Raw genomic sequence first — 72,089 nt, forward strand, 5'->3', positions numbered from 1 at the left:
AGCAAAAATAATTTGTATGTAATTCATATACTACGTAAGAGTACAAAATCTTTCTTTTTACCGATAATAAAAATTACAAAGTGTACTGACCGTACTACATAACCGAGCTCCAAGCTCGGCACCACAACGCAAGTGTACTGTCCGTACCGCGTAACCGAGCTCCAAGCTCGGCACCACAACGCAAGCCGACCTCGGACGCGCTCCGCGTGACATCAGCTCGGTATGTAGGTGAATCATAACTGATCCCCGAGGATCTCGCCCCAGACGAGATCCGTTATCTAATCATGTTACACTTCATCTCAGGCCCAAGGCCCAAAGCAACCCTAAATCACACCAAGGTACGTGCATTACATATACGAGACTACTACTCATACAAACCCTAACTTTAGCATCGGAGTCTCTTTTGCAGGTACCACTCCCATCTTGGAACACCAGCGTACCCGTGAAGGAGGTTCACCGATCTTACCTGACAAATCACCTCTACGGCAGATTTCCGGTAAGAACACAAAGATAACACCAAAATTTAATATCTACCAATTGGATTTCTTCACAATATTGGATCAAATTCAAAAACACTATATATATATAACCCCTTCATATCACAAACTGAAATAACAAATATGTATTGAATAGTAACATAATAATATGTTTCGTAATTAATATCATTTAAAAATCCAGAAATTATTCAACGTCACGTGCAATTGTGTGTGTTAATTAAGGATTTTTGTAATGTGGATGTGTAAAGCTTTAACTAACGACGAAGAAGAAGAATGAGGGCCTAGTGAGATGACGTGGCAATTCGATCTTATCCAAAAGGAACCTAGACGCCCACGAGTACAATTCCAAGTGGGAGCCACGTGGCAGAAAACCATGCAGTTGGATTCGGTTCGGTTGGATTTTTATTTATATATTTTTTGTGAGCTACTTTACTTTCTAGTTTCTACTTTCTAGAGCGAATCAGAAGAGGGACCCATGCTACGTTGCTACATTGCTACATTGCTACATTGCTACATCCCAAAGCCGAATTTGAAAGGTGACACTTGTTTTTAACACGTCATTATCGCCGACAACTTCACACTCTCACACACCTCACCAACCCCTTCAACTCTTATCTATCCCAAATGTTCTCAATTAACATTGTTTTTACACCAATAATAATACCTTTCAAACATTTAACAATGTTCTTTTAAATTATGTAAATTCTCTTAATAATTACGTAATAATTGTATTGCTTAGGAACAAAACCAACCCACAATCTAGTTGCACTTTTTCTAAATTTTTTAATTAAATCTTTAAACTAAAAAACTTGTAATCATGCCTTTATTTTTTTATAATTTTATAATTTAGTTTTTCATATTAAAAATTTATTTATTATTTGTGAAATTTGATAAATATTTTTATATTCTTATATTCGGATAACTGTATTGTATTACTATTTTATGTCATCATTTATGTGTATTAACTTTTAATTTCTACATGTTAACAATATTTACTATTATAAATTTTTTATAATTAAAGAAATTATATTAAAGTTTTAATTAAAAATAACATATTTTATTACATTAAAAAATCTTGAAAAGTTACGCTATATTTTTATTCAAATTACTTCTATACAAATGTCTATTATAAGGTGTATACACAAAATTTTGAAGATCCCATCTCCAAATTAGAATGACCAAAATAAGGCAATAGAACTTTATAAATTTTATAAGAACTACAAATATATTTTATCCATTTACATATATAATACATAGAAAAACACTAATAATAAAGATAACAATACTTTATAATCATGTAATTTTTCATATTTAAATATAAAATAACTAATTTATGCAGTTGTCCTATATAACACACTCATAACTATTGTAAAGGGGTACAATATATGTATTCACTTATTTCAATTCTAAATTTCTATCTTCAGGAATTATTCGCTATCTTGATCATTAAACTTCACTTTGTAAGTACTTAACCATTTTTTCAATGAGATAAATGGTCAATTTTAAAGACGTCATTAAAGAGAATATTAGAAATTCATGTACTTAACTCTTACTATATTTTGATAAGAACAATAATAAAAATACAAGATGAGTTAATTATAAATCATCTTTGACTATGATTTTTAAATAATAAAATTATTACACAAGTCAAGAATTGTACTATACATTTTTTAACCGTAATATTATTATAAAGTATTCATCACCAAGAGTAGTTATTAATCTCATAAGAAATTATGAACACATAATGAATATTTTTCTTCTCATAATCTATTTCATATCCATGATTAAAATTTAAACCTAAATAATTTTGTTAAAACATACAAACTGATACAATTTGTTACAACCAATGTTATTTTCACTGTATATAATAAGTTATTATTAGATGATCATGTAAAAAAAATTACAAGCACCTAAACTTACATTATTAAATTGAATCACTATCAAAAATTATAGTGTTACATTATAGTTGAGATTTTTACTAATATTATATATCCATCATTTAATTATCTTTTAATTTTTTATTTCTCTTGAATATACTTTAATTTTTAATTTTTAATTTAATTTGCTTTAATAAATAGTAAAAGAAAAAAAGGGGACTATCTAAAACCATTTTTATCGCTTTCAATTTGTCTTTATTTTTAAATTGGATTTTACGTAGTAATATTTAAATTACATTATTTATAAGACACTTTATTGTGTGTTTTGCATTAAATTTTTCAAATTTTATTTTATTTTTTAGAGTTTTAATTAAACAATTATTTTATTTTGTACAATCAAAATGATAAATATTTATTCTATTTTATAAAAATAATATAAAAACTAAATATAATTAAAAAAGAAAAGAAAAGAAAAAAATAATATGTATAAACACTCTTATCTCTTATTTTTCGATAAAAGTGGACACTTCTATTTTTTGTTATCCATCATAATTATAATAAATTAATAACGATATAAGATTCAAATTAAAGATTTGTATATTTTCTAACTTCTAAATTGATCCTAATGTTTCATTCTGTCTCATATTGATTATTTCTCTTATAAAAAGTCTCGCAATAATTAATTCTCTCGTGAAAAGGCTCACATTAATTTTCTCTTTCATGAATAAGTCCCACATTAAATAGGATAAACTCATACATCGACTCTAAATCAATGATACACACCAAGATAACATTCAAATTAAATAAGTATAATGAAAAATATAGTCCATAATTTTTCTTCTTCTTTTGAGGGTTCAATGAAAAATATTTATAATCTATCATAATATCTAATAATTTACTCTTGAAACCTTTTTTTTTTTAAACATTGAGTTTAATATATATATATATATATATATATATATATATATATATATATATATTATCGCTTGATTCTTCCACTAAATAAACACTGTCGAGTGTTTATATTAAATTGTCATTTTGAAGTGAGTTTATTCATCTTATCATTTTTACGTTTTTTCATTTTTTTAAATTTTATTTTACATTTTTTTTGAAATATTTCATGCTTTAAATATTTTGAAAAATAAAATAAAAATAACTACCAATAATAACATTTTCAATTGAATTTTTGAATTAGTATTTAATACAATCACACATTAATTATTCAAATTTAAAATCATTGACTAAGTTAAAATAATTTCATACAAGATAATTTATGTATTTGTGATTAAACTCATTTATAAATTAATTATATTTTTTAATAAAAAAATAAATTACTTTTTTTTCTAAACCACTATATTTAATAATTCAATTAATAAAAAAAAATAAAAATAAATAAATAACTCTATTTTATGAGATAAAAATTTATTTAATCTTTTAAAAAAAATTCATTCATTTGTGTATCTTATTATTATTTTTAATATACTTTATATTTTGAATATCTTAAAAAAAATCAAATCGACAACATATTTTCTTTTATACTCATTACATGAAGAATTATATACTCTATTTGTTTTCTAAAATTTCTTAATCATCAAAACTCTCAAGTTTTGACGTATCTCATTCTATCTATTTAAAATTTTTAATAGATTTTAATTTATAATACGTGTACGGATAGAATGTGACATATTAGGAGTTTACAAGTTATACTTTACATTTATTTGTCGGGCACACGGTTGGTAACGAGACAATGAATTCATCATAAAATAATTATGTGATGCGCGCAAGTTTATTGTTAACTTAACTTTACTGGTCCACCCCAAAACATGAGAAATATATTTAAAGATCGGTGTATTCTTGGTTTTCTTTATTTGGGGACATTAAAATTTTGAGCAAAATATTAAATGAGATAAATTTGAGTAAAAATAAAAATATATTACCAGTATAATAAATAATATAATTAAAAGATAGAGATATATATAAATAATTTTGTATATATGATATAAGAGTAAAGAACTTCCAATCAAACGGTTGAATTTATAAAATTCACATTTAATATAAAGTTATTGAACGGTGTAACACTTAGTAAAAGTTACACCAGTATCGTTTGAACCTTCCTATATATATATATATAATTTATCAAATTTTTGAGTGTAAAAAAAACTATTAATATGTGACTTTTGTATCATTACAAAAGTTGTCATAATTTATGTCGAGTTATCGTTTTTCATTTAAATAATTACTATTTTATTTTGTTTCAATTGTAGGAAAGTAGAAAAATTATGTATTTATTTATCATTTTTAAATTTAAGATAATATTAATTATCTCTTTTATTTGATTTTTATATATATAAAATCATACATTAGAAGATATATTTCATACATATTTAAAAAAAATCAGTTAATTATATTAAATTTTATTAATTCTATAATATTTTTTATTTGTTGCGTACAAATAAAGGGTAAGATATTAATTTTGTGCTGTAAAATTTAAAATCGAATTTTTTTCAAAATTGCGCTCGTGTCTCGGAACTTGTTCATAATAGATAGTAAAAGTTATAAGATATTTGATAAAAAGTCAATTTTTTTATTATTAAAGAAATAGTATTATAAGAAAATTATCATTAAATCATTAAAGGTTATTAAAATTAATTTATATTTGAAAATAATCGCAATTTTTATTAATAATAAAAAAGAACATAGAATATAATATTTATATATTTTGACCTTACTTTTTATTTAATTTTTAATTCATTTTCTTATTAAAAACTAATATATATATATATATATACTGCAGAATAAAAATAAAAATATAATAGGAATCTTTAAAACTATTTTATATATAAAAAAAATCACTACATTCCTTTATTTGTGTATAAAATCATTAAAAGACTATAAGAAGAAATATAATTAGTATTTTATAAATATATTTAGAAATACTCTTATGAGAATCTAGATGCAACTCATCTGAACATATTTTCAACATGAACCTCCCAAAAATAAAACCAGTATAATTTTAATTTTTATTATTTGTTTTAAATAATTAAAAATAAATGCATTTAATATTTATTAATTTTCTACAGTTTTATCAAACAAAACTCTTCCACTATTTGAATATTAATTTATAAATTTGTTTCTTGCTTATTCAAGTGAATATATTTGAGTAAATTCCCATGTATTAAATAAAAATAATGATAATCTAAGTTTTTTATATAAGACATGTTCTGGAATACGGGGAGCTCGTTTGGTGCTCCCAGATTTGTTTATCTTCTGCATTAAAATAATACTCTAAATATAGATTAGTTTTTAACTGTTAGTTTTGAAAAGGATTTTTAAGATCTTTTTTTAAGTGAGGATGTAATTTTTTTAAAACTTTTTTTCAACTAAATTTTTATTAATTTTTTATTTTTAAAATAAATTAACAATATATTATAATTTTTAGTTATATAAAATTAATATTTAATCCATATAATATATATGCTAAAATACTATTTTTTAATAAAAGAATTATTTTTGAAGAAACAACTTTAATCAAACATGTGAAATACAACATAATACACACATTTATATTGTATCTCGTTGCTATGCCGAAACAAAATTAATTTCTTAGGATTCTATATAGTGAGTAAACCAAACATACCAACAGTTCAAATAAATGAAACATGCATTGCCACATAAATGAAGAGCAATGCTATTTATTACGAAAATTAATATAATTCTTAATTTATTCAAATAGACATGGTGGTGAAAAATGTCAAGTTGAAATGCCTACACGTATGGCAACTGGCTGAGAAGTTCTAGTGAATGAAACTGGTTCGTGAAATTTTGCATTCTTGACAGTCAATATCACAGTTCAAGAAATTTAAAGTGAATTAACGAGCATTTAAAAAAAAAAATATTTTACCTTTCCCATAACAGAATAAAAAACCAAGTCTCTCTTTAATTAAAACAGTCTAAGTTAATAAATAAGAGCATGTTGTTGGAGATTTCAGTGCTAACTGGAACAGATAATTGTAGATTCTAGGAATAAACACGGAGAAAAAAGATTCTGCAGTTAAATTTGATTTAACAAACAAAAACTAAAAACGGTTGGTGTTGGATTCTATTCGGCTAAGGAAGGACTAATTTATTAATGTCGGTTTGAGTTTGACTAAGACCTTTTTAAACAGAAAAAGATGAACCCCACTAAAACAGATTCTTCCCTGCGAGGTTTCAGGAATTATTGGGATAACAAAAAACAACAAAATAGGTATTTTCTTGTATTCTTTTATCACAAACACGTTTTGTATTAAAGCCAAATCGAGAAATAGGCAAAACAAAGCCGATACGTTTCTTAGCAACGCGTGTTATGTATTGATGAATGAATGAGCATGTTCACTTTCCAGTCTTACCCAAATCCAAACAAAATAATCCATAGCTCAGGAATGGAATCCTATTCACTTGATCACTCATTCAAAAACGACTACTATTGAAAACTCTAGCAAATAATAATTTGCAACCAACAATAACAAGACTACAGGTTAGTTTTTTGAGATGGTAAACAAAGAGCATAGATTAATGAACTTATATACTAGCACAAACCACATATATGATATGAGAGCATAGAAGTGCATAAGTTGCTATAAAATTAAGTCAAATTAAAGCACATGCAATGATTTGAACTATAAATAGTTCATTTCTTAAAGAACATGCAATGATTTGAACTATAAATAATTCATTTTATAAATTGCAAGTGTCTTTTGTACAAACATTTAATTGGATATATTTACTAAATTTTTACCTTATGATTGAAACTCTTAAGTTATAAATCTTTCTTATAAACAATTAGATAATTAGTGTTACATTTGTTAAAAGTGGTTAAGATAAATTGGACGGGTTATTTTATAAAATTTTTGTTTTATATAAATATAAGAAAATATAATTCTTTTTTACATGATCGTCTCTATAGAAGTAAAATCATATTTTTAATGCGATTCTAAGTGAATGTTAAAATCTTATTCTTTAGTTAAGAAACACAAGTAAGTTAATGACTTTTTGATATTTTCATGATTACATGTCTTAATGGCTAAATATTTATAAAAAAACAAAATGGAGGTGGTTTGTGTGATTGATAACAAGGCAATTTGTCTATCAATTAGTTAATTTTGTATTGTCAAGCATGAAAAAGTTGTTAATATTTGTATCAAGAGTAATCTTGTAAATTTTAGTATAAAATTTATTCTAAAAAATATGTAAAATTTGACTTGGACATGTAAATTAACACCTAGCACAAGTTAAGTAGGATGTGCTTCAATGGTTAAGATGTTGAATTGAATAATCCAACATGTCTTTTACTCTTTTATGACTTGAGTTAAAATGTTAGATTCTCATTAGCCTTAGTATGAGTTTATAACAAAATTTAATATTAAAATTTATTAAAATAAAACAAAAAGATATTTCAATAACTTTTTGGAATTGAAAATCATTGTTAAGTAAAAAAAACAATACTAATATAAATAGTTAAAAGTAGTGTGGTGAGAAGATTGTCAAAGATAATGACCACCTATAAATATTTTAGCACTTAAATAAGTTTCAATTTTGATAGTGTTTTAGTAAAGGAGGGGTTTGTATGAAATATTTACAAAGAATACAGGTAACTTGTGTGGTAGGTAATAAGGCATTTTGTTGGTTAACAAGTTACTTTTATGCAATCAAAGAGTGAAGATATTATTCATATTTGTGTTATAAAGTAATCTTGTAACTTGTAGTGTACAACTTATCTAAAAAAATGTGTGACATTTGATTTTTAACTTCTAAATCAACACTTGATAGCAAGTAGGTGTATCTCAATGGTTGGGATGTCGAACCAAATAATTTGATATGTCTTTTATGAGTCGAGTTTAATTGTTAAGTTCTCTTCAAACTTAGTATGAGTCCATAATAAAATTTAATTAAAATTTATTAAAATAAAACAAAAATCATTTCAATAACTTATTGGAATAAAAAGTAATTGTCAACTTCAAATAAATACACTCCCTTAAACTATAATAGTTTTAAATAATGGTGGTGAAAGGATTGTCAAGAATGATGATCACTTATGAATACTTTAATGCTTAATTAAGTTTAAATTTCAATATTATTTTAGTATTGGAAAGGAAATAATATATTTGGAGGAGACATTTGTAAGATATATTTGTAGAAAAAATAAGGTGACTTTGTATTTTAGGATGATTGAAAATTTTGTCGATTGATCCATTAGTTACTTTTGCACAATTTAAAAAAAAAATTGCTTATATTTATATTGTGAAGATTTTCCGTAACTTGTAGCATATAATTTATCATGAAAAAATATGTGAAATCTGACTTTGAACATGTAAATTGACACTCGATACAAGTTAAATAAGGTGTATTTCGATACTCACAATGTAACGACCCGCCCTAGGTTGTCACATAAATCATCAATCATAATAAATAATATATAATAAAGAAAATATTAGAGCAAAAGCCAGCTACGCTAGAGTGTAAAAATTGTTTTCATAATAGCAAACATAAGTATATTAGTCATTCTCAGTAAAATTATACAGTCATCCAAAATATATTAACATTAACCATCAACAGAAACACCCTAGGTGCTGGTCAAGCTCTAAGCCTAGCCACTTCTCAAAGCAGCTACCCAGAAGACTCCTTGCTATCCCATGGCCTCACACCTGATCTGCTCCCCCACATAGTGAGATCATCACAGTTCCACCACATGGAAACATAAGGGTTAGCACGTATAAAACCAACCATAGTATAAATATCATTTAATAATTATTTATTCAAACCAACATGTATTTCCAAGATAGATATAAACCAATATAATATATATACATCCATGCCAATGCATACATATTAATTATAGAAATCCATAACCTTAGTATACAATCCATACCATATGTATACATAATCCACATCCAAAGCAAAGTCACACCACCGTATAATCCATGATGTAACCAACACATCCAAACCAAATGTTGGCCTCAACACCTATCCAAACCAAGTGTTGATACGGTGAAACATGTCAGCAACCCATGTCTCACGCCTAACCTCTCATGGAAAGTATACAGTTGGATTACGTCGTCACGTAACCCTGGTGGGGTCACCTCATCCATCGGTATGACTCGACCCAGACCCATACCGGTAGCAAATAGATACTTAGAGGAGTACTTCAGAATCCACCTAACATCTGAAGCGGTTTACTATATAATCCTTGGAAAATTTCCAAATTGGAAATCCTCACAATGGGATTCCGAAATACCATATTTTCTCCAAAGATTATATCCCTGATCTCACCAAGAGACCTCCCATCCATAACCTTACTCCTCTCAGTCCTATTTACTTTTCCAAACCACATACACATACTTCATAATTATATATATAAACATAATCATAACCATGCCAAATTAAATATCCAAAACAACCACCAACTTGAATAAATAACAACCATCAATTTAAATAAATAACAACCTTCATACAAACAAAATAGCATATTAAAAGTTATACTACTCCTATCATGCTCATGTATACTAGATTAAGTCTTATAAGTACTACCCATACTAGATTAATTTTATAAATGCCACCCTTACTTGGATAATCCTGAACTGAAACCCGGACAGAAATTGAGACTATAGCACAGCTGCCTCCCCAAGGCTCCTTCCGTCTAAAACAGGGACCGGAGCTAAAACTAGGACAGAACCTCCTCCTCTAGATTTTCCCTTGGTCTTCAAAGAGAAGAAGAGGGAAAGAAGGGAGTATAAGAGAAGAGAGAATTAGAATGAGAAGTGTTTCTTGGGATGGTTTGCAATGGAGAAGTGAAGGCCTATTTATAGCCTTCAAGACACATTAAAATAATGGAAAATAATGAAAAAAAATCTTAGGCAAAACGAAATGGGATGAGTTGGATGCCATATTCTTTTCCGCACCGATTTTTGACCACCGAATTTGACCTTCTAGACGGCCGAATTTGTGAATGGTTGCTTCATGAAAGTTGTAGAGTTTTCTCTTATCTTTCCATAGCCACCGACTTTGCATCATTTGGACAATCACAGCCCAAGTTATGCTCCCAAAACCGAGACTTGCCAATCAGCCCAGCGAGAAACAATTGTATAAATAAAATTCCAATTTTGACCTTCTATACGACCTAATTTGAAAATGGCTATTTCTGTAAAAGTTGTGCGTTTTTCTCTTAGCTTTCTTTTGACACCAATTTTTCATCATTTGGACTACTACAACCTAAGTTATGCGCCAAAAACCGAGGGTTGCCAGTCAGCCCAGCGAAAAGATTTTAAAAAAATCTACAACCATTTAAGCCCATCAACACACCTATTTTTCTAAAGCCTACAATTAAGCATAAATAGAGTGTGAATTAGCTACAATTGAAGTAAAATATAATCACCAAATTAAGACCAAATACCACATAATAATAATAATAATAATAATAATAATAATAATCATGTTGAAAACTGAGATGTTACAATTCTCCCCAACAACAAAAATTTTCGTCCCCGAAAATTCACTTACTCAAAAGAGATATGGGTATTGATCCTTCATATTGTCTTCCAACTCCCAAGTGGCTTCATTAGTGTCTGCATCCCAAATAACCTTCACCAAATTGATAGATTTACCTCGCAACTTCTTAACTCTCTTGTCTGCCACTGAAACTGGTTGTTTCTCAAAAGTTAAATTCTCCTTCACTTGCACTGCCTCTGATTCCAAGACATGACTCGGATCGTGAATATACTTCCTCAGTTGTGACACATGGAATACATCATGCAGATTAGATAAAAATGGAGGTAATGCAATCTGATATGCCACTGGTCCAATCCTCTTGAGAATTTGATACGGTCCAATAAACTTAGGATTCAACTTCTTCGCTTTGATAGCTCTTCCCACACCTGTGGTAGGAGTTACCTTCAAAAATACATGTTCTCCCTCTGAAAATTCCAAAGGTTTCCTCCTCTTGTCTGCATAAGACTTTTGTCGACTCTGAGCAGCTCTCATTCTTCCCTGAATTTGTTTCACTTTTTCAGTAGTTTGCAAGATAATCTCTGGTCCCACCATTATTGATTCTCCTTCTTTAAACCAACACAAAGGTGTTCGACACTTCCTCCCATACAGAGCCTCAAATGGTGCCATTTCTATACTTGCATGAAAACTGTTATTATAAGTGAACTCAACCAAAGGCAACATCTCTTCCCAACTCCCTAGATGATCCAAAATACAAGCCCTCAACAAGTCCTCCAAAGATTGAATAGTCCTTTCAGACTGCCCATCAGTTTGTGGGTGATAAGCAGAACTGAGTCTCAACTTAGTTCCTAACGCCTGATGCAAACTCTGCCAAAATCGGGATGTAAAACGAGGATCCCTATCAGAGATGATACTAGAGGGCACACCATGTAATCTAACAATCTCCTTAATATACAATTGAGTTAACCTTTCTAAGGACCACTTTATATTCACCGGAAGAAAATGAGCACACTTAGTTAATCTATCCACGATCACCCAAATAGAATCACAATTCTTAGCAGACCTTGGTAATCCAACAACAAAATCCATGGTTATACTATCCCATTTCCATTCAGGGATCTCCATCATTTGTAACAAACCTCCTGGTTTTTGATGTTCCACTTTAGCTTTTTGACACACAATGCAAGATGCAACATACTCAGCTATCTCCCTTTTCATTCCATTCCACCAAAACATTTTCTTCAAATCTTGATACATTTTTGTCATACCTGGATGTACACTCAATTTGCTTTTATGAGCTTCCTCAAGTATCAATTTCTTCAACTCCTCATCCTGTGGAATACAAATTCTACCCTTGTACCTCAAAATTCCATCTGTACCTTGTTCAAATCCTTCAGCTTTCCCAGAACTCATCAACTCCTTAACCTTGTTTAAACTCGCATCCTGAACTTGTTTTTGTTTCACCATCTCTAAGAAATCACTAGTAATGGTAGTCATACCACAACTAATGAAATTTGGGGCAACCACCACGTTAAGATTCATATCCCTGAATTTCTCTACCAACTCCATCTCTTTAACCATCATGTAAGACATATGGAGAGATTTTCTACTCAAAGCATCTGCCACCACATTTGCTTTACCTGGATGGTACATTAACTGAAAATCATAATCTTTCAAAAATTCAATCCACCTCCTTTGCCTCATATTTAACTCTTTCTGATCAAACAAATATTTCAGACTCTTATGATCACTGAACACATCAAACTTTGCCCCATAGAGATAATGCCTCCAAATCTTCAAAGCAAAAACTACCGCCGCCAACTCTAGATCATGCGTAGGATAATTCCGTTCATGAGTCTTTAACTGCCTAGATGCATAGGCCACAACATGCCTATCTTGCATAAGAACACATCCTAAACCTTGATGAGATGCATCACAATAAACCTCAAAAGATTTATTAGGATCTGGCAAAATCAACACTGGAGACGACGTCAGCTTTTCCTTTAACTCTTGAAAACTCCTTTCACACTCCTCCGTCCATACAAAGGGATGATCCTTCCTGGTTAGCTGTGTTAAAGGCATAACTATTTTAGAAAATCCTTCTATGAATCTTCTATAATAGCCAGCCAATCCCACAAAACCTCTAACTTCAGTAACTGATTTCGGACGCTCCCACCTCAAAACTGCTTCCACCTTAGTAGGATCAACTGCAATTCCTTCTCCAGATATTACATGGCCCAAGAACTTAACTTCAGATAGCCAAAACTCACATTTTGATAATTTTGCAAATAATTATTTCTCCTTCAATACTTGCAAAACTATCCTCAAATGTTCTCTATGTTCTTCCACAGATCTAGAGTAAACTAGAATATCATCAATGAATACTACAACAAACTTATCCAAAAAAGGTCTGAAAATCCTATTCATATAATCCATGAAAACAGCTGGAGCATTCGTCACTCCAAAAGGCATGACAATATACTCATAATGACCATACCGAGTCCTGAAAGCAGTCTTCGGTATGTCCTCCTCCTTAACCCGTATCTGGTGATACCCAGACCTCAAATCAATCTTGGAGAAAACAGAAGCTCCTCTTAACTGATCCATCAAATCATCGATTCTTGGCAATGGGTACTTATTCTTGACTGTCAGTTTATTTAACTGCCTATAATCTACACATAACCTCATACTACCATCCTTCTTCTTTACTAATAACACGGGTGCTCCCCACGGAGAGACACTAGGTCTGATCATCTGCTTCTCCAAAAGTTCTTCAATCTGCTTTTTCAATTCTGACAACTCTGCTGGTGCCATTCTATAAGGAGAAATGGATACTGGTCCCGCCCCTGGTATAAGATCAATACTACCATCCTTCTTCTTTACTAATAACACGGGTGCTCCCCACGGAGAGACACTAGGTCTGATCATCTGCTTCTCCAAAAGTTCTTCAATCTGCTTTTTCAATTCTGACAACTCTGCTGGTGCCATTCTATAAGGAGAAATGGATACTGGTCCCGCCCCTGGTATAAGATCAATACTAAACTCCAACTCTCGCTTTGGTGGTAATCCAAGAATATCATCTGGAAAAACTTCTGGAAACTCTCTAACAACCTCAATACTATTCAACAATTTTTCATTCTCTACACTAATAAAGGATAGGATCATAAACCCTAGAGCTCCATCCTTCAACAACCCTTCCACCTGTCTATTAGAAATAAACCTTTCCTGTTTAACAGCAGGAAAGATTAATTTCTTGTCTGAACAATCTATCAAAATCTTATTGATAGAAAGCCAGTCCATCCCTAAAATTACATCCAAATCCGATAAAGGTAAACAAAACAAGTTCACCTTATAACAACGCCCTTCTACTTCTATTGTACATCCTAAACAAACCTCAGAAGTCAAAACAGACCCTGAAGCTGGGGTAGAAACAATTAGATCCACACTTAAGGAATTCACAACTAATTTTAATCTCCTCACACATTCGTAAGAAATAAAAGAATGTGATGCACCAGAATCAAATAGAATAGAAATATCATTACCATCAATTTTGCCCTTCCCCTTTACTAGCTCAGATGATGTTTCAGCTTCAGCACTTGTTAAGGCAAAAACACGTCCTGCTGCAGTAGGTCGATCCACCTTTTGGTTCTCTCTAGCTGGAGCATTTCTGATATTGCAATCTTTAGCCATGTGACCCACCTTGCCACATTTAAAACACGCATAATTCTTTGTAGGACAGTCCCTCATCATATGTGGGCCTCCACACGTATAGCATCTAACAGCTCCTGTAGTAGTAGTCCCCATTGGTTTCTTATTAGCATTCCCAATCTGAAATTGGGATGGTCTCTTTTGAGAATGTTTCCCCCTTCCAGATGATCCTTCTGGTCCTTTCACCATTTTATTCCCTCCCTCAAATCTTTCAACCGTTTTTGCCTTTTCAACCAGCATTGGGAATTCCATAATTCCCATAGGAACAATGGTTTTCTTTAGCTCAAATCTTAGACCTTCACTGAACTTCCTGCATCTCCATGCTTCAGTGATAGCTTGAGAATAGTATCTAGCCAAGTGTTCAAACTTGACCACATACTCCTGTACTGACATGTTCCCTTGTTGCAGTCTCAAAAACTCGGCTTCCTTAGCATATCTGGCGCTATCTGGAAAATATTTCTCCAGAAATACCTTTTTAAAATTCTCCCAATTCACCGCCTCCCCTCTGGCCTTCATCATAACCTGAGCACCTTTCCACCAGCAGCTAGCCTCACCCACCAACATATAAGTAGCATAAACAAGCTTCCTCTCCTCGGGGCATTGCATCACCATGAAAATTTTCTCTATTTCTTCAATCCATTGGTCAGCAACTTCTGGTCCATCAACACCTGTGAATTGAGGAGGATTCCCTTTTCTAAACTCTGACAAGCCCCTATACTCATCAGGTACGTTAGTCCTAGCTGCTTCAGCTGCAGCCCGATTGGCCTCCATCTGAGCCAATAAAGTATTCTGTTGTCCAATAGCAGCAGCAATTAACTCCATAGCTTGAGCAATTTGCCGCCCATCCATGCTTGAAGAAGAATTAGAATGATTTCCCCTACCAGCCATCCTAAAAAGGTCAAAGAACTTTATGAGTTTACACGAAACTCATAAGAAATTCCTAATCAAGATTAAGAAACTCATGAGTTACTCATGAAGTTCCTTTCAAAATTCGTTTCCATACAACGGAAACATAACAAGACCATTCCCCACAAATCCTAAAGAGACTTGACCAGCTCTGATACCAAAACTGTAACGACCCGCCCTAGGTTGTCACATAAATCATCAATCATAATAAATAATATATAATAAAGAAAATATTAGAGCAAAAGCCAGCTACGCTAGAGTGTAAAAATTGTTTTCATAATAGCAAACATAAGTATATTAGTCATTCTCAGTAAAATTATACAGTCATCCAAAATATATTAACATTAACCATCAACAGAAACACCCTAGGTGCTGGTCAAGCTCTAAGCCTAGCCACTTCTCAAAGCAGCTACCCAGAAGACTCCTTGCTATCCCATGGCCTCACACCTGATCTGCTCCCCCACATAGTGAGATCATCACAGTTCCACCACATGGAAACATAAGGGTTAGCACGTATAAAACCAACCATAGTATAAATATCATTTAATAATTATTTATTCAAACCAACATGTATTTCCAAGATAGATATAAACCAATATAATATATATACATCCATGCCAATGCATACATATTAATTATAGAAATCCATAACCTTAGTATACAATCCATACCATATGTATACATAATCCACATCCAAAGCAAAGTCACACCACCGTATAATCCATGATGTAACCAACACATCCAAACCAAATGTTGGCCTCAACACCTATCCAAACCAAGTGTTGATACGGTGAAACATGTCAGCAACCCATGTCTCACGCCTAACCTCTCATGGAAAGTATACAGTTGGATTACGTCGTCACGTAACCCTGGTGGGGTCACCTCATCCATCGGTATGACTCGACCCAGACCCATACCGGTAGCAAATAGATACTTAGAGGAGTACTTCAGAATCCACCTAACATCTGAAGCGGTTTACTATATAATCCTTGGAAAATTTCCAAATTGGAAATCCTCACAATGGGATTCCGAAATACCATATTTTCTCCAAAGATTATATCCCTGATCTCACCAAGAGACCTCCCATCCATAACCTTACTCCTCTCAGTCCTATTTACTTTTCCAAACCACATACACATACTTCATAATTATATATATAAACATAATCATAACCATGCCAAATTAAATATCCAAAACAACCACCAACTTGAATAAATAACAACCATCAATTTAAATAAATAACAACCTTCATACAAACAAAATAGCATATTAAAAGTTATACTACTCCTATCATGCTCATGTATACTAGATTAAGTCTTATAAGTACTACCCATACTAGATTAATTTTATAAATGCCACCCTTACTTGGATAATCCTGAACTGAAACCCGGACAGAAATTGAGACTATAGCACAGCTGCCTCCCCAAGGCTCCTTCCGTCTAAAACAGGGACCGGAGCTAAAACTAGGACAGAACCTCCTCCTCTAGATTTTCCCTTGGTCTTCAAAGAGAAGAAGAGGGAAAGAAGGGAGTATAAGAGAAGAGAGAATTAGAATGAGAAGTGTTTCTTGGGATGGTTTGCAATGGAGAAGTGAAGGCCTATTTATAGCCTTCAAGACACATTAAAATAATGGAAAATAATGAAAAAAAATCTTAGGCAAAACGAAATGGGATGAGTTGGATGCCATATTCTTTTCCGCACCGATTTTTGACCACCGAATTTGACCTTCTAGACGGCCGAATTTGTGAATGGTTGCTTCATGAAAGTTGTAGAGTTTTCTCTTATCTTTCCATAGCCACCGACTTTGCATCATTTGGACAATCACAGCCCAAGTTATGCTCCCAAAACCGAGACTTGCCAATCAGCCCAGCGAGAAACAATTGTATCAATAAAATTCCAATTTTGACCTTCTATACGACCGAATTTGAAAATGGCTATTTCTGTAAAAGTTGTGAGTTTTTCTCTTAGCTTTCTTTTGACACCAATTTTTCATCATTTGGACTACTACAACCTAAGTTATGCGCCAAAAACCGAGGGTTGCCAGTCAGCCCAGCGAAAAGATTTTAAAAAAATCTACAACCATTTAAGCCCATCAACACACCTATTTTTCTAAAGCCTACAATTAAGCATAAATAGAGTGTGAATTAGCTACAATTGAAGTAAAATATAATCACCAAATTAAGACCAAATACCACATAATAATAATAATAATAATAATAATAATAATAATAATAATCATGTTGAAAACTGAGATGTTACACACAATATTAAACTGAATTATTTGACATGTCTTTTTATGAATTGAGCTAAATTTTTTAGTTCTTTATGGACTCAATATAGATATAGGACACAATATAATTATAAAATTTATTAAAATAAACTTAAAATTATTTCAATAACTTTTAGAAATTATAAATCATTGTTATAAATACCCTCTCTTAAAACTACAATAGTTTAAAATTATGGTTGTGAAATGAGTGTCATGGATGATGCTCACTTATGAATACTTTAAAAATTAAATAAGTTTAAATTTTGACACTATTTTAGTATCATAATGGAAATAATATATTTGGAAGAGACATTTGTAAGATATATTTATAGAAAAGTTAAGGTGACTTGTGTTTTTGATGATTAGATATGTTTTTTTTGTCAATTTAGTAGTTAGTCTACTAGTTATTTTTGCGCAATTTAAGTATGAAAAAGTTGTCTATATTTATGTTATGAGGAATTCCCGTAACTTGTAACATAAAACTTTCTTTGGAAATATATGTAAAATTTGATTTTGAAAATGTAAATTAACACCTAGTATAAGTTAAGTGTATTTTGATACTTACAATGTTGGACTAAATAATTTTATATTTCTTTAATGAATTGAGTTGAAGTGTTAAGTTTTAATTAAATTTAGTATGGATCTAGAACAAAATTTATAATTATAAAATTTAGCAAAAACAAAATTGAAATAATTTCAATAACTTTTTGATATTATAAATTAGTTAATTCTAAATAAGCACATTCTCTTAAACTACAATAGTTTAATACGATGGTGGTGAGAAGATTATCAAAGATTATGAACACTTTAATACTTAAATAAGATTTATTTTTAATATTATTTTAACATAAAAAATATTTGGAGGAGATATTTGTATGATATATTTATGGAAAAATGAAAGTAACTTGTATTTTAATATAATTGGATATTGTCGGTTTACTAGTTACTTTTGCAAAATTCAAGTATGAAAAAGTTGCCTATATTTATGTCATGAAGAATTCACGTAACTTGTAGTGTAGAATTTTCTTTTAAAAAATACATGAAATTACACTTTGTATGATATATTTGTAGAAAAGCAAAGGTGTGTTTTAAGATGATTGACCATTTTGTCGGTCGATCCACTAGTCGATTCACTAGTTACTTTTGCATAATTTAAGTATGTAAAGATGTATATTTATATTATGAAGAATTTTCGTAACTTGTAACGTAGAATTTACTTTTAAAAATATGTGAAATTAGATGTTTGTATGATAATTTGTAGAAGGTGACTTGTGTTTTAGGATGATCAAACATTTTCTTGGTCAATCCATTAGTTACTTTTGCGAAATTCAAGTATCTAAAAGTTGTTTATATTTATGTCATGAAGAATTCCTGTAACTTGTAACGTATATTTTACTCTAAAATAATGTAAAATTAGACTTTATATGATATATTTATCAAAAAGCAAAGATGACTTGCGATTTAGGATAATTGAACATTTTGTCGGTTGATCCATTAGTTATTTTTGCACAATTTAAGTATGGAGAAACATATATTTATAACATGAAAGGATCTCGTAACTTGTAGCGTAGATTTAATTGTGAAAAAGTATGTGAAATTTGACTTTTTGACATGCAAATCGACACCTAATACAAGACGTGTAAAGTGCATATTAAATAAAACAATTTGACGTGAGTTTTATAAGTTAAATTGGGAAGTTCACACTAGACCTAATATAAGTCCAAAAATAAAATTTAATTATAAAAATTATTAAAACAAAATAGAAATTATTTCAACAACTTATTGAAATTAAAGAAAAATAGATTACATGTATTTTTTTATATATTTTTTTATCGAAGAGAATCCTATGATAAAACTACTAGTTAAACTAAAAAAGAATGAGACGTTGGTGGGGTTAAAAAATAGAATGCAAAAGTTGAATGAAATGATAGAAGGTGTAAAATGATTAGTTTGAATGAAGAGGTGAAGAGGTGAAAAGGGGAGTTTGCAGTTTGGAGTGAAGGAAAGAGAGGGGAAAAAAGACTAATAAAAGGAAAAACGTGTTGGTATTGAAGAGGTGATGAGGTGGACCCACCACAACAGATTTTCCTAAAACTAAAATGGGTGTTTGCGGAGTAATGAAAAAATGAATTAATTAATTCCGCGTCTCCTATAAATGAATGTGCGTATAAGCTGCCACCAAACAAACGCAGAAGCGAAATCTCCTAGAAAGCGAGTCAGCCAAAACAAACCATTGGAACACGAAACACAGCAAACAACACAACATCGATCATGTTTCCGGAGACCAGCGCAACGCGGTGGCCAACTCACCCCACTCAGTGGACTCGCTTCCACGACAAGCTCTTCGAGCGGGCGCTGCTCGCCGTGCCGGAGGACATGCCCGACAGGTGGCAGAAGATCGCCGACCAGGTCCCCGGCAAGTCCGCGGCCGAGGTCAGGGACCACTACGACGCCCTCGTTCACGACGTCTTCGAGATTGACTCGGGCCGAGTCGAGGTCCCCAGTTACGTCGATGACTCGCCGCCGCGCGCGCCCACCGCCGCTGCCGGAACCTCCTCCTGGGACTCTGCTAATCAGATCTCATTCGGCTCCAAGCCTAAGCAAGGCGACAACGAAAGGAAAAAGGGCACGCCTTGGACTGAAGAGGAACACAGGTTTTGCTTTAATTCCGTCTCTCTTTTTTTTTTTTTTTTCTTTGGGGTTTTCGTGTGATCATTTTCAAAAAAGAGGGAAATTTTTTTCAAACCAATTTTGGGTTTCTGTTTCATCTTGTTTTGACCTGCAAATTTTTTCAGTTGCTGTTTTATTTCATTTTTTCCCTTTTTTTTTTGCTTGATCACCATTTGCTTCTATAATTTGAGTTCTTTGTGTAATTTTTCTTCTAAAGCTCCTGTTAATTCCAAAGATTTTAATTTTCAGCTGCTCTTAGCTGTGCCTATTTACCAAAAAAAAACCTTAATTTTGTTCCCTTTAATTTAATAATTCTCTCACTAAGTCTTCCATTTTTATTTTTATTTTAATGTTTGAATGATTGTGAGAGAGCTTTATCATCTTTGCACATAATAGTGCATTTTTTTTTTTGTTTCTTGTTGGCTAACGACTGAAATAATTTTTGTTTCCAGGGAATAAGAAAATGGAAAATGTCATTTATCTGCATTCCAATATTTTTTTTGGCTGTCAACTTTGTCACCTTCAATTAATGGTTTCTTAGTTAAACAGACACAAAATCTATATTCCTCTATCTGTAGTTGTTGAATTGAATTGTGAGTCCTTGTTGGGAGTGGCATGAAGGTGAAGGGCAATGCAATGCTAATATTTTTCTTGTTTCTATGATTCTACGACAGGCTGTTTCTGATTGGACTGAGTAAATTTGGGAAGGGAGATTGGAGAAGCATTTCAAGAAATGTTGTTGTGACAAGGACACCAACTCAAGTGGCGAGTCATGCTCAGAAGTACTTTCTTCGCCAGAACTCGGTGAAGAAAGAGAGGAAGAGGTCAAGCATTCATGACATAACCACTGTGGATAGTAACTCCGTGCCTGTGCCCATTGATCAGAATTGGGTTCCTCCTCCTGGTACTGCTTCCGTGCAGCAGCCACAAGACATGCAGCAATACCCACCAAGCAACTTGCATGATCAAATGGGACAATTTGGGTACTCCAACTATGGCTTTCAAATGTGAAGATATGTTTTGTACAGAGTGCTTTGCTTTAGCTCTCTCTCTTTGTAAAGTTTATGGTTTTGCTAGGTGACAAAGGGTGATTAGGAGTATGGCTAATTATTTTAAATTTATTAGTGTAGGTTTCGTTTGAATACCTTTGTGACATAAATGAATCAGCTAGGAGTAAAGGGTAGTGAAAACAAATAGGAATGATTTCATCAGAACAGAAATGGAAATTCTTTCTGTGTCCAATTCAATTTTAGCATTTCAAAGTATTGAAGCTTAGTTCTATGCATTCAATCAGTAATCAAAGCCTGTGATCTTATTAAAGGTAGTGAAAAGCGTTGCAGAACTTTTTATGTAGAATAATGCACCGCGTTTCAGAGGCGCACATTGTTCACTGAACCTGCGCCCACTATCTCAGTTTAGTCCCCTCCTTTTTCTTCTTCGCTGAAGACAAAACTTCACGAAATCAATTGCACATTAATAGCGCAATTTAAGAAAATCTTAAAATAATAAAAAGGTGGTGCTGAATTAAGGATTGAAAACCAATTTCCGTCTAGTGTAAGCATCATTTTTCGGGTTTATTACAAATTAAAAACTAGAAATTACAACACAAGAAAAATAAAATCTCGAAAACAACGTAGCAAAACCCAATATGAGATATAAAAATATAAAACCTTTAATATCCGAACTCCATTATAGCCCGGATAAAATTAGATAAATTCTTAAATTAGCCCTTAAGGCTGTACTATACATCAGTCATTATGGTCCTTAATTTGTTAAGACTTATTGCTGTTATACAAAAGAAGAAATCATATTAATCATTTTCACTTTATTCTTCATTGTTGTTTTACACCAAAAGGAACCAATGTAAATGACATTTTCCAAAGTTTTTAAAATTTCGTAGATTAAAAATCTAATGCATATAATGTGGACTGATACACAAATTATTACTTCCTAAAAAGCTCCCGCATATCCTGTATCTCCTAAGTTACTTTTTGATGCACCAACGTTACATAGGAGGAAAATGGCATAACAAAAATCTTGATGGCTTTAAACCTAAACCAAAGATTGCATCAGCGTGCATCTGAGAACCCGTGATTTCCCTCACACTTTAATTGCATCAGCGTCCATTTGAGAACCCGTGATGTTGTAATATCATCATTCTTAAGTGTTGGTGACGTTGGGCTAATAAATCCCTATACAAATCATCACTTTCAGCCCAATTTGAAAATACTATTGCTTAAATGCTGTTTTCCCATCACATTTTTAATTAAGTGATATTAATCTTTCAATTTTATCAAATGTTAAAATTAGTTTTTCTATTAGTTTGATATAAAAAAATTTAAAACAAAATTTGCCAAAATGAATCATCTTATTTAATTAATAAGTTGATGTATTGGAAGTCAGTGCTATAATGTGTTAGAACTTAGGCTGATTATTCTTATAGTGATGGAACGATCGTCAAGGATTTCAATTTTTTTTTATAGAGTTTTAGTATTATAAAAGAAATAGTATATTCAGAGAAGACGATTAAACGACATATTTATAATAAAAAAAAGTGAAAGTGGCTTGTGTGATAAAATAATGAGACATTTTTGTCTACTTTTGCACAATTTAAATACAGATAAATTGTCCATATTTATATCAAGAAGTAATTTCGTAAAATGTAACACATAATTTAGTGCAAAAAATATGTAAAATTTAAGATCCGACATGTACACTTGGCACAAATTAAGCAAGGTGCATCTACATGTAACTGAATAATCCAACATCCATTTTATGAGCTGTTATAAAATGTTAGATTCTTATTAAACTTAGTATAGGTCTAGGCCAAAATTTAATTTTAATTTCGATCATTTTAGTCTTTTATAAGGAAAAAAAATAAAATGTCCAAATAAAAGAAATGCAATGACGTTATGAATCTGTCTTGTAAAGAACCAGACAGTCAGTGCTACAGTGTTAGGTGGCCAAGACAATTTGGGCTGATATTCTCAATTTCTCATGGTGATGGAATGACTGTTTAGCATGATGATCTCTTACAACGATTTTAACACTTGAAACATTTAATTTTGATAAAGTTTACATATTGAAAATGAAAAAAATATATCTAAAGAATCTATTTGCATGACATATTTATAAAATAAAAGAATGGAGATGACTTTAGGACATTTCTTTTGAATTCTTTATGATCATTTTATAAATTATCTCATCATCCTACCATACAAGCCACCTCCATTCTCTTATAAATACACCATGCAAACACCTCATCTAAATATATTATTTCCTTTTCAATACTAAAACTCTATTAAAATTGAAACTTGTGTTAAGTGGTAAAGTGTTTGCACGTATCATTCTTACAATCCTCGCATCACCATGAGAATATCCAGCCCAAATTATCTTAGCCCCTTCCAAGACACTAGCAACAATTGTCCGGTTCTTTACTAAATTATGATCTAAAATTTATACACAAGAAACAAATTAGACTAAATGAAGAGGCCTGTTTTCTAATAACATTGCTTTCTTTGTCTACAATAATTTGATTAAATGTCCTAACTGAAATCATTAAACATGGAAAAGAAGGCCTATCTGCCACTACAATTTCTTCAACTATACAGTGGCAGAGGTTTAGGTAGTATACACAAGATTTTGGATCAAATCTTGTTGTCACAATAAAAAATAAAAAATAAAAACCCTCATGGAAGTTCATACCTGGCATGACACTAGATTGAACCAGATACTAATCCCAATACTACAACCAAGTTAGATAGTTACATGCATTCAGTGCCTTTTAAGCATTTATAATTTACATAAACTTATATTAACTTTCCCATTTTTCCTTAATCAAAACATATTAGTTTTGACACTGACAGCTCATAAAAGTGAAAAATTACTGGAAAGGATTACATCATAACAGAAGTACCAAGTTCGGTGGAAGTAACGACATGGTTTCATCAGTCACCATTGAAGAAACTACAATAAACAAGAAAGAACACCTATACAAAGACCAAAGTTCACTGAGGGTCAATGTGTTTTATTATTCACCATGATTATTTCCCACGAAGTGACCTTGCAGCTTGGTGATGCGAAGGATAAGCTCAGTCTTTTTGAGTACCTTCAGGTTTCTACAGACAAAAACAGAAGTGTTAAATTGAGTGAAAGGAAAATGGGAGTAATAGCATGTTTTGGAAATATTTTTTCCCATCATTTCGGCTGTTTTCAATGAAAAAAACTGGTACAAAAAAAAAAAAAAAAAAAAAACTAGTTATTTGGGATCACAGTTTTAATTTGTAAACAGTTTTTTTCATTCTGAAATCTGAAAATTTGAAACTTATGATTATTTTTCAACATTTTTTCCCCTACAATTGATTTACTACATAAAAGTTATTTTTTTTTATTGTATCCGATCGTAGTTAAACACTTAAAAATCACTTTTCAACAAATTTACCTAAACGAAAATCCATTCCGATTATACCAACTGAAATTAACTGGTTGTTAGAGAAACTAACTGAAATTTATAAACAACTTTTTTTTTCCCTGAAAAATAAACTGTTTTTATGAAACTGTAAATGTAAATTTGAAGCATATGATTATTTCTTAACAAATTTTTCTTTTTAAGCTAATTTACTACCTATTTTTTTTGTTATACTCAAACAAAATTAAATATCTTAAAATCGCTTATTAGCAAACTTATACAAACAAAATTTCATTTTGATTATACTCTATTATAATAATCATTGATTATTGAAATAACTTAATTTTCACAGTTTTCCCAAACACACTCTACCATGAGATCCGCAAGAAAAATTCAATGGCACCAAATTGATAGAAAAAATGTAATAAATAAACGAAGCCATCCCATTTCAAAGACAGATTATAGGAATTTGTATAACCTATGGCCAAGGGATCAACTTGAAGGAATATCCAATTACAATACCCCAAGGCTAGTTGTTATTAAGTAAGTGCAAATCATAGTAACAGTTAACCAAGAAAGATCCTCTGCTATCCACAATCCACATGCTAGCACTCATTGGCAAATGATCCCCTTGACTCACAGCAAATCGAATGACATCCAAAAAAATGCGTGTAAAGGCAAACAAAATGTTCAAGAACAGAACCGTATAAGAAATCAGCATTTCAGCTGCTCTAGAAGGAATAACGCCATTTCACTGTCAAATAGCAAAAACAAGAGACAAATATCATGAGGCTAATTGTGCAGTAAAGAATTTTTCTAACTATGTGAATCCCTTATTGCATTGTAACAAGTGGTCGGTATGAGCAGTACTAAACTTAGTCTCTATCCCTTAAGCAAAGTCTCCGGTTTAAATGCTAAGATGCAAAAATGTAATTGAGAAAACAACATTTCCTATCAACGGAAATTAGTTTTTTTTTCTGAGGGAAATTAGTCATTATCTAAATATTGGTATGAATAACATTGTCATTAAAAAAAATGGTTATTGCATGAGCCATAGCATAGGTAGCCAAAACAAATAAACAATAACAACAGTAAGAAGAAGGTTGGGTCAGGAAAAAAGAAAATCCCCGAAGTGAAAGTTAGAAAGTTGTGTACCTTATGAGCAGGATCTTTGTCCTTGTCGGCCTTGGTCTTCTCAGACTGTTGCTTCTGCTTCTCCAACCTCTCCCTCTCCCATTTCTGCAGACAAAGAAAGTTGAATATTAAGAATGAGATGAACACAAGCAATAGCATTAACGGTGAATAGGAGAAGGTACCTGGATGTAGACGTTCTCTTTGGCCTGTTCCTCCTCGCTCAGAACGCGACCCTTGTCGCTGAAGAAGCGAGTGAAAGCCCCTCGATTTGTTGAGTCCATGAAACGAGACACAGATCCACGATTCACAACCGATCTCATAGCCATTTCACGATGACGATATCACACACTGGAGGCGGTGGTGCTTGTTGGTATAAAAAAGAAAGAGTCAAAGACCCTAGAACTTACGCGTTTTATATATTGTATTATATTCACTAACTTCGGACCCTCACTGTGTCAAACTCCACCCGCTCCAACCGGACACAAACCACTTCAAAACAAAAACACATATATATGCTACCATAATTTTAAAAATTAGACCCCTCATTAAATTTATTAGAATATAAGATTAGTATGTCAAAAATTGAATCAGTGAGTTATTAATTAAATTGTATAACTCAAATCAAATTAATTCAAGACTTAGACTGGCTGAACCATCGATTCTTAGTACAACCGACCGGTCCAATTTAATTTTTAAAATAATGTATGCAAGAGATTACAACTTAATTTTATTTCTTACTTAGGATAAAAATTTAAAATTTCTACAATTTATTAAAAATTCAATTAATGTTGGTACTTTTTTAAGTTTAACATTAACATGTGAATTTTGGTATGTTCATTTAATTCAAAAATTAGGTATTTGTTAATTGTTGTAAATATTTAATAGGTGATTCTTCACATTTATTGTATAAATAAATAGGTTATTTAATTTTTAAAAATAATACACAGAATTCTTTATTGTCTTGTTTTTATTTTCTCTCTATTCTCTTTATTTTAAATTATAATTTCTAGTTTTATAACAAATTTCATGACATGATTTAAATTATAATAAACTATTTATATGTTTAAAGATATTTATTTGTTTTAATTTATAATTATATAAAAGAAAATTTATTTTATACATTACATAAATTAAAATACTTTGTATAAATAAAGCTCTGTACCCAAAAAAAAATATAAAACACTAACTAATTTGTATTTTTTAATATATAATAATAATAATAATAATAATATTATTATTATTATTATTATTATTATTATTTTAACTTAAAATTTTATACAAATTATGCAAAGACTTCACCAGACCAATAGCTCACGGTATGGTGTATACTTTTTTGACTTTGATTTGGAGTGGTTTGGCAAATCACCAATTTTTAATGGACATTAGGAGTCTTTTTTTTTTTTTATAAAAAAAATCTTAAAATATTCCTAGATTTATTTTATTCTCTGTTTTTTTATTTTTTTTATTTTACACTTCCAATATTTAATTTAAAACTTTCTCTCTTTTTTCTTTCACGCATTTGTCTTCTTTCTTTCTATTTTCACATGTATCATTTGTCTTCTCTCCACCTCCTTTCAATTTTTACATGAACTTAAAGACATAGAATTAATGTTTGTCGATATTGTAGGAACATGTACCTTTCTTGACAATATTTCAAAAAACGAGCCAAAGGTAAACACTTTTTTCCCTTTCAATACTCCAAAAAGCTCAATATTAATGTTATAGAAAATACTTTATCAAAATATTAATTTTAGGAGAATTTTTTTAAAAATAGTTAATTTAGTATTTGAAAAAGTATTTTTTAGAATTATGTATTTTACATACTTTCGAGAAGTACTTTTCAAACACTAAATATACTATTTTGAAAATAATTTTTCTTCAAGATTATGTAACACAAATAATTCTAAAAAGTTCTTTCTAAAATAATAAATTTAATGTTCTAAAAAATACTTTTTGAAATACTAAAATTAATGTTCCAAAAATTATTTCCTAAAATACTAAATTTAATGTGGTTTCCAGAAGTATGAAAGGAGTAGAAAGTGTTAAAAAAATGAACATTTATCTCAATACCTTTAATATTATTGAAGAAGTTGCATGTACCAACAACAACGTCATACACCAATTTTATAATTTGAGTACGTAAAAAAATATGAGAAGAATTAAAACTAAGAATGAGAAGAAGGCAAATAATATATATAAAAATTGAAAAGGAGAAGAAATAAGGTGTGTGAAAAAAAATGTTAAATTAAGAGATATAAAATTAAAAAATTAAAGAATAAAAAAAATTAAAGTTATTATTAGAAAAAAAATTTTCAAAAAGGAAGTGTATTTATTAAAAAAAAAATTGAAACTGTATACATCATTAGCCGAATGGCAAATGACGGTAGCGGCCCGGCCCAGCCCAGCTTAGATTGTTGTTGCTTCATGGATTCTTTGCATGATTATGTGTGTTGAAATTTTAAATTTTCATTTTCAGAAATCTGCTGTGACTTCAGGCCTCAGGGTAAAGGTAACACATTGTATTTTTAAAACAATTTATCGATATAAACCTGCTTTTTTAACCCCCTAAATGCACATGCATTCTTCTCTACAATTGAACAAAACTGTTTTTTATTTTTTATTTTTATTTTAATTTATCATATCTAAAAGAATAATTTTTGTATATCTTTTATTATTACACATTGTTATAAATAACTTAGTTGTGAGCTTTACTCATACAATTGTGTTGGCTGAAAATAATAGTCCATGCTAACTGTCATAACAAACTATGAAATAAGATACTAAATTATAAAGATAGATAAATATTCTATTCTCGGAAACAGAAATTTAAAATAAAATTCTTCATTAGTATCCTTTTTACATGTTGCATTTGAATTTTCACACTACACCACCATATACAAGAGATAGAATTACGCGTCCATGATCAAATAGAAATGACACCACACGTTTTCTGAAATTCCCCTGTTGTATGCTGGTCTCATACTCAGCCAATTTGGTATATAGCCGTCCTCTTGTTTCTTTTTTTGTTCTCTTCAATTATTCTTTAGAATATCTCAAGATTCCTCTTTTATTCGATTCCTTTCTTGGGAACAAAGTCATTTTACTTATTTATTCTATTTTTTTCATCATTTTTCTTATTATGACTAGTAGATAGTAGATTGTCTTGTAGTATTAGGAATATCACTTTAATTAAAACAGAGATTAGTCTGTAGGCAATGTTGTTAATATTTGTTTTTTCTGCCTTCACTCACTAGTTATGGAAGAGTAGAAAAAGGCAAAAACATCTTTATATCAATACATATATTTACTCCACCTCTTTTGCCCCTTTCTCTTGTTCTCTTTATCTTTGGCCTTCTTAGGACTTGTATTTTAGTCTTTCATGATTAAAAGATCAGTGAGAAATCAATACGAAGAACCATAGTCCATAGCTGTTTGTAACTGCTGCAATCTACGGTACTACTACTGTATATCAACTTTTTGCATTGTTCATTTTTTTTTCTTTTACTTATTCTTCATTGCTTTGAAATTGATAAAACAATAGTAGGGCCGAATGGTTTGATCTTTAGCTAATCCATGTAACTTATATTAACTCAGTTTCTCTGCTAGAATTCATTTTAATTGGAGGACAAACTAAGAGGAATTACTTGCATGTGATGTGTCATAATTAGCTGGGCCCTCTATGTTTTGTGTTTTTAGTCACTGTGTTGGTTTTGCATGTTAGCCTCACACAGACACAGACATATAGTAGTTTCTCTGCATATAAGCCTCACACGTATACTAAAACCATGGGACCTCAAAACCATGGTCTTACAGCTACCGACTGAAATTAATGACCCGTGCATGTGAGTCTGTGAAAGTTTCCAAACTGCAATGTGATGCTGTGGTAATGCCTTGCTGCACCGTTGTTCTTGTTTGTTTCCGTAACTGCATTAATACGAGAAATTATTATATGATATGCTGTTAAATGGTGAGTTATGTCCTGGTTCAATTCCACAAATCACCTAATAAGTTATAATATAAGAATTATCTTTATTTATATATTTATTTTAATTATATCACTAATTGATGAAAGATTTTCGATACATCTTTTGATGGGAGTTATATATTTCAAACATAAAATTTTCAGTAATAAAATTTTGTGAATAATCCAATAACAACTCGATAAGTTTAATATCAATTGTTAATCTAATATTATTTTAGAAATATAAATTTAGGTGTAACTCATCTAAAAAAAATCTAAAGTGAGAATTAATTCGTATATATATATATATATTACTTTGGTTATAAAGTGAGAGTTAATCATGTGAAATTGACTAGATCATGAACAATGTTGTTTCTAAATCATACAATAATTTATCACATTGATAGGCCTCTGGGCTCTTACCTTTTAAACTTCGAGAATATAAAACTGCATAAAAAATTACAAGACAAACTCTTGTCAAGTGAAGAGGGAAAAGTGATAATAAATTCACTAGTCATGGTAAATTAAAATCTATTAAATTGTGTCTGCACCCTAGGATATTTCATGTGGGGTCATTACTTACAAAGGAAAACTCTGGAATTGAATCGTGCATTTATTCATCCTTTCTTGTCTTTCTCTTTTTCGTTAATCCTAGATTTCCTGGTAGGCCTACAATATCTCACCACTTCTATCCATTGATAAACAGTTGGCTGTAATGCCACAGTAGAGGACGATCACAACATTTTTGCGCTGGTTACCTTTGTTTAATGGTCACGATTTAACTCGTACTAAGCTTTCACAACCACCATTCATTTTGTTGTTGTCATTATCTAAGAATTTTCACTTCCTAGTTTAAAATTGAAGAACTGTGGTTGGTTATGTTGAATATTAGGCATTCAGCAACTGAACAACTCAATTATACTTCCACACAGGGTCGAGCAAAGGAAACAATGGGATCTAGAGGCCGAGTGACAAAGGTTGAAGTTCAGCAGAAGCCTCTCTCAAGGGTTCCAAACACGAAGCCACCATTCACTGTTGGCCAACTCAAGAAAGCAATTCCACCACACTGCTTTGAGCGTTCTCTCTTGTACTCATTCTCCTATGTTGTTTATGACCTTTCATTGGCCTTCATTCTCTACATTGCCACCACCTACTTCAACCTCCTCCCCCACCCTTTTTCCCTCATCGCATGGCCCATATATTGGTCCCTCCAAGGTTGCATTCTCACTGGTGTGTGGGTGATTGCTCATGAGTGTGGCCACCATGCCTTCAGCAAGCACCAATGGGTTGATGACCTTGTTGGTTTGACCCTTCACTCAGCACTTCTAGTCCCTTATTTCTCATGGAAAATAAGCCACCGGCGCCACCACTCCAACACAGGTTCCCTAGACCGTGATGAAGTGTTTGTTCCAAAAGACAAATCCAAAGTTGCATGGTACAGCAAGTACTTGAACAACCCTCTAGGAAGAGCTCTTTCTCTTCTCATCACACTCACACTAGGATGGCCCTTGTATTTGGCCTTCAATGTTTCTGGCAGACCCTATGATCGTTTTGCAAGCCACTTCCACCCTTATGCTCCCATATATTCACACCGTGAAAGGCTTCTGATTTTTGTTTCTGATGCTGCTTTGTTTTGTGTAACTTACTTTCTCTACCATATTGCAATCACAAAAGGGGTGGCTTGGCTGGTTTGTGTCTATGGGGTGCCATTGCTCATTGTGAATGGCTTTCTTGTGACCATAACATATTTGCAACACACACACTCTGCATTGCCTCACTATGACTCATCAGAATGGGACTGGCTGAGGGGTGCTTTGGCAACTGTGGACAGAGATTATGGGATTCTGAACAAGGTGTTTCACCACATAACTGATACTCATGTGGCTCACCATCTATTCTCCACAATGCCACATTACCATGCAATGGAGGCAACCAATGCAATCAAACCCATATTGGCCGACTACTACCAATTTGATGGCACCCCCATTTTACAAGGCGCTGTGGAGAGAAGCAAGAGAGTGCCTCTATGTGGAGCCAGACGAAGGAACATCTCAGAAGGGCGTTTATTGGTATAGAAACAAGTTTTGATGAAGAAAACATGTGCCATAGTGTGGGAGTTCAAAGTTTTGTCATGTACTATCACTTAATAAGTGGATTTGCTGTGTAATCACTACTGTATTGTGAAATAGCTTGTTTCCATCATGGTCATAATGGAAAAATAATTGTAGTACTATTAATTATATGTGGAAAGACTTTTCTGCTTATAGTAGTTCCTTTCTTCCACAAATGCGCAAAAGCAATATTATTGGTAATTTTTACGTCTTTATCTGGGGGTGGAAGGTCAGAACAACTTGGACACTGGTGTTGTTTTCCAAGGTTATTTATTAAAATCGAATTAATCTTATTAACATTGAACAAATAAAACCTTGTTACTCCACTAATTGTTGGAAATTAGAGTTCCATAGTAGTATAGTACACGTTAGTTTGAAAGTTTTTTTTTTTTTTTTAATGATAGAAGGTTAGGTTAGATATACAAAGTTTAGAATTCAGTCTTAAATAATTTCACACTTGTATTTTGTAATAAAAATCAAGATTCAGTTTCCCCTTAAGCTTGAAATCGCCAATTGGAGTTATACTTCTTGATTATTCTTAAAAAAATAAGATTCAATTGGAATTCAAATTATCTATCTTCACTCAAACATTTAATTGTTGAAAATTTTAAGGTAACAAATACAGCAAATCCTATGCAATCATTGTCAACACCTATTAGTTTAAAAAAGTTCCCTTTTAGAAAGAAGTATACGAGTCATTGATAGATCAATTTCACAGTCGCCTTCTCCTCGGGGTACTTTGGATTCGGTTAAAAAAAAAGGTAATGGACAATATAACTATAATTATATTTAATTCATTTATTTATCATCTATTTAATTTATCTACAAGTAAATTTATTTAATTTATTCATTATAATAAAAATAAATAATAAATCAAATCTAATTCATTTAATTAAATTCTTATAAAAGATTACTATTTTTATGTTTTATTATAGTTATTGAGTGAAAAATAAAAATAAATCTATGTGCAATCTTTTCATAAAAATAAGATTTAGCCAAATGAGTTTTCTTTTCATAATTGTTTTTTGTTTGTTTTGGCATCATACAGACCAATCTTTTTATGTACAAAAATTCATTTAAGAGGCTTACATGTTCTAATAAATGTTCTGTTTTTACACATGAAAATAAGTTAATTTTTTTTATAATATTCTCTTGAATTTAGACAAATATTGTAGCTTTGTAATTTTTTTTACCAGTACCTGTTATAAAGGGATAGATTAATGAAGTGGTTCTGTTATCAGTAATAGTAATAATAATAATAAATAAATAAATAAATAAAAACTTCTTTAAATTTCATCCAAATCAGCATGACTGTTATTCTTTATTATTTATTTTTTGTTCTAAGAAACTTCTTATATCTTAAAAAGAAAGAAAAGAAAGAAAAGAAAAAAAAGAAGAAAATTGTGTCGCGGAGCAGCAAGGTAGACGACGTTGGTTGACGAAAGTGATAAAAGCGGTGTGATTGTTGGGCGATTAGAAGAGAACAGATCCACTGAGGTTAGTTTCTTTCTCCTTTCTCTCAGATTTCGTAAATCTCTCCATTAGATCACATGCTTCCCTCTGCCCCTTTCCCTCTGCGCCCCGTAAAATTCAGGGTCGAATACAAACTGGGTTCTTCAGTTTCACTCTAGATTTTCACAATTTCAAAGTCTGCATGTACTAACGCAACCCCATCGTCCCCCTTTTCTCATTTAACAATTATGAATTCATCATTTTCATGTGATCATCGTTGCATGAATTGAATTATATTAGGTTTAGTTTCCGATCTCGATTAAATTTTCCATTTAGGGTTTTATTAGGTCAGTACTTCTTGCTATCACAGTTTAAGGCTTTTCTTTGTGATTGATTTTGCTATTTACATCTCGGATTGGTTGTTGTCCGATTCAGGTGTCATTGTTTGTTCCTTCTGGTGGTGGAGCTTGTTGGGAATTGGAGATGAGTCAGAGGGGTTTGATATATAGCTTTGTTGCCAAAGGAACTGTTGTTTTAGCAGAGCACACGCAATATACGGGGAATTTCAGCACCATTGCTGTTCAGTGCCTGCAGAAGCTGCCTTCAAATAGCAGCAAATACACGTATTCCTGTGATGGTCACACCTTTAACTTCCTCCTAGACAATGGATTTGGTATTGATTCTTCCCCGTTTGTTTTTATGTACTAGTGTATTACCTGCCGTGCTGATTTGGATGTTATATGTATGCCAATGTCTGAAAAAAAATTTCTATGCTTTGCAGTTTTTCTTGTTGTTGCTGATGAATCAGTTGGGAGGAGTGTTCCTTTTGTGTTTCTTGAACGGGTGAAGGATGACTTTATGAAGCGCTACGGTGCTAGCATTAATAATGACAGTGCCCATCCACTTGCTGATGATGATGACGACGATGATTTATTTGCGGACCGATTTAGCATAGCATATCATCTTGATAGAGAATTTGGGTTCGTTTTTTCTTGATCCTCTTTAAATTTTTGTTTACTTCTCTTTAGTTTTGTTATTAGTGTTTTAAATTTTTGATCTGGTTATGCAGACCAGCGCTCAAGGAGCATATGCAGTATTGCATGAATCATCCAGAAGAAATGAGTAAACTATCAAAATTGAAGGCTCAAATAACCGAGGTCAAGGGTATTATGATGGACAATATTGAGAAGGTATATGATACTAAGTCTAATGACATGCAAACTCTTGGCTGCTAATTGCTGTTAAATGTTTTTAGGCATGGTTTCTAGTACAATTGTACAAGTGCTAACTAATTTATCACTGGATGTGCTGTTCTATTGTTTGTGTGATTTTGCTTGGAAGTGGTTTTAATTTTGGGGAAGGGGAGAAAGGAGAAAAGAGTTGTAAATAAGGGATGATAACATTAGTTTTGCTTTGCTGTTTCAAACTAGTGGATTTTAATGTGGCTTCCTTTCCTAGTGGGACTCAAAATTTTGGGCTTAAGAATTTTGAAGTCCATATGCTCAATACAATACGAGTACGATATGACACGGTTATAGGGATGTGAGAAATTCTTTAAAATTCAAGATATGATACAACCTAGATATATTGACATGAATTTAGGGGATAAAAAACACTTCACATAAATGCACAATATTCATAAAGAAATATTGATCATTTCTCAATAATACTGGTACATGGCTTAGATGGTTATATCAGTGTAAATCTTATGAGTGTCTTTAGACACAGCCAACGAAAAATTTCAACACAAAAAAAATACAGCATAGAAAAAAAAATGGTTTCGTAGTGGGCAGGTTCTCTTCCCTTTCCTTTCTCTGTTTTTCAATTTAACATATCCCTCCCTTTCCCCTTCCTGAGCAGTGAAATCATATTAGGATGGACAACTTGGTTGACGTTTTTTACTCACTTGTTGAACCTATCACCTATGCTCTGCTTTTTCTTAAAATATCTAAAAACAAAAAATTATCCACAATGGATTCATGAGAAATCCAATTGAAGATAAATGTCTGTTGTTCTCATAATTCACTGAAATGGCTGTTGTTTTTCATTTTTCTTTGTGGACCACCAATGGAGTTTATTTATTGCTCAAGAACAAGAAAGGAGGGGGATAACAATATAAGAGCTTTACTTGTATATTATACTTTGTTATTGTTGTCATAGAATTGTTTAAACCATCCACTGCCACAATATTTTTGCATCCTTCTACTTCCCAAAACCTTTGAAAATAAGACACCTGACATTCACCTAGAGCTGCAAAGAGATTATTCACTCAGAAAGCACCCCACCTGACAATGTGAAATTAATCGGTTATCAACCTGTTAAACTATTGATTGTGATACTGTTTTCTTTCCAAGAACTTTTATAGGATTAAGTGGTCATTTTAGATATTTTTTTGGTGCTTTGTTACTGGTTTCTCACCTAGTGGAACAATGTTGTTGTGTTGTTTACGACTGGCTATTTTAGAGGTTTTTATACCTCAATAAGCCAGAGCTTTGCAGAATTGCTATGTTCTTTTTAGTTAGTCCTGTTTTTTTGGTAATCTCTTTTTCTCTCACACAAAACACAAAATTGCAATTTTGTTGGTTGGCATGAACCTCAACTTGCAGCCTAGCAGATTTTGTTAATGTCTATGGATATTGCATTGCCTCACCCTTTTACAACCTATTTTTAAACTATTCACCATAATTTTTTTAATCTCAGTGTGAAAAAACAGTTGAGTATATCAGGATGGTAATAAACATTTTTAAGTGCTGACTAAAGGGCAAGGCCAATAAAGAATAAATGTTATGTCGCACATGTATTTTAATGTTATACTGATTAAAATTCATTTATGCTAAAAGTTAACATGTTTTAAATAGTAAATGTACAAATTTGTTTATGAACTTGTTTACAATAATAATCAATGTATATAGTTACTAAAAGGCCACAGGACCATCATGATGGGGAGAGAGAGACACATTTTACTGTGTAGGGACCAGCCATGGTGGGTTATGAGGTCCTCTAGCTATATTTAGAACTGTGCCTTTATCTGTGGCAGGACCTTCTCTTGTTATTTAAACAGAAGAGAGGTTCTGGATCCAACATTTGGTGAAAATGTCCCTTTTAGACCATTGTAGCTTCTTGAGATTGCTTGGGTTTGATTTCGTAGCATATTAGATGTGCATGACCTTCAAAGGTTGTATTTCAATAATCTCCCATTTGGTTACATACAGAAGTACGTTTGGTGAATTAAAATTAAGAAAGGCTCTACTGCTATAGACTTTGACCCACATAGAATTGAGAGAGAATATTTTAGCATATTAGATGTGCATGACCTTCAAAGGTTGTATTTCAATAATCTCCCATTTGGTTACATACAGAAGTACGTTTGGTGAATTAAAATTAAGAAAGGCTCTACTGCTATAGACTTTGACCCACATAGAATTGAGAGAGAATATTTTGATCTCATCTAAACTGTTAGGGACTGGTAAAAAAAATTTAGAACAAGAGACAGCTTTAACATTTTAACTTCATTGAAAAAGCCACTTCGTCGCTCAATATTAAGCACTTTTACAGTGTGTTTGGATGTGGAATTTAAATGGAGTAATTCATTTATTTGAAGAATTTCAAATTCTTTGAGGTAAAATGCCATGTTTGGATTAAGAATTGATAAAGAATTTGAAATTCAAGTATTTTTAAAATTTTTTGAAATAGTAAAATTTCAAATTTTTCCAAAAATGTAAGAATTTGAAATTTTTCATATTTTTTTCTTCTTATTTCACTTATATATTTTATTTTATCTCTTATCTTTTCATGTTTTTAATTATTAAATATTCAAAAATATTTTTAAAATTATATATTAATTTTAAAAATGATTAAATATTTAAAAATTAGCTAATATTTATTTTTATAAAATTTAATTTAAAAATCTCAACATATAAATATATTTTTAAAATCATTGGCGGAATCAAATTATCATATCTAACCTAATAATTTAAAATTTAAGAAATTTGAATTAACTTATATCTAAACAAAATATTTTAAGAATGATAGAAATTGAAATCAAAGTAATTCAAATATAAAAAATTTAAAATTCTTTAAATTTGTAAAATTTCTCATACAAACACACCATTAATCAACATTTGCACTTACTGTTTTGAAGGTTTTGGATCGTGGAGAGAAGATTGAACTGCTGGTAGACAAAACAGAAAACTTGCAGTTTCAGGTGTGTATTATTATACGGATCAAGCATTTGTACCTCTCCTTTTGTTTATCCAAAAGAAACATTATAGTTTGAATCAACTAGTCTGGACCCTGAAGTATACTGATGTATTTTCCGTTCAAATTTAGGCTGACAGCTTTCAGAGGCAGGGCAGGCAGCTGAGAAGAAAGATGTGGCTGCAGAATCTCCAAATGAAGTTGATGTTGGGAGGAGGAATCGTTACCTTAATTATAATTCTGTGGGTTATTGCTTGTGGGGGTTTCAAATGCTGATGGAGACATGAGAAATTTGGAAAGGGATGCACAAAATGATATACTACTGTACATGAAATTTGGCACTGGAATTTATGTTTACTGTCATAGACTGTAATTATGCTTGGGGTGAGCTGCTAGTTATTTTGAACCAAGCTCTTACTTTAGATGTGGCAAATCTGGATGTTTGTGTATATCATTACAATGCTTTTACCACTATATAAACTATTGACTCTTGCCCTGTCTTTAAGTTTAATTATCTGTTTCGAATTTCAATTAAAAAAAATGTTAACCAGAGTAACATGGGATAAAAAGCGGTAGCAGGTAGCAGGTACGATAGAGAAGATTGCAACATACGTAACCAAAACATTCTATATTGGAATAAATTTCGATGTATTGAAATATATAATTGATACTACCAATATTATGTATTATAAATCATCTTATAAAAATTAGTATTTTTTTTGGACAAATTGGTATTTTATAAGTAATTCAAGTATTATGTAAAACAAAATATATATTTCGTATGTTATATTTATCTATAATTTAACTATAATTAATCATAAAAATTTAAAGTAAAAGTTAAAATTCAATTTTACTCAAATAATACTATTTTTAATAAATTACTTAACGAAAAATTTAATAAATAAAAAAGAGTAATATACCTAGAAATTTTTTAAATCAAATTTTTAATTTCAACGATAAAGTTAAAACATATAAAAGTTGACCCCATGTATTAATTTTTATCTATAACTTTTTGTGATAATTAATTTATATAAAGATATAACCACTAACAAAATCATATTTTTTCTATAAATAAATGCATATATTAAATGAGTTTAATAGTTATGTATAATCAGAAATTCTGGTTGTATCTTAAGTGCATTTTTAAACTTACGATATATATCTTAATTTTTTCTCCATTGCAAACAATCTAAGTGGCGTCATGAATTGCGTAATTTAAAACATCATCTCCCATATAAGATACAATTGTTTAACATAAAAATCAAAATTAATATAAAAATGTGAGTATTTTAAAAGCTGCTTAAAATTTTACCATTGATATAAAATTATAGTGGGTTGTTCAAATGATTTGACAACGTGAGACTTAATACAATAAAATAAGACACACATTTAAGATACACCCAATGCTTTAGTATATATAAAATGAAATCAATAAATATAACATTTAATATTAAAAATATCATTAAATATTTAATGAATTCAATAATTATATCATTTAATACTGAAGTTATTATAAAAATTAGATAAATTAAATAAATATATTATCTAATATCAAAGACATTGTAAATTTTAAATGAGTTTAATATATATAATATTTAATATGAAAATACTATCGTAAATATTGAATTACGTTAATAAACATTACACTTAATATTTAAACTATTCTAAATGTTGAACGAATCTCTTTGGTATTGAAATATTAAATTAATTTAGAACATATAACTTTAATATTAAAACGATTATAAATAATGAACAATTTTGAATAATAAAACATTTAATTTTAAAAGTATTATACATATTAAATAAATTTTATAAATATTTTATCGTTTCATTATTAATTCTATAAATATAACATAAAATGTAAAATCTATTATAAATATAAATTGATATTAATAAATATTAAATGAAATTTTTAGGTAACTATGATAATTGTGCAAAATATTCAATATCTTTACTAATGTCTAATCGTCGTGGAACTTCACATGTCATTTTTAGTGAATTCTTTCATTTCAACTATAATTTTTAAATTTCTAACATTTGAATTTGAGACTTAAATCATCTCTAACATTTGAATTTGAGACTTTATTTAAGGACCTAAGAGCAACTCTAATGGGAGTTGCTTGTCCCATGAAGCAACTCAAGCCTCGATTTTTTGTTATTGGAAGACTCTGACGTGGTAACATGAGTTGCTTGAAGAAGAGAGAGAATTGTTTCCTCAAGCAACCGTTCCTTACCAGATTTCAAGCAGATCTTATTGAACATATTTGAGAACATTTCAAAAATAATAATGATAAAAATTAATTTGATATAATATTTATGTATTTATTATTATTTTATTTTTAATATCTACTTATTGTGTATTTTTTCTCGTAATTTATTTTCTTTCATTGTAGTGTAATTATCCTTTTTAATAAAAATTTAAATTTGGTACATAAATGATTAGAAAAAAAAATTTAAAAGTTGAATTTCTTAAATTTTCTTACCATTAAAATAAATGTGTTTAAGTTGTTTAATGCTGACATAGTACACTGGGGACCACTTTTTTCATTTTTTAATGCATGAAGCAACTCAAATGAGTTGCTTCTATTGGAGATGCCCTAAGTCTATTTTAATTTAAATTAATAATTTATTGGTTAATATTAAATTTCTTTTTCATTCATAAAAATTACAATGATAATACCATGGCTTGAATTGACATATTTTAATATTTAAGACAATTTATTTAATATTAAATTATTTTAATAAATATTTCAATTAATTTTACATAAAACTACTCTAAATATTAAATGAATTTAATATATATTACATTTAATTAGAACTATTCTACAAATTAAATGAATTTAATAAATATAACATGTAATATTATAATTATTCTAAATATTAAATGAATTCAATAAATATAACATTTCATATTAAAATTATTATCAATATTAAATGAATTTAATAAATACATCATTTAATATTAAAACTATCATAAATATTAAATAATTTGAAATGAATTTAATAAATAAATCATTTAATATTAAAACTATTATAAATATTAAAACTAAATCTATTTTAAATATTAAATTAATGTAATAGATATAATATTTATTATTAAAGTAGTATTGTAAATATTGAATTAATTTAATAAATATAACCATTAAATTTTATTTCAAATTATTAAAAATTTAAATATATTTTTAGTCCTTATAAAATTAACAAGTTTTAATTTTGGTTTATGTAATTTTTTTTTTTACTTTTTATCTCTTTAAGATTAGAACTATTATTTTTAATCCTATTTTGATGCGACTATTTTTAATTATTTTTTACTAATTAAAAGATTAAATGATCATTCTAGTGATATTATACCAATATTTGCACCAAGCAAATTATTTGATTTTAGCAATAATTTGACTTGCAGGCAAGTTATTGCTAAAATTATTTGATTACAATTTTTCTCCTTCAATTTATAAAATTTATAATTTTAGTTTAACCATTATATATATATATATATATATATATTATCTGTTAAAAATGCTATATATACATATATTAATAAATTAAAAATTATATTATTTATTATTTAATATTTTTATATAATAAATATAAATATATAATCATGTTTGTCTTTTTCTTTTTTAAACTCTAGTTTCTTCTTCTTCTCTTTTTCTAACACATCACTAATCTTATAGAATTTATTTTAATATTATAATGTTAAAATAATATTTGTATTATTTTATTTATTTAATATATTTATATTATTATTTATATAATATGATATTAGTGGTGCAGTAGAAAAAGATGAAAAGTATATGACATTAAAAATATAAAAACTAAAGTGATTATATGTTTATATTTAGTATATGAAAACTATATTAATAATAAATTATATTACTTATATATTAAAAAAATTATATCTAATTTTGTTATATATATTAGTGTTTATATTAAAGTGCAAGTAAATTAGATGGCTTAGTGGTCTAGGTCAATAAAAGAAAAGAGGATGGTTATGAGTTGAAATCTCTTTTTAATTATTTTTTATATTATTTTCTAAATCATAAATTTTATTATAAGATGATTAAAAATATAATTTAATTTAAATATTATTAATAATTAATTGTTATATCATTTATTTAATATCTCAAACATTATTTAACTGTAGTGTTAAATTTTGTATGTTTGAATTTATGTTTGTGCGGTGGAAATTTAGTTGGTTGCTTACATGATTAGTTATCAATATTTAGGCTCAGTTTAGTTTCGTATTTCACAGGCCTTGTTTTTTTCGTTTAGTGGTCGTTTAAGTACGTAATTAGCCGTAAGTAAATAATCTTTTGTTTAGGTAGTTTTGATGTAAATTTTAGTTGATATGCTATTTTCCTGTTGAACTAATTTTGGTTTCAGTAGTAGCTTGACAAGAATCATCATCAGGTCGGACTTGAGATTAGGAACTAAAGTGAATTAATTTGCTTATATTACGTAGGTAAACGGATTTCAAAATTTTGGAAAAACCAAAAGATAGAAATTCAATTGATACATTCATTGTGATATAGTCAAATTTGACAAACTCTTGATGTATTGAACTCGTTCATAAATTGACAAAATTTTGTAACTTATTGCTATGGTTTTTAAGAGCCTTGTATGATAGCAGCCCACTGAACAATGAGAGCAGTAACCACAATGGATCCAAGCCCAAAAGAACCATTCGCAAGCCCATATATGGCTTAAGGTGATTATTTTAAAAAAAGTTTTAATATATCTCTTATTCCCTGAATTTTTATTTTTATTTTAAAATTAAATCCCTAAATTAAACAAGTTTGTAATGAAGTCCTTCATCTATTTTTACTTTTGTAATTTTTCCTTAAATCAAAATTTGATAGAATATTATTTATATTATTTAATATATATATATATATATATATATTTACATGCTAAAATTTCTTACTATTCTAAATTTTTTATGATTTTGAAAAATTACAAAAAAAAATTATGGATAATTTTTAAAGGATGATTTTAAGAATAAAAATTCATTTAAAAAAGTTCTATGAATACAAATTCCCGAGACACATATATAAGTATCCCTAATAATATTTATAATCAATTAAACAAATTTCAATCATTTCTATAAAAAAAATTATAATTTTCAAAATGCATGTCTTCAAAAGTAATGTATATTTCTTTAATAGTAAAAAAACAATGGTAGAATGTTTTCAAAATATTAATCATGATTTATTTTCTATCGCATGAAGACTTTGAAGTTTGAAGTCTTTGAAACCATCAAGGTTAAGTTGCACTCAATGAGATGCACCAAATCCTAAGGCCTTTGAAAAGAAAGGTTGACAGCTAACAACAAAGGATGTCATCAGATGATAACAATTGTGGACACGTGCAACACGAACAATAGACAATAATAAATAGACAGTGACAAAGTTTGGCAGACAAAGAATAATGACTGGTTACTAGAAAATAATAGTTGACCCCAATGGACAATAGTTGGATCTTAACACGTTTTAATACCAACTTAGAATAAAACAATTTAATTCAATCTTACAAAATCGACTTGTAAGGCAAGAGTTATCTTTTATTTATATACTCTTTAATTATAACAAATAGATAACAACAAAGTCTGACATGACTAACGACTAAAAGACAATAATTAATCTCAATAGATAGCAACTAAATTTTAATATATTCTAATACCAACTTAAAATAGAATAATTTAACTTAATTTTATAAAATCAACTTTTAAGATGAGAGACATCTCTCACTTATATACCCCTTATATTTTTTTTATTAACGTGAGACTAAAATTTTCTTCAAATTAAGAGAAACAAATTTCATTTTGTTTCTCTATAGTTTAAGGATTAATTTTTAATTGTGGGTTTTCTATAAATATTTTTTATAAAATATTAAATATAATACCTATTTGTTGTTCAAATTTGTATAAATATGAAAAAAGCATAGTTCATAATATGAAATTGATAATAAAAAAATATACATTTTATATTTTTCTAGTTTATAATTCATTATAGTTAATAATTTTAATATAAAATGAATATTTTCATTACAATCAACAATAAAAAATAACTCCCAAATGGTCTTTTGGGAGAACAATGTGCTATGAAATAAAAAGAATATTCTTGCAGCAAAAGTTCCACATTGTATGCAGAATGGTTTCAAATTAGAAGTTACATCTCCTCATTTACTTGGTTCACTACGTACGTATTAGAATGCATTTGATACGCGTATAACTCAGATTAGGGAAGATAAGAAATGCATCCTTCCACATAAATGATAAGTACATACTATAGAGTAAATAGACACACTTAAGCATTAATTATGATAAATCGTACTTTGCGCCATGTCTTGCGAAGTAAAACTAAGTACAGATTCATGAACAAAGAAGAGTGCAATTTGGCGAAGAAAATCCTATTTGATAAAAGAACTGCGACTGTAAAAGCAAAACTGTTATAGGACCTCAAATTCCAAGAGGAAAACCAATCACACAACTTCGTAGTTATCCGTTATCAACTGTGTTCTCTGAGCAAATTTGGGAGGATTACCACCCTTTAATGGTATGACGTTGGTAACCTGCAAAGAGTAACAAAAAAAATGGGCAAGCTTAAGCTCTCATTAAATCAATATTCAGACATGGATGATAAACGAATTGTTGACAAAAAATAGACTTTATTCAGACACGATATAGGTCAACAAATCAGTTTCAACTAGATCATTTTGAAACATCATTTAAAGCACTATACATCCAGACACAGTTAAAGTCAAAATGTAAACAAACCTTCAGGTCACTGAAAGTATCAGTTGCCATAAATCGAACTGAAATCGGAAAGAATGCTGATGAATCTGCTAGTGGGACAACAAACTCCATTGATCCACTGCCAAACATATTGGCCAGACAAAACAAAGTTAAACGAAATTAAAGAGAGAGATAATAACACAGGATAAGTTAGCTCTATACGAAAATCACTCCAGATTTAGCATACCTGCGATTAGAATTATCAATCAGTAGGACAGACCACTCCAAAATGGAATTCCTAGAGTCATACCTGCATTGCCAGTTTTATAAAGAAATAAAAAAAAACATAACGTTAAATTAAATAATTTAGAACCATAAGTAAAATCATCAAATTTATGATCTAAAATAATAATTCACAAAGCTTTTTAACCCACGAAAATCTTGTCAGTAGATTCAGTACTTCCTAGTTCCAAAGACCGCAAATAATTAACATGTGTAATACAGATCATGTCTAATATAAAACCACCAGCTTATTTACTGCAAAATTCAACCAAGAACACACATTATTGTTGTCCCTAACATCTATTGAGGGGAAAGGAAAAAAAATCCACACCTCCATTCCCCATCAATCTGCCTAACAGATGGTGCTTCACGAAGAGCTGGAAGAGGTACAGAGATCAAAACATTCCGCAGATCAAACATCGTTGAAGCCTCATATTCAATGCTGACATATGTTTCGTTTCCAGAAGAAGAGGGCCAGCAGTTGACTGCAATAGACACATAGCACACTCTAAGCCATTAATACATCAATACAAAGTAGTAGAGCATATCCATGACAGTCATAAACCCACTTGTCAGCGGCACCATTGACTCATCGGTACTTTGCATTCTCCACTTTAAAAGACCAACACCTCCAGCATCACTGGCTTGACCAGTGGGGAAAGGCCTGTTGGGATCCTTTAGGCCTAATATATATTCATTGGCAAATAATTCTTTATTCATGTTAGGATGTGTCTTGAAAGAGATGGCTTGATTGTCACCAGTTTGGACCTGCAAAAGCAAGGCACAATATGCAAGTATCAATACTTTTAATTGTCCTCCCAAGCCTATATCTGCATTCAAAACCAGTCTTGAACAAGAAAGAAACCTAGGAGCACTACAGAGTGAAGGATGGTAAGATCAATGTTAGTTACAGTAAGAAAATTTGAAAACAGCATTGAACATAAAAATAAATCATTTGAACATCGACAATTGTATTTCAAGCATACAAATACTTTTTTTGTTTTCTGATTCATTGATAAAAGAAACTACAAAATCATGCTAACTAAAACGGTTATTTCAGGAAAACCCTAAATATACATCACATACCAAAAGCACCAGAATACTTCATGGACAAACCAAGGAACCAGCACTATTATCACCCTACAGGAATTGTAACCACCATTATCTTCCTTTCAATTTCATCTTTCTGCCTAACTGAATTGCCACTGTAATCTGGTCTCTTTTCCTTTTCTTTTGTTTTCCCTTTTTCATACTCTCTTTAGGTCAGCATGCTTGGTTCAAAAGTTCAATTTTTAAAGCAAAAAGACAAACTGACATATTTTAACACAACTGTATGACTATATGGTTGTGTGTGATGACAACGTAATTTGAATGACCAAGTACACCAAAATCTGCTAACATCTACACCTCAAATAAAATATCTAGCTAAAACTTACAATTGGTTTATTTGCCATGCACCTTAAACACAGGCTGCTTTTGAAAGTTGAAACATTATTCATTTGAAAATTAATAGTCTACCTACAAAATCACTATCAACTACACTTATAGAGGATGCAAACTGTGAAGACTGAGGAGTGTATGAGGACAAAATAAAGAAAAAATTATAAAATAAGAGGAATTAGAGGAAAAATTTATGTTTCATAGATCTAAAGAATTGGTTTTTGACATAACACAACAGTGTTATTTGATCCGTGTAACTGACCCCAACTACTGGGAAAGGCTTTGGTTGTCATCCTTGTAGGAAAAAAAAACTGTTTCATATGAACTTCTTTCCCTTAATGCTGATAATATTTAATGAAAATATTATCATATTTCATGTCAATAAATAATAAATTATTTATCATACCTGTACTTGAATATGTCCATCCTCTTGGTTAAGAATTTGGAGAGATAATGTCCCTTGAACATCAAAATTACTGACACCACCATCTCGTTTCAGTGTCACATTTAGTTTCTCCTCAACAGTCAACGTGATGGGATCAGTAAGTGGTGCGGCAGCAGCCCGAGATTGGGTGAGTTTTGGCTGAACATCTTCGAGAATGACCTCACCTTCTGCTTTCAATGATTCCAAAAATTGATTTGTCCTTTGAGATTTACCAAGCTTCATTCCAAGACCTTTTGGTGGAGCAGTGGCTGATGAAGTTGGACGACCTAAGCAAGAGAATAATGGAGTACATAAATGAAAAGGCTATATTTACTTATTTAGCAACATGTTAATTCAGATATAGAATAAACCACAGCCAGACTTTTAAGTCATTACATATAGAAGCATTCAAGAACTCATGAAAATCTATGAAAGCCAACCTTTAGGCTTGGTTGAAAAGGAATCAACATCAGAAGTCAATCCAAAACCAGAGCCACTTCCAAAACCAGTTCCACTGCTAGATATGCTCAAATCACTAAAGCTATTTTCGATTCTTCCAGAACCCATTGACTGTAATGGACCAAATCCTCCTTTATCACCTCTGTTCTTTTCAATCTGTAGAACACATGACTTGGATCAATGACGTGCAATCCCAGACTTTAAATATAAGCAAAATAATAAAACATAGTCCCTTCAATCATACCTTGCTTTTATCAATCTCACTAGCTTTTCGCTTCATAACATCCTTAGTTTCATTAATCTTGCTCTGCAAAACCAACTTGTGCAGCTTCTCTTCATGACTCTCCATCTCACAGTACTGCTTAACTTGAGCAACAGTCACATTTTCCTTGTGCCCAAGAGCGATGACTTCATCAAATGCAAAAATCAGCTCAAAGGCATGCTTGCAAATACCCTCTTCATCAAGGGAGTAAGAATATTCAGGTACCTAAAAGTATTTAGGAATGAACTCATTGAAAGATCAATAATTTGGCAAAAGTCTTATCAGATGGATCTAAAAATGACCAATAAATCTAAAATAACCTCCAACTACCAACCATGTGATCAATCTTAAATCCTCCTGAACCTTCCTATAAAAATCAATATACTAAATGCTATGTTTAAAGCAAGAGAAACCTATAAAATGAATGATTGTGCCATTAAAATTCTGTGAGAAAACCAAGATGTCAGGAAAATGAGTAGACAAGGCACAGAACAAATTCTAGATTCAGGCCGGCAAGTGATACTAAAGAGAAAACCAATAATTTCCACTAACCAGATAACACAAGACCAAGCAATTAAAAACAAATTTATATAATAACTTAAAATGTCACACTTAAAGAATCAGAAAAAGGATACAAGTTTCGAGAGAAGTCTCAGAGTTTCCAAGTCTTCCAGTATGTTGCTGTTTTTGTTTGTTACAAGAAGCAGGTACAGTGCTTCTATTGGCTGGTAAACATAGCGCACATTCTCAGTCTCAACATATGTGTGTTGTTTTCCAGTCCCTACCAACTTGGGAAACGCTGCTAGAAGACCCTCGATTCTTATTCGAGTCATGTCCACAAACTGTCTAGAAACTAGCACTGCAAACAAAAAGGGCTTGCTATCATAAGAGCATTGACGTCGAGTACATAATTATTTAGGCACCACCAAATTCAACATCAACTCAAGACTAAGCTTTTCTTTATAAACTAAAAATTAATCCTGAATTAACTATGCTTCAACTATAAGGCATATAAGCCTTTTCAATTATTATTCTTTTAATGGTGAAGGATAAGTGACACAGTTACAGCTTACGGGTGTTCACAATTCAAATAATATAAAGATGACCACATGTCCAAACTCAAGTTATAATTATTAAAAAAAAAATGCACTTTGAATGTACAATATGTCTAAGGTGTTTCTCTTCCCTTTGGTGAAATTGTCCTTTATTGGGGGTACAAATAATACAATGACGTAAATAATCCTAAAAACAGGGATGAAAAAAGTCAGGCGTAGAGGATAACACAGAACTCACCTTTGCCAGATTTGCTCACAATGGATGCAGCAAGGACAACCTGATGAACAAATAAAATAAACAAATTAACATACGGAAAAGTCAAAAACTGTTAGAAAGAGAACATACCAACCCCATTACCAAGTTAAATCTTCTTTTTCCTAACCCGAAAGCAATATTTCTTTTTTTCAGTTTACAAGAGGGAATGAGCCTGTGCCCTCTGTCCAAACCCAACCCCATTTAATCTACACACCGAACTGGCATTTGGGAAGCAAATTGCTCATGCAATCAAGTTTAGCACTAATTGTGTATAACATTCAACATTCAAAGCTAGCTAAAATCTAGGTGAATAAAAACAACACAAGTAGCATAAGCTACACTAGAAGATCCAATAACCAGTAATTTTACAACTATACAAAGAATTCCATTTAAAAACAGATCAAGAGATAATAGTAAGTCCCTTCGGCCAGTAATCCTAGATCACGGATTAAAACAACATACATATAACATAAATTAACATTTATAGGAAGAGAATCATGCCATCACCAGGGAAATTAAAATAATATAATAACAATAGTAATCAGCGTTATATAGTTAATAACACAAGCAAGCAAGTTGTGGAATGTTAAACCAGGGTAGTGTGAAGAGTGTTACCATCTTTTTGGCTCAACTTTGAAGCGAGTCGAATTGAATCTGGCGGTAAGAACATAAAGAGAGTAAATGTTAGTGTTAGGAGGCATCAGATCCGGAGGTGAGGTGAGGTGAGTAATGAGTTGCAATTGAATGGCGAAAGAGAAGAGAGAAATGGAAGAGGCGAGGGAGAAAGAATTTACCGAAACGCGATCTGAGATTGGAGAGTGCAGATCTGATCCGAAGACACAACCGAGAGAAAAATGGGTCACTGAGGACAAAGATGAAATGGAAGGAAAATCGGGGTTCATCTATTGAGGCTACGATACGGTGCGTTTTCCTATTTCATTTTGTTAATGTTTTTTTTTTTAATACAACCAGAAGAGAACAACACGAGTTTTTTTTTTGTGTCAGTATATGAAAAACTAGTTTTTTTTTAAACCAATATTTATTTTAACATAAATGAAATTTATAATAAATAAAAATCTTAAATTTATTATATTATTGATGATTTCTTTTTAAATTGTTAAAACTAAATTTAGAGATAAAAAAATAGATTGAAAGAGATAAATATCAATAAAATTAAGTGTATATACATAGAGAGAAAGAGAGATAAAAAAATAAATGTGATTATGTTATGATTGAAAGAATTTTTTTAAAAATTCTAAGGATAGTATGTGAAATGAAAGAAATAAGAAAATATTTTAAATGTTTAATTAATGATATTTTAAGAATTCAATTAAAACTAGCATAGAAAAGGAAACATTTTGTAAGTTTTGAGATTAAAAAAATGATTAAGATTTGAAAAGGAAAAAAAAAGTGACATGTGTGTTTGAAACAAATAAAGGAAGAAATGAAGCACAACTTTGTATGATTGAAAATATTATTTTGAATCGAAAGAGAGCAAGTAGTTACACTTTTCGTATACATTTTTCATTTTTCTTTATTTTATCTTTTAAGTTATATATCAGAGAAATGGGATTGTAATATAGGGGTGATTTGTTTAAATTTAAAAATAAGTTTTTTAAAATAAATATTTAAAAAAATTATTTAAGAAGCAGGTAAGAGTTACTTAAAAAAATTGAAAACTTAAAATAAAATAAAAAACTCAGACAAAACATAAAAAAGTAGTTATGTTATTTTAAAAAAAATATAAGAAAGAAAACAGGCTCATAGTTGAAAAGACAAATATATTTGAGAAAAAGGTAAAAATAAAAAATAAGTATTAATTTTTATCTATTGCTATAAAATATAGATATATTAATAATACAAAAAATTACAATATTATTTAATTAAAATAAATAAATAAAAAGTAATATTTTTACCGATGTTATTCTTTGCTCGTTAAATCCATGTCAAATTTAAAAGGTCCTTATTAAATCTGCTAAAATTTTAAAACCCAAACTAACATTTCTTAGTGGATTTGGGCTGTGTCAGTAGTAGGTTACATCAAATTGAGTGGGGATAAAGTTAAATTTATCAAGTTTTTTAAATGAGGTCCAAGCTTAGTGAGGTTTTTTTATGGGCTAGACTCAACTTGCTAGCTTGACCGAATGAAGCTTAAAAGTAAAAGTCTCAAATTTAATTTGCACTAAAAAATATTAAAAGTTTACATCTTAAATTTCATTAAGTGGGACAAATAAAATGTGGACCATACATCTCTCAACCTATATAAAAATTGAATTAGAAGAATTCAAGTTCAATTAAGATTTTAAAATAAGGTCAAAGCTTGATGAAAGCTTTAATTATTTTTGAGTTTTTCATGTTAATCCTATATTAGCACGTGATTAGACCATGTTAAGAAGGTTTAAGTCTTTGAATTATTGAGTCTATTTGAGTTAAAATTCAGGGAGGGATTTAATAAAAAAAATAGGTATTCAAATATATATATATATATATATATATATATATATATATAATCTAATATGCTCAAATTTGTCATGTTAAAAATTAGGTATTCTCAATTTTTTTGTATTTTTATTTTGTAAAAAAAGTTTAATTCAATATATTAATTTTTGAAGTATTTTTTTATAGTATATATAATTCTCTCTCTGTTTCATAATAAATGTGATGTTTGAAGACAAAATAAATCTAAAAATAAGTATCATGTTAGTTTTTTAATGTGGTATTAATTGTCTTTTTTTAATTTATACCCTTCATAGTATTGTTTAGAAAGTGATTTATATTGTAATATTTATAATAAAAAAAGATTAATCACAAACGTTTCTTAGTTTATACAAAATAATTCAAGACAACATTTTTTATGCGACAAAAAAGTACTAGTTATAATTAAGTTCATGAAGAGATTAAACTCAAATTTATTATATTATTTTTTAAAAATAAAAGGTAAAAAAATTAATATAAAATTTAAATGATTAAATGATTGTTAAGTTATTTATAAATATATATTTTTTTAAAATATTAAAAATATATGAAATCTCATACAGAAAAATTTAATGTATGTTTATATTTAAAAAATGTAAAATTATATATTTAATGTGTTAAAATTTTGTATAAATATTACATTCACTACTTAAAATTTCGACTCATTCTCATGGGCCAAAATGGATGAAGCCCAAAATATTATATTGAATGCAAACTTACAAAATAAGGCCCAAGTCTAATTAAAATCATGATTGAATTGGGTTAATAAAAAGACTCATTTATTTTGTGCTTAAATTTTAAATCATAAATCTTACATCCCATTTGACAGGTTTGGGGTTGGTCAGCACTTTTAGCAAATACTTAACGAGATACAAAGAAAATTATCCGAATGATGGATAAGAATGAAAGACAGTATAAAAAAAAAAAAAAAAAAAAGGATGAGATAATTTTAGAAATCTTAAAATTATAACCTTTTCCCAACAAAAAAAAAAAAGAGCTAAAATGATTCTAAATTCATTTTTGAAAAATAACTAAAAACTTAATATCGTTTTAAACGGGATTTACGATTGTGTATTTAATCACTATCTACAAAATGTATTTTTAGTATTATATTTGATTACTTTCTATTAAGTTTTTGTCATCATATTTTTTTATATATTTCATTTGAAATGAAAAATGTAAAAAAAATAAAACTATTAATAAATATTGGTTTTTTAGTAGTGTATCTAACTATCAAACAAAAATTTAAACTTTATTATTTTGTTAAACACTTTTTCCTTCTAAAAAGAATACAAACAAATGACACACCCCATAAACATTGATACAAAACCTATTATTTGATTGGCTGTGGGCTGATAAAAGCCATAAACAAAATTAAAACGTGGAAATTTGGAAGCCATTATAGGAAAAAAAAAGTGTGAATATGAATCAGGTTCTGTTTAGACAATCAATTTAATTAAAATTTTATTTATCAAGCTCTTATATAATAAAAATTTATGTTATAAATGTGTAAAACTCTTTATATTTAATATATATATATATATATATATATATATATATATAAATATTAACAAACACTTATATGTAAAAAAAATAAAAATTGTATACGATGCTCACATATTTCAAAATCTTGTTCATACAATAATTCTACACATTCACATCCATAAAATAGGCAATATAATTTCTAATTCTCCAATAGTCCCTTTTAATAATTACTTAATTTGTATGCAAGGTAGTAGTTGTAACACAATTCAGATATTAAATTTGCATAAAACTTGGCATAAAAATTACTCGTCCTCATATTAAAACAAATTGACATAAAACTTGGGACAAACTAAATAACAACTAATAAGAGAAAAAATTTAATTTTTATTCGGAGATTATTAATCCTTAATTAATAGACAATTTATGCAAAAGAAAGAGAAAAAAAAAACTAAATTTCAAGGCAAAACCTGAAATTGGAAAAAAAACAAAATCCGAATCTGCATTTTATTACTGTTCGCTGATTAGAAAAATCCTGACTATCTAATGAGATTTAGATCAAGTTTTTAATTTGTGAAAAACAATTGTGAAAACTTTAAAAGAAAAAAATAATGAAAAATGCATTAGGAAGATGTGAAAAAGAGTAAACCTGTGAGTTAAAGAGTTCATACCTTTCACGACAGAGGCAAAATTAAGAAAAAAAATTGAGTATTTAAATTTTGATTCTTGTAATAAAAATTATGTAATGAGTAAAAATAATATACTATAAAATAATAACAGAAACCCTTAATAGAAGAGAGAGAGAGAATGTTCCATACATTTGACAAAAACATTTTTAATAAAATAATTTAAAAAAAAGGTTATCGAGTTATATACATATATATATATATATATATATATATATATATATATATATATATATATAATAAGGTAATGTAGATTTTGGGAGAGGAGATAAAAAGAATTTGAAGGAAAAGGGAACAAGGAACAAATTTTTTTGAAGGAGAAACAAAAATTTCTAGAAGGAGGAATAAGAAAAATATAAATTAATTTCAAATTAAATAATAAAAAATTTATTTATACATATAACACAATTAAAAAATAAAAACATTAAAACATGACTATTTTTCAACAAATTTTTACATAAATAAAATAAAAAGTTATATCTGACAATTTATTAAAATAGATTCAAAATATCTTATAAATTAATCATAAAAGATTTTATAAATTTTTTGAAATACTTGTAAAATAAAATAAATATAAATAAATAATTCAATCTTCTGAACACTTTATGAATTTAAAGTAAGAGTTTCTTTTGTTTCTTAATTTTTTCTTTCAAAAGTGAGAAATTTCGGATTCATTTTTTTAAACGTATACCGAAACATGCCGTAAATGTTATAGACTTTCCCTAGAAGCAAAAGTGAAATGAATGTGTCCATTTAGATAGATCTTCGACAATAAGAACGTCTATAGTATGTATTTAGCACGTGGGGTAATGTCATGTTTTATTTTACGGTAAATACCAGATCTTCAATTTCGGATCCAATGCCACTCCCATTTCTGCTAAATTATTGACTTTTTTTTTCTCCATTGTCTATATCATGCACATATCTATGGGCCCTTTTGAGGATAACACTCCTGAAAGCCCAAAAAAATATGCAAAGTTAAATGCTTCCGAATTTCTAAAACTAAATCTACTTTTTTTTTATTATTATTAGAAATTCAATGAACATTTTCCCCCCTTATTTTTCTTCACCCAGCAAAAATTAGAAATCATAGGTTCAATTTCCAAGCAACAAGTGAATGGGACATTGAAACAGCTCAAAATATAGAGGTGGACATTACCCGTACCATTGGTTTAATGAGAATATTCTTACTCATCCTTGACAAAACTTTATTAAGGAAACAATTGAGGAAACAACCTTGGCCAAGATACTAGGAGTGAGTGGGACCAGGGCTTTAGCTTTACTTAATTCCATTACCTATCAGAACTCCAAGATTCATCTTCCTACATGGCTCAAGGGGGAAAAAGTTCTCACGTGTTAAAATAGTGGATTAAGCCTAACTCAACCCTACAAAACCGACTTGTAAGGTGAGGGTTGCTTTCCACTTATATACTATTCAATTGTCTAATCTCTAGTCGATGTGAGACTTGGGTTTTTCCCAATACACCCCCTCACGTCCAGCACTATTGGGCTTGGTACGTGGATAAATGGTGGGTGGCCCTTTTTAATGATCTAGGATTGGCGGGACTTAAGTTTTTCCCAATATCACGTATAATAACCTAAACATGGTCCACCATTATCATCCACCACTCACGAAACTCAGAGTCACAATGTCACATGGCTAGTGGCACATGTGTTGTTTTGTTAACACATATCAATCACCTTCAATGATCAATTCATACCCAACGGCTAGTTCACTCGTTCTTTGTCACATAAATCAACTTTAGTTATTATAAATACACTATAACGTATTCAATCATTAATTCGACATTCAATGAAATTTCAATCAAATATCAATTCCACAAGCATTTAAGAATATTTATTATTTACCCTTGCTTATACCATGCTATTCGTCTTGTATTACAACTCAGGATATCAAAATTTTGAATTCCAACTCCAACTCTTTTACGTGCCGTTTTTAGACATTGGTTGGACATGGAGTTTGCTCACAGCGACTGTATTTTTTTTAAATAATAAAAAAAATGCATAAATTCCGTTTCATTATTTAAACAAACATGTCCTTATTCGAACTTGTTGTTCCTCTGCAACCTCATCCCGTGTATTATTGCGGTGTACTTAGCACCAGCGGCAAATAAAGTTTTAAAAAATTACGACTCTACTTCGACATTTTGGACCTACAAGTTACAAGTTACAACAATGCCTTACATTACAAGGCATTAAACAAAAGTAAACATTTATTTTTGAGTTAATCATACACTAGTGTAAAGTTTTTTTTATACTGATAGTTAATCAGAACCGTTAATAATATTTTTTCATCTATTCATTTAATTAAATTAAAATAAAAAAATACTATTAACGGCTTTGATTAAAAATTTATACTGACAGTATATAAGTGATTAACTCTTTATTTATTTCTTTAAATATGATATAGGTGATAGATACAATTGGAAAGTGATATTTAATACAAATTAGTAATTTTATAATATTTAAATACTAATTCTGTCAATTTTTTAAATAAGTGTTATGTATTCTCTAATTAAATTAAAACGAGAATAAGTGACCATCTAATACTTAATTTACTTAATTGTTAACTATTCAATAAATTTACAGATTTAATAATAAAGTAATAAAAAATGACTAAATTGCATATTTAAATTAAGATTAGGAACTCAAATATTATAAATAAATAAAAAGGTCTTCCAATAATTTATCAATCACTTTTATCATTTTTAGGAATTAAATTAAATGTTTATTCTGTAAAAAAATATTATATTATATTATAAAAATAATGTTTTTTTTTTATCGTGTAAGTGTATTAAATAAAACCCGAAAAGAAAATTAATAAATGTGAAATATAATTTTCATTTGCATATCGGATTATTTATGTGTTGTTGTTCATTGGAAAACGTAATTGTATTTCTCTTAACTGAATTTTTTTATGAGTAATATCTTAACTGAATGTATTTAGACTTTTCCTATATGCCCCAAAAAATTCCCTTTCAGAACTTGTATATAATTATTTTTTTTATAAACACCTTTAATGATAAAGTAATAATAAAAATTAAATATTTTTTTAATAAAAATTCTTTGACATTAGTTTTTTTATTATTTAATAATGAAAAATCATTAGTTTAAGTGAAATGGTATTCTAGTCCCTTAAACATGATCTTAATTTCTTTTATTGAAGATATAACTCCTTCTTAGAAAGTTGATCTTTAAAGGAGTAAAGTAATGTAATAAGTTAGGCCTAATAGAAAGAAAAATAAGTAATTAAAAGACAATTGGTTGTTCTTAAATTGACAACGTATTTATCTTTTTGTTTTATGTTATTTTATATTCTTAAATAGGATGATAATATTTAGAAGATAATCTTAGTAGCTTATGGATTATAAATTTGTATCATCTTAACCCTTGGGGACATGAATGAAAACATCAATGTTAATTTTTCATTTTTGTTGTTATTTTAATGATAAATATTAATAATAATGATAAAATATGTTATGAACTCTCTATACTTCATACTTGATATAAGAATTAACTTCAATATTTGTAACAACCCGACCGGTCACTACACACCAACCTCAAAACATCGGAAACACCAGACAGAAAGAGCAAGTATATAATTATAGGGTCTAGAATATAAAAATATACAAAGCCTCGATCCGACTAGAGTTAGAGTGTATCAAAACATCCTATTGGCAAAAAATACATAACCAACTGCTACACCTAGTAGCTATTACAACAAAATATCAATAAAACATGGCCAGCTCCGCATACCAGCTGCCGACTCACCACGAACCAAACACCTAATCCTGTTCTGCTCCCGTAAATCATACGATCATAGCAGTCCAACCACAAGGAAACAGCAAGGGTAAGCTAGTATAAAAAGAACAACATACAACAAAAATTATAATAATCAGCACAACTTCAACCGTCAACACAACAACATTTTACTATCCATTCAATTTATGCAACCAACCAGCAATTAGATATAAATGCGTCGTCACACATATCACCTCGGAGATTCTCCTACAACAACTCTGCCGTGAAGGCCTACAACAACTCAGCCGTTAAGGCCTACAACAACTCAGCCCTTGAGGCCTACAACAACTCAGCCATTACGGCCTACAACAACTTATATCAATATTCAACACACCTCAACTTTTTCAACTCAACATACAACACAACTCAACTTATCAACATACAACACAACTTATCAACATACACTCAACTTATCAACATACAACTCAACTTATCAACATACAACTCAACTTATCAACATAGAACAACATAATTCAATACATAAAAGGAAATGTCTCATCCCCGCGCCCGGCGCCCTCGAAGTTGCGCCCAGCGCAGTACAACCAGAGAGCCCTAGGGGGCTAGCGCGCCCAGCGCAAGCAGGCTCGCGCTCAGCGGGACTCAGCCAGAGAGCACAAGGCTCTCCCGCGCTTGGCACAATACTAACTGCGCCCAGCGCAGGCCAGACAGAGACTCCAAGGAGTCTCACGCGCCCAGTGCACCTAACCCAGCGCTCAGCACAGGAAAGGCAGAGACCACCCCTTGGTCTCGCGCCCAGCGCAATTCGGAATTGCGCCCAGCGCCCACGAGGCAGAAACTCCCAAAGAGTCTCACGCCCAGCGTGACAAGGGTCGCGCTTAGCGCAGCCTCTAGAGCCTAACAGCAAGTTACAATGGTATCGCGCTTAGCGCAGTCCAAGCCGCGGCCAGCGAGGGCCAACCAGAGACCTACGTTCTCAAGCGCGCCCAGCGCACTCATCAAGGCGCTCAGCGAGCTTGACTAAATGAGGTCCCATGGCGGCCACGCGCCCAGCGCGATGAATAGCGCTCAGCGCGAAGCTCATCTGAAACCTTACCAAGTTCAAAAATTTTCCCAAAGTACCTGCAAAAATCACTATCCAGTACATGCAATCCGGCCAAAGTAACACATTTTCATCCAAGAGTTCAAAAATAACATCTTTTTCAACATGCAACCACAACTTCATCAAAAACCCCAAAATTTATCAAAAACCCCGAAAACTCAAAAACCCCATTTTTCAATAGTCCCAACTTGAAATTAAAAAAAAAATCTCTAACCAACAAATGAGTTCTGGACTCATACACAGCCAAATGCAACGGAAATAACCAGCTTCCCTTACCTCGGGTGAAGATTTCGAGCTCCGGGAAGTGGAAAACGAAGAACGGAGGAGAAGAGGGATTGGAGAAAAAGATGGGAGAAGCTCCGCACGGGTTTAACAAGAATTTCAAACCTTCAATCAGTACCTTCAGCCACCAAAACCACAGTTCAAGAGTGAGAAGAGGAGAATCTTCCAACGGTAGGACCTCCTCCCAGCTACCCAAGTGGTCCAACACACAAGCCCTCAGCAAATCTTCCAAGGACTGGATTGTCCTTTCTGACTGACCATCCGTCTGAGGATGATAAGCAGAACTCAGCTTCAACTTCGTGCCTAAGGCTTGGTGCAGACTCTGCCAAAATCTGGAAGTGAACCTCGGATCTCTGTCTGAAATAATACTGGAAGGCACCCCGTGCAACCGTACTATCTCCCTCACATACAACTGCGTCAGCTTCTCCAAGGACCACTTGATATTGACAGGAAAGAAATGTGCACACTTGGTCAACCGGTCGACAATCACCCAGATAGCATCACTATTCCTAGCTGACCTAGGCAACCCCACAATGAAGTTCATAGTGATGCTATCCCACTTCCATTCTGGAATTTCAATCTGCTGCATCAATCCACTCGGCTTCTGATGTTCAACCTTCGCCTTCTGACAGGTCAGATAGGCCGCCACATACTCAGCTATCTCCTTCTTCATACCAGACCACCAGAAAGTCTTCTTGAGGTCCTGGTACATCTTAGTCATACCTGGATGTATGCTAAGTCGACTCTTGTGGCCCTCCTCCAACACAACCCTCTTCAGCTCAGCATCTTGAACCTCAAGATTCCATCTCCTCCCAACTCAAAGCCAACCGCCTTCTCGGTACCCAGCAAACCCATAAATTTCACCAACTCGGCATCCTGTAACTGCTTGAGTCCCACCTGCCTCAAGAACTCATTAGTTATGATGACTGCCCCACAACTAATGTGATCTTGAGCTAACTCCACACAGAGATTCAAATCCCTGAACTTCTCCACCAACTCCAGCTCCTTCACCATCATCCCAGACATGTGGATAGATTTCCTACTCAGCGCATCTGCCACAACATTGGCCTTACCAGGATGATACATCAACTGGAAGTCATAGTCCTTCAGAAATTCCATCCACCTCCTCTGCCTCATGTTCAACTCCTTCTGATCGAACAGATATTTCAAACTTTTGTGATCACTGAAGACACTGAACTGAGCACCATACAGATAATGTCGTCATATCTTCAAGGCAAAAACAACAGCTGCCAACTCCAAGTCATGAGTGGGATAATTCCTCTCATGGTTCTTCAGTTGCCTTGAAGCATACGCCACCACTTTCCTGTGTTGCATCAGCACACACCCAAGACCCTGGTGAGAGGCATCACAGTACACATCAAAGGGTTCACCAGAATCCGGCAACACCAACACAGGATAAGTAGTCAACCTCCTCTTCAACTCCTCAAAACTCCGTTCACAAGCATCTGTCCAAATAAACGGCTGCTCCTTCCTCGTCAGCTGGGTCAGAGGCGCTACTATCCTGGAGAATCCCTCAATAAACCGCCGATAATAACCTTCCAGACCCACGAAACTTCGTATATCAGTGACAGTCCTCGGGCGCTCTCATTTCAACACCGACTCCACCTTAGCCGGATCAACAACAATCCCCTCAGCTGAAATCACGTGGCCCAAGAACTTCACCTCATCCAACCAAAACTCACATTTAGAAGGCTTGGCATACAACTGCTTCGCCTTCATAATCTCCAGCACCGACCTTAAGTGCTCTCCATGTTCTTCCTGGGTCCTTGAATAAACCAAGATATCATCAATGAATACCACCACGAATTTATCTAAGAACGGCCAGAAGATCCTGTTCATGTAATCCATGAACACTGCAGGGGCGTTGGTCACACCAAACGGCATCACGACATACTCATAGTGACCATACCTAGTCCTGAAGCAGTCTTCGGTATGTCACCCTCCTTCACCCTGATCTGGTGATAGCCCGACCTCAAGTCAATCTTTGAAAACACCGATGCTCCTCTCAGTTGATCCATCAAGTCATCAATCCGAGGGAGTGGATATTTGTTCTTGATGGTCAACTTGTTCAACTGCCAGTAATCCACACAAATTCGACTACCTCCATCCTTCTTCTTCACTAACAACACAGGAGCACCCCACGGCGAAACGCTCGGCCGCACCAACTGCTTCTCCAATAGGTCTTCCAACTGACCCTTCAGCTCAACTAACTCAACAGGAGCCATCCTATAGGGAGCCACCGACACTGGCCCCGCTCCTGGAACCAAGTCAATGGTAAACTCCATCTCCCTAATAGGAGGCAACCCAGGTACTTCATCCGGAAACACCTCAGCAAAATCCTTCACCACCTCAACTTCAGAAATAGCCCGCCCGGTCTCAACACTCAACGCCGCAAGCAGAAGACAACACTCTGCTCCATCTCTCAACAATGATTCAGCTTGACTAGCTGAAATCAACAACTCATCCTCCGCCTGAGGAAAGATCAACTGCCTATTGGCACAATCTATAAGGATACGATTGGCAGATAGCCAATCCATCCCTAAGATTATGTCAATATCAACTAAAGGCAAACAAATCAAGTTTACCTTATACCTCTTCCCATTCACATCAATAGGGCAACCAACACACAACTCAGAAGCAACTACTGAAGCAGACGCGGGCGTCGACACTAGCAGTCTCAACCCCAGTTCACACACAGGTACACCCAGCATAGCAACACAAGCATAAGAGATAAAAGAGTGGGAAGCTCCAGAATCAAACAAAAATACCACATCTTTACCAGCAGCTCTGCCCTTCCCCTTCACCAGATCCGAAGAAGTCGAAGCCTCAGCACCGGTCAAAGCAAAGACCCTACCAGCTGTGGTGGGTCTGCCGCCCCTCTGAGCATCTCCTCTTTGAGCATCACTCCTCTGAGCACTCCTCTCTGGTCTGGCCCTGGCAGGGCAGTTGAATGATACATGGCCCATCTGTTGGCATCTGAAACACCGATTCTCTGTGTATGGACAATCCCTGATCATATGGGACCCACCACACCTGTAACATCTCAGGGCAACACCTCCACCCTGTCCTCCACCAGCAACAGCACCAGCAGGTTGCCTGATGACAGGACCCCCTTGATGTGGTTGGGGCCTATCATATGGCTTCCTCTGGCTCCCCCCTTTCTTGGACCCGGATGGCCCCTCAAAAATCTTCACCCCGCGATTACCACCTTCCAACCGCTCAACCACCTTTGCCTTCTCCACCAAGGCTGGAAATTCAGTGATGGCCATAGGCACCACCACTCTCCTCAGATCATATTTCAATCCCTCCGCAAACTTCCGACACTTCCAAGCCTCGACGATGCCTTGCGAATAAAAACGAGCTTGTGCTCGAATTTCATCGCATATTCCGAAACGGTCATCCCTCCTTGATGTAAGCGCATGAACTCAGCTTCCTTGTCATGTCTCACACTCTCATGAAAATACTTCTCCAAGAACATCCGCCTGAAGCACTCCCAGTCCACAACCACCCCTCTAGCAGTCAGCATATGATGGGTACCCCTCCACCAGTGCTCGGCTTCTCCAACAAGCATGTACACCGCGTATGCTAGCCTCCTCTCTTGAGAACATCCCAGCACAGTGAAGATCTTCTCAAGCTCGCAAATCCAGTGGTCAGCCACCTCTGGATCTGCCTCTCCCTTGAACTGAGGAGGATGGCACTTTCGGAACTCAGCCAGGTCCCGGCTCTCCTGCGACCCAGTGGGCCTTGCTGCACCAGCTGCAGCTCTCTCTGCCTCCATCCTAGCAAAATAGGCATTTTGCTGTTGCATAGCCATGACCATCATCTCCATGGCCCTGGCTATCTGTTCGTTGGCTATAGACATTGTCTACAAAAGCAATTACACCTTTAGCAACAATATCTAAACCAAACAACAATTCAACAATACAACAAAACACCACAACAATCAACACAGCCAATCAACACATCAAGATATCACAACTCAGAGTTAGCACAACAAAAGCCTAAAGGAACCACCCCCAAAGAGTGTCCACTAGACTCGAACTGCTTTGATACCACTAAAGTGTAACGACCCGACCGGTCACTACACACCAACCTCAAAACACCGGAAACACCAGACAGAAAGAGCAAGTATATAATTATAGGGTCTAGAATATAAAAATATACAAAGCCTCGATCCGACTAGAGTTAGAGTGTATCAAAACATCCTACCAGCAAAAAATACATAACCAACTGCTACACCTAGAGCTGTCAAAGTGGGCCGGGACCCGTGGGCCAACCCGGCCCACCTTGAAAACGGGCCGGGCCGGGCCAAAAAAAATTGAAGTTTTATAGTAGGTGGGTATATTTCAACCCGGCCCACTTTGACCCGGCCCACCCGGGCTAAACCCGTGGTGGGCCGGGTGGCCCACCAACCCACCATTTTTTTTTTCAATAAAAATTCGAATATGATTTGTAGTTTATTTTGTATGATGATATATTGAAAATTTTTATTTTAAACTTTTATCATGATTTGTATTTAATTTTGTATGATGAATTATGACTTATAACTATTAATGATGTTAATTTTATGACTATTATGTTAATTTATAATTAATTTAAAATTTTGAATTTTGTTAATAATTTTTTTTTAATTTTTGGTGGGCTGGTGGGCTGGCCCGTATAACCCACCAACCCGTGGTGGGCCGGGCCGGGCCAAATTTTTTTTGAAAAAATTACAAGTGGGCCGGGTTGGGTTGGCTCGTTTTTAAAGTGGGTCAAGGTGGGCCGGCCCACATGGGCCAGGTTGGCCCGTTTTGACAGCTCTAGCTACACCTAGTAGCTATTACAACAAAATATCAATAAAACATGGCCAGCTCCGCATACCAGCTGCCGACTCACCACGAACCAAACACCTAATCTTGTTCTGCTCCCGTAAATCATACGATCATAGCAGTCCAACCACAAGGAAACAACAAGGGTAAGCTAGTATAAAAAGAACAACATACAACAAAAATTCTAATAATCAGCACAACTTCAACCGTCAACATAACAACATTCTACTATCCATTCAATTTATGCAACCAACCAGCAATTAGATATAAATGCGTCGTCACGCATATCACCTCGGAGATTCTCCTACAACAACTCTGCCGTGAAGGCCTACAACAACTCAGCCGTTAAGGCCTACAACAACTCAGCCCTTGAGGCCTACAACAACTCAGCCATTACGGCCTACAACAACTCATATCAATATTCAACACACCTCAACTTTTTCAACTCAACATACAACACAACTCAACTTATCAACATACAACACAACTTATCAACATACACTCAACTTATCAACATACAACTCAACTTATCAACATACAACTCAACTTATCAACATAGAACAACATAATTCAATACATAAAAGGAAATGTTTCATCCCCTCGCCCGGTGCCCTCGAAGTTGCGCCCAGCGCAGTACAACCAGAGAGCCCCAGGGGGCTAGCGCGCCCAGCGCAAGCAGGCTCGCGCTCAGCGAGACTCAGCCAGAGAGCACAAGGCTCTCCCGCGCTTGGCGCAATACTAACTGCGCCCAGCGCAGGCCAGACAGAGACTCCAAGGAGTCTCACGCGCCCAGCGCACCTAACCCAGCGCTCAGCGCGGGAAAGGCAGAGACCACCCCTTGGTCTCGCGCCCAGCGCAATTCGGAATTGCGCCCAGCGCCCACGAGGCAGAGACTCCCAAAGAGTCTCACGCCCAGCGCGATAAGGGTCGCGCTTAGCGCAACCTCTAGAGCCTAACAGCAAGTTACAATGGTATCGCGCTTAGCGCAGTCCAAGCCGCGGCTAGCGAGGGCCAACCAGAGACCTACGTTCTCAAGTGCGCCCAGCGCACTCATCAAGGCGCTCAGCGAGCTTGGCTAAATGAGGTCCCATGGCGGCCACGCGCCCAGCGCGATGAACAGCGCTCAGCGCGAAGCTCATCTGAAACCTTACCAAGTTCGAAAATTTTCCCAAAGTACCTGCAAAAATCACTATCCAGTACATGCAATCCGGCCAAAGTAACACATTTTCATCCAAGAGTTCAAAAATAACATCTTTTTCAACATGCAACCACAACTTGATCAAAAACCCCAAAATTTATCAAAAACCCCGAAAACTCAAAAACCCCATTTTTCAACAGTCCCAACTTGAAATTAAAAAAAAAATCTCTAACCAACAAATGAGTTCTGGACTCATACACAGCCAAATGCAACGGAAATAACCAGCTTCCCTTACCTCGGGTGAAGATTTCGAGCTCCGGGAAGTGGAAAACGAAGAACGGAGGAGAAGAGGGATTGGAGAAAAAGATGGGAGGAGCTCCGCACGGGTTTAACAAGAATTTCAAACCTTCAATCAGTACCTTCAGCCACCAAAACCACAGTTCAAGAGTGAGAAGAGGAGAATTGAGAGCAAGAACATAAGAGAGTAAGAGTTGAGGGTTCGGGGATAGGAAAAAGAGAAAAGGAAGCAGGGTCTCACAATATTTCATTAAATAATACAAATGTCAAATTATTTTAACTAATGACTATTGTCAAATAAGATCTTAAATTTAAGTACCATAAATGAAAAAAGATAATTGAAAACTAAAAAAGACTATAAATCAAAATTTTCAAAAGAAATTAATTGTTAACAAAAAGTTGATGAATATTTTTTATTAATAATATAATTATAAAAATAAATAAAATTTCACTTTTAAAAAAACTTACTTTAAACTCATAAAAATGTTAATTTCATTTTTTATTCCAAATTTATTCAATTAGATCGTAAGTTTTTTTAACATAACTGGATGCATTTAAATATAAATTAATGGCTCCAATTATGACTTTTAATTACTTTAATCTTTAGTTATCTAGATAGTGTTGGTTTCTATTTTAACTACCAACGTGTTTATTATTCTAATTATATATAGATATATAATTAAAAATAATATAATTAAGATTGAAATATTCATCGAATTCCTATATTTGATGTTATTGTTAATAATATCTGGAATAGAATTATCAACAATTCCATAAAAAAAAAAAAAACTATCTCAAAAAATATACATGACTATGATATAATCTTATTAATGTGGATTAAACTCTAAAAAATTCTTTAAAAAAAAAACTCTACAAAATTAATATAAAGTGAAAATGTTTCTCATTTATAAATTTTTATCTTTAGTTAATATAAGATTTTGACTATTTTTTTAATATACCTCTCAAACTTGATATGCAAATAAGTGTTAAAAGGTCATTTTTAATAATCAAATATATGTGCGACTTAGTTTTTTTCTTTCTAATACGATAAAAAACATAATAAATTTTGATTCATCACAAATTAAATGTTACGAACAGTGATTGTTGAAATTAAAATTATAAAAGGTTTATCACAAAATTATAATGCATGTCTTATATTATTTTTTAGCTAATATTTATTTTCTAATAATGAATTTAAATGTATAATTTTAAAAAAATTATAATGAATGTAATTTATCAAATTAAGATAATAACTTTAATTATAAATATTTTAATTTAAAAATAATTAATAAATTAAAGCATTTGAATTTGAATTTTATATACAAATTGTACAGGTAGGGGCATTCGGCCACCTCTCTATCGGCCAACGAATGGCAGAGTCAGGTGGCCGATCGCCAATCGGTCACCTGAATAAGTCCATCACTCGATAGTTAATCTATGCTTAAGGGATAATTACTTAATTAAGGTGTATTACCTAATATGGTAAATACATCATACGGCCCATAAGGTCCAAGGCCCATAAATGTCAGTATAAATAGCTCAGGTCAAAAGGTAACGTCACTGTTCATTAATTACTCTGGATATTGGTGCTTGTCCTGACTTGAGCGTTGGAGTGCCTTTTGTAGGTACCAACCCCTCACTCGCGTTGGATCGGAGTACTCGTTCGGCCTTCAGAATACGAGAAGACTTGGTGTACCCTCTAGACAGGTACATTTTGGCGCCCACCGTGGGGCCGAACGAAAGTGGTTGAAAGTTTGCTGAGAAAAACAATGCCGATAACTAGGAGAACGAACACGCAAGACCGTCCTACTGAAGAACATGTGGAGGTTGTGGATGAAACAGATCTCACTGAAACAGTACGACTATTCAAACAAGAAATGGAGCTGATGAAACAACAAAGAGAAAAAGATGCGAGGGAGCTTTCGGCCTTGAGGGCTGAGAATGAAGCGCTGAAGAGTCAGGACACTTCCTGGAAGCCTACTCATATCACCAACACACAAACTCAAGGGTCATATCAATCTCACGCGATCCATACATCAGTCCCTCATGCTTCAGCAGTAGCCCCTGAGAGATTCCCTTCGACCTTACCTACTGTGGGTCGCCCTGCAGATGTAACCACTGTCGGACCACACCGACATCCGTTTACCCCCTCCATTATGCAACTCCCCTTAATGGATAATTGGAAGGCTTTGCCTATCGACAAGTATGATGGTACCACTGATCCTGATGAACATTTAGATGTTTTTCTGACACAGGTAACTCTGAGCACGACCGATGACGCTGCGTTGTGTCGGATTTTTCCTACGTCCCTCAAAGGCAGAGCTCTCAGCTGGTTCGCTCGTCTTCCACCCAATTCAATCGATTCCTTTAACACATTATCATCACAGTTCACTATCCAATTTGCGACGAGTCGCCCTCATAGTCTAACATCTTTATCCTTGGTTAGTCTTAGACAGGACAAAAAAGAGTCTCTTCGGGCGTTTATGGATCGGTTCAACAAGGCTACTTTGGAAATCAGAGATCTCAACCCAGCCGTGGCGCTACATCATCTTACAACAGCTTTAAAACCGGGCCCATTCGTCAACAGCATCTGTAAAAAGCCTCATTCGGACATGAACGACTTACGTAAGAGAGCGGATAAGTACATGCAGATGGAGGAGTTGGCAGAATTTAGAAATCAGGCCCGAGCCGAGCAGTCCACTAAATCCGAGAAACCGGTTGAACCATCATACAGGGGGCGAGGCAAAGAGATATCCCTTCGGGAGCGGCCTATTCGTGGTCCGAAGTATACTCAGTATACTCCCCTTAATGCCAATCGCGCGGCGGTCCTTGAACAGGCTTTGGCATCTGAAGTGTTGACAATCCCGAAGAGGGCTTCCACTCCGCCACGGGCAGATACTAGCAAATCTTGTCGGTATCATCGAAATCGTGGACACTCAACAGATGAATGTGCAGCCCTTAAAGATAAGATTGAAGACTTGATTAAGCAAGGAAAACTGCATAACTTTGTGGACCGGTCCGGTTCGTCTCAAAATCGTTCATATCAACCCAGGTATCAGGATCGGCACAGGCAAGACCGTTCTGATAAAACCTCTGATAGAGGTCGGCGTGAGAGAAGCAGGTCACGTGAAAGAAAAGATGATTCGGCACCTTCGCATAGGAGGGTTATCAATACTATTGCTGGTGGCTTTGCAGGTGGGGGCACAACTTCTTCGGCCCAAAAGAGACATCTCCGAGCTATCCGATCGGTCAACGCTGTTCATAGACAGTCGTCTCGGCGATTGCCAGCAATAACCTTCACAGATGCCGACTTCAAAGGTATTGACCCAGAGCAAGACGATCCGATGGTCATCAGTGTAGAAATTCACAACTGCATTGTCAAGAAAACACTGATTGATTAAGGCAGCTCGGCAGACATCATATATTGGAACACATTCAAACAGTTAGGCATTTCTGAAAAAGAATTGCTTCCCTATGACGATCCGTTGGTTGGTTTTGCAGGAGAGAGGGTCAATACCAAGGGTTACATTAAACTCTTCACACGCTTTTGTTTCGACGAAAAGGAGAGCAGGGAAATCCAGGTAAAATACATTGTGGTGGATGCAAGCACCTCATATAACATCCTCCTCGGTAGACCGTCTTTGAACACATTGGGAGCTATCGTTTCAACACCACATTTGGCGATGAAGTTTCCATCCGACCAAGGAAAAGTAATCACAATTCATGCTGATCAGAAGGCGGCGAGAGAATGTTATTATGCTAGTTTGCGAGTTGTGCCATTGGAAGAAAGAAAAACCAAGTCGAACAGAATCCATGCTGTGAATGCTTCGGCAACTGTAGAGGAGGCCGTATGGGATCTGGATCCTAGAATGAGTAATGAAGAAAGGGTGGAGCCGATTGAGTCAAAAGTGCAGTTCCAGATAGGTTCATACCCTGAACAGGTTACGTACATCGGCGCAGAAATCTCCGAAGATGATCGCTCGGCCCTATGTCAGTTATAAAGGAGAATAAAGATCTATTTGCATGGACACCTTCTGACATGCCGGGTGTAGATCCAAAGATCATGTGTCACAAGTTATCGGTCTGCGCCGAAGCAAAACCAATCGCACAGCGTAAAAGGAAAATGGGGACTGAAAGAAAACTCGCAGTTGAAACGGAGGTTGCCAAGTTGCTTGAAGCTGGATTCATCCGGGAGGTCCATTACACCACTTGGCTGGCAAATGTGGTGATGGTGAAGAAGTCGAATGGAAAGTGGAGAATGTGCACTGATTACACAAGTCTCAACAAGGCATGCCCCAAGGATGCCTATCCACTTCCAAACATAGATCGATTAGTTGATGGAGCCTCAGGACATGAGATGTTGACTTTTCTTGATGCTTACTCGGGATACAACCAAATTCCCATGCATACCCGCGACGAGGAAAAGACAGCCTTCATAACCGATTCGGCCAATTACTGCTATCGGGTAATGCCATTTGGATTGAAGAATGCAGGGGCAACATACCAAAGGTTGATGAACAAAGTGTTTCAACATCAAATAGGCAAGAACATGGAGGTATATGTGGACGACATGGTTGTAAAATCCAGAAACGTTGATCGGCATGTAATGGATCTTTCGGAAATTTTCCAACAGTTGCGCAAGTACGACATGAGGCTCAATCCGGAGAAATGCGTGTTTGGGGTGTCCGGAGGAAAATTCCTTGGCTTCATGCTCTCGGCCAGGGGGATTGAAGCAAATCCTGACAAATGTATGGCAATCGTCAACATGATAAGTCCTCAGAACCTTAAACAAGTTCAACAGCTAGCAGGACGGCTTACAGCGTTGTCCCGGTTTCTCCCATGTTTGGCCGAAACAACGAAACCTATGGTAAAGTTGCTGAGAAAAGCAAACAAGTTTGAATGGTCCGTTGAATGTGAGAAGGCTTTTCAGACTTTGAAAGAACGTCTCGGTTCCCCACCTGTCCTTTCTAAACCCGATCCAGCAGAACCAATTGTGGTCTACTTGTGTGTTTCAAATGATACAATAAGCACAGTTTTAATTCAAGAAAAGGAGGGACAGCAGCCTATTTACTTCATCAGTCGCATGTTACAAGAAGCCGAAACAAGGTACCAGCTCTTGGAAAAAGCAGCATTAGGACTTGTTCACACCGCTCGGCGCCTCTGACAATATTTTCAGAGTCACCAAATTATTGTTCGGACTGATTGCCCGATAGCCAAAGTGTTACGCAAACCTGAGTTGGCAGGAAGGATGATGGCTTGGTCGATTGAGCTATCGGAGTTTGATATTTGTTTCCAACCTAGGGGACCAATCCGGTCCCAATGCTTGGTGGACTTTGTTAATGAATTGCAGCCGAGAGGTCGTTTTGTTAACAATGTATGGACGATACATGTGGATGGTTCCTCAAACAATCAAGGAAGTGGGGCAGGTATAATTCTGGAGGGACCAACAGGATTAATCCTAGAACAATCCTTACGATTTGCGTTCAAAGCTTCAAATAATCAGGCCGAGTATGAAGCGTTATTGGCTGGCTTAAGGCTTGCACAAGAAATTGGTGTCAACCGACTGGAGTGCTGGACCGATTCAAAAGTTGTAGCCGAACAGGTGAATGATAATTTTCAGGTAAAGGATGCAAACTTGTTGAAATATTATCATTTATTCCAAAAAATGCGCGATACGTTTGAAGAGGTTCAGGTAAAATACACGCCAAGAGAACACAATGCGAGGGTGGACCAGTTGGCTCGGTTGGCAAGCAGCACCAGAAAGCCTGGACAGCTACGAACCACACTTCACTTGGATCTTGAATCGCCAAGTGTGGTAGCCACCGAATGTTTTGCAGCAGAGGGGTCCGTTCGTACATGGATCACTGAAATAATGGATTATCTCGAGCATGGCACCCTACCATCTGACCCAACGGCAGCTAAAAAACTCCGAACGCAGGCCGCTAGATATGTCGTGGTTGGAGGAGACTTGTATAGAAGAGGATTCTCGGCTCCTTTGCTGAAATGCGTTGATGAAGAACAAGCCAATTATATATTGAAAGAGATGCATGAAGGGATATGTGGCTTCCATTCGGGAGGACGGACTTTAGCAACTAAAGTGCTTCGGGCCGGATACTATTGGCCTACTCTCAAGGAAGATTGTGTAAAGTTTGTACAGCATTGTGTATCGTGTCAGCGACATGGTAACCTCATCCACGCTTCGGCCGAAGAACTTCATGGCATCAGTTCACCTTGGCCATTCGCCATGTGGGGTATGGATATTCTTGGACCTTTCCCAATCGCCAAGGGACAGTGTAAGTTTTTGCTGGTTGCTGTAGATTATTTCACGAAATGGGTCGAGGCCGAGCCACTTGCCAGTATCACAGCAGCCAATGTTCAAAAGTTTTTGTGGAAAAACATCATCACTCGCTTTGGCATTCCATATGCACTTGTTACCGACAATGGTTTACAGTTCACCGATCAAAAACTTAATCGGTTCATTCAGGATCTCGGTATCAAGCACAGGTTTACCTCGGTCGAACACCCGCAAGCCAATGGACAAGCCGAAGCTGCAAACAAAGTCATCCTTGGAGAATTAAAGAAAAGGTTGGGAGATGCTAAAGGAGCTTGGGCAGAAGAGTTATTAGAAGTCTTATGGGCTTACCGGTGTACACCTCAGTCCACGACTAAAGAAACACCCTTTCGGCTAACGTATGGCACGGATGCCATGATACCGGTTGAGGTAGGCGAACCATCTTTTCGGAGGCAACATTTTCAGGAAAACACCAATGATATTGCTCTTCGAGCTGAAGTTGATATGGTCGATGAAGTACGTGTCCGCGCCGCAATCATAGCAGAGGCTTGCAAACAGAGGATGGCTCGTAGGTTCAATTCCAACCTTATCAAGAGAAGTTTCAAAGAGGGCGACTTGGTGTGGAGAGTGCAAGGACCGGCAAGACGCAATTCCAAGGAAGGCAAGTTGGCTGCCAATTGGGATGGCCCCTTTCGGATCCGACATAATTTGGAAAACGGGACATACAAACTAGAAGAACTCTCAGGCAAGGTCATTCCCCGAACGTGGAACGCTTCTCATTTGAAGACATACTATAGCTAGTATACATTGTAAAAGACTTGTATGAGCAAAAGGTGTACTCTTTTCCTTGATCGGTCTTTTCTCCCCTTATAAAAAAGTGAAAAGGGGTTTTGGCCGACAAGGTTTTTAACGAGGCACCCAATAATGAAATTACTTCAGTTCTTACAATCTATTGTGTCAATTTATCAATTCTTCACAACTACGACCTCGCAACAGGCTTCCCTCCCGAGTTGTTCAACTCGGCCAAGGATGTGCCTTACAAAATTTCGCAACAGGCTTCCCTCCCGAGTTGTTCAACTCGGCCAAGGATGTGCCTTACAAAATTTCGCAACAGGCTTCCCTCCCAAGTTGTTCAACTCGG

At 32.9% G+C, this 72,089-nt stretch overlaps 6 protein-coding genes across 7 annotated transcripts; 3 read left to right on the forward strand and 3 right to left on the reverse strand.

Moving 5' to 3' along the window:
* The first annotated feature begins 19,902 nt into the window (after positions 1-19,902).
* On the forward strand, positions 19,903-21,650 carry LOC109796715 (Duplicated homeodomain-like superfamily protein). The gene is made up of 2 exons (XM_020356474.3): positions 19,903-20,392; positions 21,083-21,650. Exons 1-2 carry the CDS (start codon positions 20,010-20,012, stop codon positions 21,417-21,419), a joined length of 720 nt encoding a protein of 239 aa, XP_020212063.1. The 5' UTR covers positions 19,903-20,009; the 3' UTR covers positions 21,420-21,650.
* A 2,567-nt stretch (positions 21,651-24,217) lies between these two features.
* Positions 24,218-26,366, reverse strand: LOC109796839 (F1F0-ATPase inhibitor protein). Of its 2 annotated transcripts, none has more exons than XM_020356657.3 (3): positions 26,133-26,349; positions 25,972-26,055; positions 24,218-24,526 (listed from the first exon to the last, which is right to left on the reverse strand). In XM_020356657.3, the coding sequence occupies exons 1-3, from the start codon at positions 26,274-26,276 to the stop codon at positions 24,500-24,502; spliced, it is 255 nt and encodes an 84-aa protein (XP_020212246.1). In that variant the 5' UTR covers positions 26,277-26,349; the 3' UTR covers positions 24,218-24,499. The 2 variants fall into 2 exon arrangements, with proteins under 2 accessions (XP_020212246.1, XP_029126586.1); XM_029270753.2 differs by lacking the exon at positions 24,218-24,526 and adding an exon at positions 25,224-25,570 and having other exon boundaries at positions 26,133-26,366.
* Positions 26,367-29,473: 3,107 nt separating this feature from the next.
* On the forward strand, positions 29,474-32,175 carry LOC109796052 (omega-6 fatty acid desaturase, endoplasmic reticulum isozyme 1). Its single transcript, XM_083060306.1, is given in 3 exon segments — positions 29,474-29,833; positions 30,844-31,893; positions 31,895-32,175. Coding segments are annotated over 3 exon segments (1,209 nt in total). The 5' UTR covers positions 29,474-29,779; the 3' UTR covers positions 32,000-32,175.
* Positions 32,176-33,364: 1,189 nt separating this feature from the next.
* Positions 33,365-38,182, forward strand: VAMP727 (vesicle-associated membrane protein 727). The gene is made up of 6 exons (XM_029270754.2): positions 33,365-33,519; positions 33,910-34,147; positions 34,256-34,454; positions 34,544-34,664; positions 37,616-37,678; positions 37,804-38,182. Exons 2-6 carry the CDS (start codon positions 33,958-33,960, stop codon positions 37,945-37,947), a joined length of 717 nt encoding a protein of 238 aa, XP_029126587.1. The 5' UTR covers positions 33,365-33,519; positions 33,910-33,957; the 3' UTR covers positions 37,948-38,182.
* Positions 38,183-43,907: 5,725 nt separating this feature from the next.
* On the reverse strand, positions 43,908-49,526 carry LOC109796051 (coatomer subunit delta). Its single transcript, XM_020355661.3, has 12 exons — positions 49,377-49,526; positions 49,198-49,236; positions 48,565-48,604; positions 47,907-48,130; positions 47,254-47,496; positions 46,991-47,165; positions 46,533-46,837; positions 45,256-45,454; positions 45,018-45,171; positions 44,652-44,714; positions 44,447-44,543; positions 43,908-44,241 (listed from the first exon to the last, which is right to left on the reverse strand). Exons 2-12 carry the CDS (start codon positions 49,198-49,200, stop codon positions 44,152-44,154), a joined length of 1,593 nt encoding a protein of 530 aa, XP_020211250.1. The 5' UTR covers positions 49,201-49,236; positions 49,377-49,526; the 3' UTR covers positions 43,908-44,151.
* A 9,637-nt stretch (positions 49,527-59,163) lies between these two features.
* Positions 59,164-61,679, reverse strand: LOC145950109 (uncharacterized). The gene is made up of 5 exons (XM_083061042.1): positions 60,996-61,679; positions 60,691-60,881; positions 60,093-60,175; positions 59,690-59,742; positions 59,164-59,286 (listed from the first exon to the last, which is right to left on the reverse strand). The coding sequence occupies exons 1-5, from the start codon at positions 61,677-61,679 to the stop codon at positions 59,164-59,166; spliced, it is 1,134 nt and encodes a 377-aa protein (XP_082917168.1).
* Positions 61,680-72,089: the final 10,410 nt, after the last annotated feature.

This window comes from Cajanus cajan, chromosome 7, assembly GCF_000230855.2.
Source record: "Cajanus cajan strain Asha chromosome 7, NIPB_CcT2T_4, whole genome shotgun sequence".
Classification (NCBI taxonomy): domain Eukaryota; kingdom Viridiplantae; phylum Streptophyta; class Magnoliopsida; order Fabales; family Fabaceae; genus Cajanus; species Cajanus cajan.

Bases quoted from the DNA above. Each gene is read 5' to 3' on its own strand.
- LOC109796715 (XM_020356474.3), top strand. From the start codon at position 20,010: ATGTTTCCGGAGACCAGCGCAACGCGGTGGCCAACTCACCCCACTCAG. The intron at 20,393-21,082 runs GTTTTGCTTTAA...ATTCTACGACAG, and splicing joins TGGACTGAAGAGGAACACAG to GCTGTTTCTGATTGGACTGA.
- LOC109796839 (XM_020356657.3), bottom strand. From the start codon at position 26,276: ATGGCTATGAGATCGGTTGTGAATCGTGGATCTGTGTCTCGTTTCATG. The intron at 26,056-26,132 runs GTACCTTCTCCT...CTTTGTCTGCAG, and splicing joins AAGAGAACGTCTACATCCAG to AAATGGGAGAGGGAGAGGTT. The intron at 24,527-25,971 runs GTACACAACTTT...TTTTGTCTGTAG, and splicing joins ACAAAGATCCTGCTCATAAG to AAACCTGAAGGTACTCAAAA.
- VAMP727 (XM_029270754.2), top strand. From the start codon at position 33,958: ATGAGTCAGAGGGGTTTGATATATAGCTTTGTTGCCAAAGGAACTGTT. The intron at 34,148-34,255 runs GTATTGATTCTT...TATGCTTTGCAG, and splicing joins CCTCCTAGACAATGGATTTG to TTTTTCTTGTTGTTGCTGAT. The intron at 34,455-34,543 runs GTTCGTTTTTTC...CTGGTTATGCAG, and splicing joins CATCTTGATAGAGAATTTGG to ACCAGCGCTCAAGGAGCATA.
- LOC109796051 (XM_020355661.3), bottom strand. The intron at 45,455-46,532 runs GTATGATAAATA...TTGCTTTTGCAG, and splicing joins ATGGACATATTCAAGTACAG to GTCCAAACTGGTGACAATCA. The intron at 44,544-44,651 runs GTATGCTAAATC...TATGTTTGGCAG, and splicing joins ATTGATAATTCTAATCGCAG to TGGATCAATGGAGTTTGTTG.
- LOC145950109 (XM_083061042.1), bottom strand. From the start codon at position 61,679: ATGGCCATCACTGAATTTCCAGCCTTGGTGGAGAAGGCAAAGGTGGTT. The intron at 59,743-60,092 runs GTGAGTTTTGGT...GCCTCTCACCAG, and splicing joins GTATGCCAAGCCTTCTAAAT to GGTCTTGGGTGTGTGCTGAT. The intron at 59,287-59,689 runs GCAACTGAAGAA...TTCTTGAGGCAG, and splicing joins GTGGTGGCGTATGCTTCAAG to GTGGGACTCAAGCAGTTACA.